Genomic DNA, 72,089 nt, shown 5'->3' with positions numbered 1-72,089 from the left:
TGTTGTACCATGAAGTAGTATCTCTCATTCTAATTATTAAGTACTTGTTATAGTATGTGTGTTCTCTCATGTACTTGTAAATGTATATGTATATATAACCTTTTTTCCTATTCTTGTATATGTATATGTTCTCTACTGCTCTCGTATATGTATATGTTCTCTAAGCTATACCTATAATATCTTACTAGTATGATTGTTTTGTATCTGTCTTGTAGAAAAGACTCAATTATTTCTGCTTGAACAACTGGGTTAAGTATAATACTAAAGGTAAAATTTTATATTCTTATACGTATTTCGTGTGTATAAATATGAGGTAACCGACAGTTGGACTAATGTATCCTACCCTAACCCACAACCAAACAAGGAACATAAGTCAAGGTCATTAACAATAGCCCTAAGCCTATTAAAGCATACTTATACACCAATACATAAAAGACTACGCTTTTGAAAGTATGGGAGTTTGAGAAGAGTTTAAAAGTAGTCTAAAAAGGAATTTACAATAAAGTCTAACAAAGTTTAAAAATAGTTTGAAAATGAGTTTGGAATGAGACATTTAACAAGTATATAAATGTTTATACTAGCACAAATTTAGTTTGTGGTCAACTTGTGTCCCCCCCCCCCCCCCACAAAAAGTGTTTAAAACAGTTAAAAGGTTAATTGCAGGGTTATGGACTCACCTATAGTGAGTGATTTGAATGTAAGATCGATGCAAGATGCTAAGTGTCATTTGAAGCCTTGAGTACAAACGGATCCTATTAAGCATATAATGACACATATATGTATATAGTTAGCGTATATAACAACTAATCATGAAGGGAAATGACCCAAGGGACTAAGGAACACTTGAAACTAGGTGTTACAATCACATGTGATTGTGTGTAAGGTGTGTACGGCCAATGAATGTACGGTAATGGAGTGTATGGCTGTACACTCATGGAAAAGACATGAAAAAGGCTGACTTGAGCCATGTGGAAACTAGTGTGTCTAACTTTCAACATGAAGATGGTTAAAACACTCGATTTGGACCCCTTTTAGGGTGTGTACGACCAATGATCCTATGAAGGGTCTACGGCCGTACACCCTTCAAGATCATGCAGGTGATGCAAAAATATGAAGAATCGAGGATCTAGTGGTCTTTCAAGTATAACAAGTTTAAGGTTGAAATACTTACGTTTTTGGAGCCTTGGGATGTTCACGGCTGATGATAGTTGACAGAGAATGGGAGTGATCACGGTTGGGAGGAGGAGAAATGAGGAGAAAATGAGCACCATATATATATATATATATATATATATATATATATATATATATATATATATATATATATATATATATAGGGTGATGTATGGCCGTAGACCCTGTGTACGGCCGTACACACCTTGTGAATGGTTTTTCGGACCGAGAAAATCTCTCCAACCTCGAGTAAACACATTCTAACACCCATTTGTACCTTACACTAAGGTTAGAAGCTCTCAAATGGTCCTTTTACATGGCTAAAAGGTAGCCAAAACAAGTTGGACCTTGGATTAAATTGATTGACTTTACAATGTGAAATTTCGGGTTATCACAAGAGTACACATTAAGTCCTTCATTATAACCAGAGTCTCTTGTAGGGATAGTGTGACACTTATGCATAGATCTATACGGGATTGACAACCCCACACCATAACTATAAGCTACAGTTAGACTGGCAGGTCTGGGGTGACAAATGTACTAGCAGTTCCGACGTTTGAAGAACGTCGTTTACGCCAACTAATCGCATTAGTATGGTTATAATAACTCACATAGGGTACTAACAAAACATTTAGTTTACGTGTTAACATAATTCAAGTAGTTTTATATAAAGATAAAACTTCATAACACTATTTTGCAGTACAACATTACTTACATTTTTAGTCTTTGGATTAAGACTTACAACTCACTTATAAAGAAAATATTGGATTTTCTTGAACTATACACTACCATTTTACATGAAACAGTTACAAAATCCTTCTCATACAAAACGCTTATGAACCCACCAACTTAATTGTTGACACTTCTCAAAATCACTTGTATTCTCAGGAAATCAGTAAACTGGTAACCACAAGAGTTTTTGGTGGATGGGACGTCGTCACATCACACTATTTACTGTTGTCATATATCATGTAAACAATGTTTTGAGCACAATGTCAATTTATTAAATATTCAATACAATGGTTGTAATGCTTTGATTGCTACTATTCAATTGTTATGATATTGCACATCAAAGTCATCCGCCCCCAGACATTTCTGCCATTCTGGTTTGGGAGTGTGAAAATGGTAAACCTTTTTTTGAAAGAAACCTGCTCCTGGTCTACTACTGATGAGTTATGGAACCCCGTCTACACTCCTACTAATAGTGAGATATGGGCCCCCGCCCACACTCACTTTTCTCCTATCACAGGCCTCACATCTACTCTGCTAATATTGAGATATGGAACCCCATCCATACTAAGGTAGTGATGAGATACAAGACCCCTCCCACACTCACCTCCCTACCAGGAACATACAAGTATCACAAAGACAAAAAGTATAATCTAACATGCACATATAAATCTTCCTCGAGCTTACCTAGGAATCGGACCCCAGTCCGGAACATACTACCATCTATACATACTTTGGGCTTCCCCCAGCATCAAACCTTGGTCCGGAACCTATCGTACTGACACATGCAAGAATCAGAAAAACCTCTCGCATACTAACATTCCTCGGGCCTCGCCCAACATCGGATCGTGATTCGGAACATATAACATACAATGCCTAGGTCTATCCCCTGGTCATCCTACTATACACAAACGTAATGGGTCAGCATTGTGGCCTTAGACCCATATACATAGTGAAGAGACTCACCTTTCACTGTTGAAGTCCTGCTGATACTTCTCTGGCTGCTAACTTGCAATTCCTCGAACTGCAGCTCCTTCGGCTCCCCGAACTATCAGTAACAACATGACACTTAGCCCCAGAATGTCCTAAAAGTCAAACTAGGTCAACCTTGGTCAAAGTCAAAGTCAATGCTCCGATTTGACTCAACTCGCCGAGTTGCTCCATCAACTCGCCGAGTTCCATAATCAGAATCCTGAAATCGCGATTTATCAAATCAACTCGTCGAGTTCTAGCATGAATAGAAGCTGTACAACTCGCTTCGACTCGTCGAGTCCCTTCCTGTACTCGCGGAGTCCCTCATTTTGTTTGGGCCATCTTAACAGATTAAGCCCCTACACTTCAGACACAGAACCCAAACTTCGTCTAAATGCTGGAAATGACCTGTTAAGGGTAAAGTTTCCAACTTTACCCATTCTTAATCCTTCTTAATGAGTTTAGCCAAAACCCTAGCCCCCTTTAAGACATAAATCTATGACCAAAACCCATATTACTCCAATCCATAGCAGGGGAACCAAGATCTAGGCCCTAGTCACCCTATAAACACGTAAAGTCCTGAACTTTACTTCCATGCATGGCCATTTAGGGCTTAAAAGGCCATACTATCATCCTTAGGGTTTGCATGGGACTCTAATGGAATAAAGTTTGCACCTTTATGCCTTCACAACCCTCAATGACTTTAGATATGAAAGCATCATCAGCTTGGGACATCATTTGCCCATGAATCATACTTCTTGGACAAAACCCCCCCATAAACGGGACCATAAAGAGATATAAGAAACTACAAGGCAAGTTAGGAGCTTAATTACCAGAAAGTGATGAGAGTAGAATGAAATCCCTAGATCCACAACCTTCTCCTTGAACCTTTAAGCTTCCTCTTCTTCTTCTAGCCTTCAAGAACACACAAAACACTCAAGGATGGCTCACACACTCTCAAAAGGCTCTAGGGTTTCGTGGGTTAAGTTCTAGAAACTGGGGGCTGGGAATGGAACCAAGAGGAGGAGAATAAGATGTTTAAATTGGACACCAAATCCCGAATATAGGGTTTTCCAAACCCTGACCAGCTCGCTGAGTTAGTCCTCCAACTCGCCGAGTAAGTCACTTAACTTGCGACCAAAAATATGCTCCTACTCATAGAATCATCCCACCTACTCGACGAGTTGCCTTCTGATCTTGAGGTTTTCCTTTCCTTTCAAGGTCTTTTGAATTCGGGGTGTTACAGAGACCATCTTCATTAGCTAAGTCTAAAAACTTAGCATAGCCACACTATTATAATTATTAATCTTTGGAGTGAGATACGTATGTATATATCTATACGAGGTTAACATCCCCATTTGTGGTTGCTAGCTACAACCTCGACTGATCAATCGAAGCGGATGATAAATATCTTCTATCGTTACTACAATGTACAATGAAGCGTTGCAGGGGCACCTTCAGTCACACAGCTCGGTTATTGGACTCATTATAAACATTAACCAGAATTTCTCTCTTTTACGACAAACCATGAGCTTGGTTGCTTTCAAAATTGTTTTAAGTATGGATGTACTCATGCAAAGATACATTTTAGTTTTCTGAAGCTTGTACAAAGACTTTTTACAAACACTATTTTGAGTTTAATTATACTTCCAAAGAAAATACTTCTTAAACTTTTTAAAAGTATCACTGCTATTAGCAAAAAAACCTATAACTCTCAACAACCTTGTGTTAACCCTCAAAACTATATTTATTCTCAGTGAATCAGTAATTCAAGCATTTCAGACAATGAACAATCATGGATTTTAGGCAATCTAGTTTACTAGTTTTTGTTATGTCTACCTACATGTTAAGGCAATTCATGTATTATTATAATTTGTAAGAACCTTGTATTCAAAATTAAAGATGCAATAGCTGTTTTTTTATAGTTGTACTCATTCTATATATTCAGTTTACCTATGATCCATGAACTTAGTCGTACAGCCCGACATGTTCCGCCACCTAAGCCCGGGGTGTTTGGGCAGTGCTTCGCCTTTATATCTATATGTAAGATGAAAGTAATTATGCACTTACTTGCTAAAAGTGGAAGCTACGAAATTTGGGCGCGCTTCGCCTTAGCACTTAGCTTTTCCTTTGATGTGACCTCGGTATAATTATCACTAAGTCTTAGTCTAATATTCTTCGTGACTAACGATAGTGTAGATTCCTCAAAAATATTAATTTATACATCAAAATCTATCAAGTAAGGAGCAATCAGGTAATATCATATCGAATCTATGGTCTGTTTGGTATACTGAGTATACTATTTGGAAATCCCACTTTAAACACCTCACTAAATCTAGCCTAAACATCAACCCCATAAGTAGATCAATCAATATTTTGGCATGGAATCACTGATAAATCTTATTTATAGATTCATAATAACGACTATGAATACAAATATACGTTGTATTGCGGAACTCCGACCCGATAGCTTCTAATTAACAAGCTCTCTGACGCTTCAGGACCTAGATAAATACCCAAATATCTAAATAAATATCAAAATTTGACCTTAGAAAGTTTAGAGAGAAAGAGTTGGAGGTGTGAGGAATTCAATGAGCGGTTGCTTCTTATTTATAAGGCGAAAATGGGCAAGTTGCACCGTGCCCTATAGAGGTGCGCCCCCTTAAGGCACACCGTTCCTTCAGATTTCTACCATGTGTCAAGCTCTCTGTGCTTCACTTCGCAGTTTCTAGAAGCGCCTGCATGTTGCGACCAGTGTCATGCGCGCACACATTTTTTAGATTTTCAAAAATTCATATCTTCTTCATATGAGCTCTGTTTCGACATTCTTTACATCCATGTGTTGCTATCCACAATTCATCGATTAATTCTCACTTCATTTTAAAAGTTATATTTTTAACAGGGCGTAGACTGTTATAGTCCGTATAAAAATCATAACTATTTAATGCGAGATTCATTCTTGACTATCTTTATATCATCGGATTCCTATTCACGAGATCTTCAATTCTAATTTAGATTGTTTTTCCCAAAAATCTGTAACACCGTAAATTTTCAAATAAAATTTTCATGTAAAATTACATAATTCTCATAAAACATTTTACAAAAACTCATTTATTTAATTTTCAAATCAGAACTCCATAATTTTTTGATTAAAATCCAGGATCCTCAAAATATAACTCTTTCACTGGTGTGTACAATCAAGTTGATGCCTTCCCGTGATCCTGAAAAAAACCTGAAACACATAGCACATAGCACGGTAAGCACGAAGCTTAGTGAGTTCCCCAAAATACCACACATATCCCATTAGCACTTCGAGGCTATAACACAATAAGAACCTTCGGTCAATGTGTCTCAGTGGGACCCTCCAGTCCCATAACTCGGGTGGACCCTCCGGTCCTGAGTCAGTAAGCACATAATACTACACAACATAAATCATATAGACATAATGCAGGGTATCACAGTACTCAGAATAACACATAAGACATCTCAGTCACATAAAGGTACCACTCATGGAAAGTATAGTGAGAAGACTGACCTTGCAAGCAAGCAAGCAATTAACCTCGTACCCGAATCTTAAACTAGCCTCCACCTATCACAAACGGTGAATATCTCTATTTAATACTCTTTTCTCTACTCCAATAACTGATGGCTATTCTCTCTCTCTCTCTACTCTTGAAGTGGTTAAAAGACCGTTTTACCCCTCCATGGTCTCCAATACTCATGATTGACCCAACCCTAAAGTCAATAGAAGTCAAACTCGATTCAACATTCCATGTTTGACCCGACTCGCCGAGTGCACCCATGTGACTCGTTGAGTCCACTCGTTTTCTCAGAAGTCTCGCGAACATCCAGCTCAACTCGTCGAGTTATCGCATGATCAAGCTCATTAGGACAACCCTCACTGACTCGTCGAATTAGGCCATGGACTCGGCGAGTCCTTTCGATCCGATTTCTCATTCAGATGATTTAGGGCAGATCTATCACTCCAAACACTAGATCTACCATCCTAAGGCTCGATTGACATGTAAAGCTTCAATCTTTACACTCATATATGGTGGTTTTGCCCCAATATACCAATACATGTTCTCATAAGGTGTTAAACACTATACTCCTCATATGGATGAATAAAGTCAAGACTTTTGGGCTCTAGGGACCTCACAAGGTGCAGTCTGAGATTTTAAACCTCAAGATAACTTAGTATTCTTGAAGTCCCAAATAATATGTGATGAAAACCCTAACTTCTCAACTCATGAGATCTAACCAAATAAAGGGGAAAGATTCAAGCTTTTTTACTTTCCTATTGAAGCTCTGAACGAAAAGGCATGAACCCCAACAACTCCTTCTTGTTTCTTGCTGAACAAACTCCTCTTCCTCATCAAAGATGCACTAAAATCCTTCAAGGTTAGCATGGGGACTCTCTTAGCTCACTACACTCATTTAGGATTTCAAACAGAAGGGTTACGCAAATGGTGAGGCAGAAATGGGGGCATAAGTTCCCTTATATAGGTCCTAACCCCAGGAAATTAGGTTTGCTCTGCCCATCACCTACTCGGCGGTTTGACTCGCTGACTCGTCGTGTCCATTCATTAATCCCACACTGACAACTCGACTCTACTCGACGAGTTGGACTCACAACTCGTCGAGTCACTCCATAAATCTTCCAAAACTAAACACACAATAATATATCTGAAAGTCCGAATGTTTCAATTCTCCCCCACTTGAATTAGATTTCGCCCTCAAAATCGCTCCTCAACAGCACATAAGTCGAACCCAATAACTCGAAAATGACCACCGAAAGGATCTCATACCACACAACTATCTTCCTCCATGGACACCTGAATCCAAACAGGAACTCCCAAACCTGGAAAAATGACAGACCTTTCTGCCGCTACAATACGCCTTCTGACTCTCCAAAATCTGGAAACTCTAGTGGCCTGTCTCACTGCCAGACAACCCTCTCAATACATCACTATGTTATTTGCTCCTCGAATAACAAACCCCGATAGCTCACTGGACCTCTGATTCTCTCATTGCGACTGATAGAAACAAGCCAATGCCCAAAATTGGCTACCGATCACTCATACCATACATAAAACAATCCAGTTCATACTCCAAGGAATGAAAGGATCACATCACACCAGGGACCCATCCAATCTACTGCAATCAAAACCTATCTGAATAATAAACTCTCAAAACCCTGTCCTCAGACACAAGAAAATGATCATGCTTGCTCAGAAGTATCCTCTTACATCTAACAATCATAAACCCCAGCTCCCTTCTCAAATATCCCTTTCAACACTGAGCACCACTTCATCTCCCGACCCAACAATTGAACCTCCAAAGGTTACCCATTGCATACCCGAAAACGTCTCACGGACTTCCTTCTCACACTAACTATCTCGTCCCAGTGTGACACACAAGTCATGAAGTTCGCTTTACCCCACACGAATACTACAACCCCAACTAAAATCGTCTCACCCTCGACCTCTGTCATCGACCACTCATTAGCTCCATACATCTTGTGGTCCTTCCCATACAAACGAACTGACCCACACAAGTCTAAGACATCAGATGACACACAATACCCCTAAAAAAGGAACCCACCTTGAAGTCCAGAATCTCATTTTTCCTTCACAATACACCACTAGTGCCAACTCAAACTCGAGAGCCTGGCCCGACGCAGAATTGGAACCACTCATTTCTAATCTGATACTCGACCTGTACCCGCGATTTGCGAATTTATGCCCATTCCATCTCTCCAATTCCTTACGCTTACGATAATCCCTACTCAACCTGGGATACAACAATCCTCATCCGATACGGAGACCCTAATCTCGCCCCTGGTCCGGTAACCAGGTTCCAGAAGACTCAAGTGGTAAGGCTACCCAAGCTTAAGAACTCCTCTACGCCCTACAATTCCTAGCGAATACTACAGCTCCCCGTAGACTTGTAATGCTTCTCTCTCGCACACTGGCTAGTGAAATCTACGGTTCCTCCCACTTCAGAACGCTCTCCCTCTGACCAATAAAAACTACAGCTCCCTGTAGTTTCACAACGCTCTCCCTCTAACCAATGAAAACTATGGCTCCCCTCAGTCTCACAACACCTTCACGCTGCCTGTTGAATACAACGGCTCCCTGCAGTATCACCACACCCTCTCGCCGACTGGTGAATACTACGGCTTGCGGCAGTATCACCATACTCTCTCGCACTAACTTATGGATGCTACAGCTCCCCGCAGTCTTACGACACTTTCTCTTACCACCACACGATCTGAAGTCCATATCTCTCTATGAGCATGAATCACCCAAGGTCATCATATTTGAGCATGAACCACTTGCCATCTCAAACTCAAAACTCAAAATACTCCGAAATTTAGGACATCATACTCGAATAACTTGGTACACCATCACAGAACCTCACGATGTCTTGCCTTAACCACTGATCTCATACTCACAGCATGATACTCAGACACCGCAAAGTACCCTCTCAAAATGTCACAACCGATCTTCTTCTTGCACAACTTGAAACTTCGGAATATTCCCATCCTATAAATTGAAACACAAAGGAATCGCCAATAACTGAAAACACATTGACGAAAATCCAAAGCTCCACCCTCTACTGATCACCACCCATACAAACTACTCACACCGACTCTGAGATTGGTTGACAAATCAGTTGTTGTCTCTTCTGGAGTATAAATCATAATCTATACTTAAACCCGCAAATCTTAGCTATTGCTACCTGAACTTGGCGACCCAACCGCCTCGAACTCAACAATTGCAATCCCAAAAAATCCCTAGTCATAATAAATTCTCTGGCCAATGGCCACATGCCGTGGGTTATATCATCCTTCCTTAAGCACATACCCATACATCACCCCGCCTTGCACTTCGCCTCACCCACCATTAACCTTGGTCTCATGTGTCCGCACCACGAATCTCCATAACCAGTTCTCTAACCGCACTTTGAATGGATCGCCGATCCTCTAAATAGAATACTCAGTTCTCCCCCACTCAGGGTTCAAACCATCACCAATTGGCATACCAACAATCTACTCCTTAGGCTGATTCACCAGGTATAATCACTTCAATGATCTTCCCGATGGAATCAGGCAACACCAAATATCCTGTAACTCAGACAAGAATCTCATAATCATCCCAATGTGAGTGCCTCTAGTAATGTCGAAGCCTCATACCGGTATACCGTCGGATACCCCACCTGTCCTGAATTAGTCCGAACTCTTGGTTTGGAATTAATGCAATTAACACACACTTCGTTTCTGACTCCTCGACCAGCCTACCATCGCAAAAACCATCATAAAAGCAAGAGACTCCACTCTCACATTCAGTACACAATGAAGACAAAGAGGGTCACTGCCCCGATATACTCCTCTTAACCACCTGAAACCACCGCTAAAAGTATGCCTCCAAGAAAGGCACCTCCCTGTTCTCTTCCATCATAGAGCCACAAATGACTTTCTCAAGGCATAAGAAATACCTTGCAGCAAACATACTGCCCAAAATACTCTGGTGAAAAGGTTGCAACCCTATGCTACCCCACGGGGTTTACCTCCATACTCTGAAAATCAGAAGCTCGGGATTTTTTTTGCTTCTCCCAGAAAATGGAGACAGGGCAACTCTTGCCACATAAGATGTGTAACAACCCAAAAATCAAGGGTAAAAAAAATACTTTTAGTATAGCAAAAACATTGATACCATTTATTTCAAACACCTCAAATCATCATTAAGTAAAACATTTATCAGGGTTCATCCCAAAATCAATCATTACGGAAATCATAGGTGTGTGCACTGCGATCAATCCGAGCCCTTCATTTCCAAATCGATGAAACCTGAAACCAAAACTGTAATCCATAAGCACAAAATCTTAGTGAGTCCCCCAGAGCATACCCCACACACAATCAACATAACACATAACATATTAGCTTTAAAAGCTATCTCTACCACATACCACATATCATATTAGCTATAAAAGCTATCTCTACCACATAACACATTAGCTACAAAAGTTATCTCTACCACATATCATGCTTGATACAAAAGCTATCTCTACCACATATCATGTTAGCTACAAAAGGTATCTCTACCACGTAGACCTGCATAGGGATGCCATGGGCTCCCTCGCATGGTCTTACACCTAAGTGCCATGGGCTCCCCCATGGTCTTTCCCTGCTAGACAACCATGGGCTCCCCCACATGCTCTTACGGATGGGTTTGAGCCATAAGAACATTCCTATGTGCACATACAAACCCTAATGCTTGGATCTAGGTTTCTCTAATTAAACATGCAATGTATCCAAGATTGTGATTGATAGATCTAGTGTAAACATTCAAATCATAACATATGAAAACAGATCTAAAGGATTACATTGAATTGCTTGCTTGAATCTTCTTGTCCTAGGAGCTTAGAGTCACAATTGCCACTCGTCTAATGTCTTACAAACACCAACTAACAAGAGGATGATAATAGAGAGAGAGGATGAGGGAGAGAAATCGGCCAGGGTTTCTTCAGATGCAAGAGTGCCGATTTCCTTCACCAAAGGGTCTATATATACTAGTGAGCTTCCTAGGGTTTCACCCTTAAAACCCTAATTGGATAACTTAGGCCCTAAGCAATCCAATCTTCCTATTGATAAGCCCTTGAACGATTTCTAGGCTCTTCCAAACCCTAAAATCGTCCACCCCTTATCCATAAGGAATCACAACCCAAAATACAACTATCATACAATTGACAGTTTATGCCCCTTTCTTCAATTAATCTCTTTAAGTCACCAAATTAATCCCTAATTAATTTATGACTTATATTAATCAAATAAAAATATTATTAATCCTTATATTATTCTCATAATATATTAATAATATTTCTTCTCTCATTATAAATCATCCTGTGAAGTTGCTATGGTGAAGGCAACCCAAAAGGACCATGCACAACCGGGTCAAATACTTGCCAAATGTAGTTGCAGCCTTAGACACTATTCCAACAGTCTCCCACTTGGATAAGTCTAGTAACTATATATACAAGCACAATCCGATTCAAAATCGTAGTTCTCAAAGATGCTGTCAAATTCTAATCTCATCAGTCATGTCCTTTAGATAAGGGATCATATAGTCCTCTGTTCAGACATCACGTAGAAACAATCTTTGTCCAGCGTTTAGTTTCTCGATCTCAGATTTATTCAACATAGAACTTAATCGAACACATCAATTAGTTCTGACCGGGCCTAGCACATAAGTCAAATCAAATCATCGAGTGGCCGAGATATCGCTTTTACCCTCTTAGGATAAAAGTAACAGATAAACTTTGACTTATATGCATTTACTTATTCACTAACCAATTATACACAACAATGTGTTTTATAACATCAATTTACTGATGCGGTTTCGCATCATCAATGTACAACCAATTAGCAAATAACAAACCATATATCTAGGTTTTAAGACCATATGATATTATCATCTTGCGATCACTTACAATATATATATATATATATATATATATATATATATATATATATATATATATATATATAAATATATATATATATATATATATACCTTAAAGTGATTCCAGCAAGTGCGGGTTTGTTCCAATGCTCAAAACTAGTTCGTAAGCACTCATGAACGTTGTAGCAACCCTTTGTTATGTCTAATACCATTTAGACAATCTACATACCAATTCATGACAATCTTCTTTCATATCTACTTCCAACATATGAACGATTGTGGACCGTTTGAATAATTCGATTATTCTTAATAACTCAATTATTCAGGAAGTCAAAACATGCAAAGTGAAACAATAGTTAAACAATTAACATATGACAGTAACTATACTCATAAATAATACTCCTTTATTTAATCATCAAATGTCAATTACATTTATCTATTACAAGTTTCTAAAACTATCTAATCTAAACTAATATCATCCTTAAGCCCAATACTCCTAGCATGTTGCAAATGCTTAACCCTAGTCAATCCCTTCGTAAGCGGATCTGTTGGGTTATCTTCTGATGATATCCTCTTAACCACGAGGTGCCCTTCTTCTACTCGATGTCTAATAAAGTGATATTTTCTGTTGATATGTCGAGATCTACCATGATCCCTTGGTTCCTTGGTCAAGGCAACTGCTCCTTCATTATCACATAAAATTTCCAGAGGCTCCTTTTTTTGGAATAGTGTCTAAGGCTGCAACTATATTAGACAAGTATTTGACCCGATTGTGCATGGTCCTTTTGGGTTGCCTTCACCATAGCAACTTGATAGGATGATTTATTATGAGAGAATAAATATTATTAATATATTATGAGAATAGTATAAGGAATAATAATATTGTTATTTGATTAATATAAATCATAGATTTAATTAAAATTAATTTGGTGACTTAAAGAGATTAATTAAATAAGAGGGTATAAACTGTCAATTGTTTGATAGTTACACTTTAGACTGTAAATCCTTATTGGATGAAGGATGGACGGATTCTAGGGCTAGGGATAGCCTCAAATCGTCCAATGCTTATCTAAGGAAAGGATTTGGATTGCTTTAAGGAAAGATTATTCAACTAGGGTCTAAGGTGAAAGCCTTAAGGAGTCTACAAGTATAAATAGACCCCATAGCCAAGGGAAATCGGCATCTCATCAAAAGTAGAGAACCCCTGGCCGATTTCCTCCTAGCCTCTCTCTCAAATCATCTTCTTTTCTATTTGGTGTTTGTAAGCCATTAGAGGAGTGACAATTGTGACTCTAAAGCTCCAAGACAACAAGATCAAACAAGAGATTCAAAGGTAAACTTCTAGATCTGATTTTGTATTGTTCTTATACCTAATTAGTTGTTAGAAGTCTTGGATTCAAAGCATGTTTAATTAGAAAGCCTAGATCCAAGCATTAGGGTTTTGCATGCGCACATAGGAAAGTTCTTATGGCTAAAACCCATCAGTGGCATCAGAGCCTAGATTGGTTTCTATTAAATTGTTGCTTGCTTGTTTGTTTCTTGCTTGAAAAATTCGAATTTTGTGTTTCTGTGTCATGAACTCGACGAGTCCCATGGTGGACTCAACGAGTTGGCCTGACTCGACGAGTCCAGTTGGGAACTCGACGAGTCCAACCGTCAGGAAAGGCCAGATTCGAGATTTTTTTATGATTATCTTATGGAAACTTACCTTAATCATATTAGATCAACCCTAATCCGATTTTTTTGATATATATGACTATAATCTTGATCTAATTAAAGATATTTATCAACTAATAAAATATTTAATTTCCTTATATAATAATTAATTAATTATTTTGATTAAATTGGTAATTATCTTGCAAGAAATCTTGAATAAATCAAATATGGATAATTATGGAATTAATTGTTAATTAAAATTATTTGTTATTTGATCCTCCATGTTTTAAATGTTTAAAACTTGTCCTCAAGTTTTGAAATTTATGTTTTGTGATTAAAAGTTTTAATTTAGACAATTTAAATTTCAAACCCTAGAATTTTAAAAGTTTAAAATACAACCCTATACTAATATAATATTACAAGATTAATATATATATATATATATATATATATATATATATATATATATATATATATATATATATATATATATATATATATATATATGTATAAAATGCTAGTCTTACCGTTAGTAGGCCTCATTCACGAAGCCGATCTATAAGGTGGGTATAAGGTTGCGGCCTATAAAATGACGCTTAATGGGTGTACACTCACACCCACCGCTTGCTTGATCGGTGGAGGGTCGTTAGCCGAACGGGTAGGATAGGGCAACCTCATCCTCTCATTAAAAAGTATAATATGAAATACAAAGTAACTACACATTTTTTTAAAAAAATTTCCAGTCTTAGTTACTTTAGGAAAAGTGAATTGATGCAATCCCATGAAATTACACTTTGCACCCTTGCTAAGAAATTAGTGGAGCGTGTGTGGTTTACCGGCACACTAATTGGTTCTAAGCAAAGGTGGCAAAGGGTGATTCATTGTTTATGATAGTTCGATGGAGAGTGTGTGGTTTACCGGCACATCGAATAGGTGATCGTTATAATGAAGGCACCATGTGAATTTGCATGGTAATTCACACCCGCTTTTTGATCCTCGGTATCCTAGTCACAAACAAGAGGGGCATATCGAGATTTAAACATGCCATTGAATAGTTTCAATGAATCTCATCCGAACCTAGGAATTCTCAATACATTTAGGACATAAAGTTATGTTTTATGGTGGAGAATTAGTGAATCGTCATTCACTTACCTTCATATTATTTGCATGTTGGATTATGGCATCCCTTTTCTAATATATAAATATTGTTGTTGGATCCTAGCCCTAATTTTTCTTATTGGGTGATAATTAGGGATTCATATTCTAATCTATCTTTGTCCTTTCTATTTGTAGATGTCGAATGCAAACAACGTTGCTGCTAGTTCTTTCACATTGATGAGCCTTTGTCAAAAGGTCACTTTCGATGGGACGAAATTTAGCGAATGGATAAGATACATTTGCACCATTGCTCGCTATGAGGATAAGGAGTATGTCCTCGATGAGAAGCTCGAGAAAATCAACCCTGAAATCGTTACTCCGGCTGAAATGACCGCTTTTGAAACTCATGAGCGCAATGCAACGAAGGTACATTGCATCATGATAGCCACCATGAACTCCGAATTCCAAAAGTCCTATGAGGACATGTACCCGTACGAGATGCATCAAGACTTATTGGAGAGATACCACCAGAACGCAAGACAAGAGCGTTATGAGATTTTCACTAACAGGATTTCCGCTAAGATAGGTCATGGAGAGTCTCTTACCGTGCACCTGCAAAAGATGCAAAGGTATGTCGACCGTCTTCGCAAGTTGAATGTTGAATTTGAGGAAGACTTGGCGATCCACATGGTGCTTCACTCTTTGCCTCCGAGCTACAATCAATTTAGGATGACCTACCACATGAACAAAGAAGAGGTCACCCTAAGCAAACTCCAAGGTCTCTTGAGGGTCGCTGAGAGCAACTTCAAGGACAAGTCTGTTGCACCAACTCCCAATCCAACCGCTGCTCTTGTCTTGGCTATTGGACAAGGAAAGGGAAAGAAGAGGAAGGCTTCGTCTAAGAACTATCGCAAGGTTAAAGCCCGAGATGGTGCCTCTTCTAGTGGGACCAAAGTTGATCCTGCTAGACCCTGCCCTAACCCAAAGGAGGCAGAGTGCCACCACTACCACAAGATAGGACATTAGAAGAGAAGCTGCCCAGAGTACCTGCAAGCCATCAAGGAAGGAAAGATCAAGCCTTCTTTCGTAGGTATATACACAATTAAATCTAACGAATCATCTTATGCTATTTCTTGGGTTCTTGATACCGGTTGTGGTTACCACATTTGTTCTAATGTGCAGGGACTAAGAAGAAATATGGATGTGGAGGATGGAAGAATAAATCTAATAATGGGGAACAGAAGATCGTCGCCTGTGACCAAGATTGGAGTGTATTCTTTAGTGCTTAGGAATGGTTTAATTTTAGATTTGAACAATTGTTGCTATTCGCCAGAAATGGCTAGAAACATCATTTCATTTCATGGTTTGTTTAGACAAGGTTTTAGATTTTCTTTTAATAATGAGAATGGTTCTATTTTAGCTTATCTAAATGGTGTCTTTTATTTTGAAGCTATACCATGTAATGGAATTTATGAAACTTTTATGATTGTTGATAACTTAGGAAATGATGTTTTGAACATAGATTCTTCCAATAGTATGGATAGAGCATCCTTGTGGCATTGTCGTCTTGGACACGTCAACAAGAAGCGCATATCCCAACTCCAAAAGGATGGAGTGTTGGAGTCATTCGACCTTAGGGAAGATGACACATGAGAGTCTTGTTTACTTGGAAAGATGACTAAGTCACCCTTCACAAGTACGTGTGAAAGGGGTGAGGGTCTATTGGACCTAATACATACCGATGTATGTGGACCGTTTAGATCAACCACGAAGGATGGGAACCGCTTCTATGTGACTTTTACCGATGACTATAGTAGATATGGGTATATCTATTTAATCAAGCAAAAGTCAGAAACCTTTGAAAAATTCAAAGAGTTCAAGAATGAAGTGGAGAATCAATTGGGCAGGAAAATCAAGATGCTTCGATCCGATCGAGGAGGAGAATACCTAAGTCTTGAATTCCACGATTATCTCAAGGAGTGTGGAATAGTTTCACAATTGACGCCTCCTAGGACACCTCAGTTGAATGGTGTGGCAGAAAGGCGTAATCGAACCTTATTGGATATGGTTCGCTCTATGATGAGTCATGCTTCACTACCTATCTCTTTTTGGGGGTATGCCTTAGAGACTGTCGCCCATATCCTTAACCGAGTCCCTACTAAGAAGGTTGCCAAAACACCTCACGAGATGTGGACAGAGAAAGCTCCCTCGTTAGCACATACCAAGGTTTGGGGTTGAGAGGCTTTCGTAAGACGACATACTCACGACAAGCTCGAACCCCATAGTGAGCGATGTATTTTCATCGGCTACCCACATAAATCCTTTGGATATCTCTTCTATAGACCGAAGGACAATGTTGTCTTCGTTGCGAGAAGAGGAGTTTTTCGAGAGCGAGAACTCATAGGCCAAGGAGATAGTGGGAGGAAAATCGAGCTTGAAGAGATTCAAGAGTCGATAGATGAAGGAACCTCTACCGCTGGCACTCAACCCGAGGAAGAAACTCCGGTTGAACCGATTGACGAGTCCTTACCTCTTAGACGTTCCGAAAGAGTTAGATTTCAACCCCAGTTTTATGGTTTTCATATTACTACCGAAGTGGACACGTATATTAGTGATGGTACACTAATAAACCTTGATGAACCTAATAGCTATAAGGAAGCCATGGCAGGCCCGGAGTCTGCGAAATGGAAAGAGGCAATGGATAGAGAGATCCAATCCATGTATGATAACCAAGTTTGGAATTTGGTTGATAATGTGACCAGACGTAAGACCTTTGGGTGCAAATGGATCTTCAAGAAGAAGACCGATGTGGATGGAAACGTACACACATATAAAGCACGATTGGTCGCGAAGGGCTTTACTCAAACTCCCGGAGTAGACTATGATGAGACCTTCTCACCAGTTGCGAAGATAAAATCTATTAGAGTGATGCTTGCTATTGCCGCATTTCATGATTATGAGATTTGGCAAATGGATGTCAAGACTGCTTTCCTTAATGGAAAGTTGGCTGAGGATGTTTACATGGCTCAGCAAGAGGGGTTTGTGGATCCGAAGCATCCGAATAGAGTGTGCAAGCTTGAGAAGTCCATTTATGGACTTAAGCAAGTGTATCGCAGATGGAATCTTTGCTTCGATGAGAAAGTCATAGGAAACGACATCCCGACTCTACACGAGGTTATGTCCTGGCTCGGGAAGTGCTTCACTATGAAGGACCTCAGAGAGGCTTCTTACATTTTGGGAATAAGGATAGTAAGAGAAAGAAGTAAGAGACTAATAGGACTTAGTTAGAACACTTACTTAGAGAAGGTACTTAAACGTTTTAGTATGGAAAACTCGAAGAAGGGAGAATTACCGATACAAAGTAATGCCAAATTGAGTAAGACTCAAAGTCCGAGTACCGAAGCTGAAATAGCAGAAATGAGCCGAGGACCATACGCTTCCGCAGTTGGCTCAATCATGTACGCTATGACTTGTACTCGCCCTGATGTAGCCTTTGCTTTGAGCATGGTTAGTAGATATCAAGGGAACCCTGGAAAATCCCATTGGATTGCGGTGAAGAATATCCTTAAGTACCTTCGGAGGACGAAGGAATGGTTCTTAGTCCTCGGAGGGAGTGATGACTTGAAGGTGCGATGGTATAGTGATGCCAGCTTTCAGACCGACAGGGAGCGAAGCATCAAAGGAGGCGATATGGTTGAAGAACTTCATTGGTGATCTTGGAGTTGTACCTGCCATAGAGGAGCCCATGGAGATTTTCTGTGATAATGAAGGAGCGGTTGCCTTGACCAAGGAACCGAGGGATCATGGTAGATCTAGACATATCGACAGAAAATATCACTTTATTAGACATCGTGTAGAAGAAGGACAACTTGTAGTGAAGAGGATATCATCAGAAGATAACCCAGCAGATCCGTTTATGAAGGGACTGAGTAGGGTTAAGCACTTGAAGCATGCTAGGAGTATTGGGCTGAAGGATGATATTAGCATAGATTAGATAGATAGTATTAGAAACGTGTAATAGATAAATGTAATTAACATTTGATGATTAAATAAAGGAGTTTTATTTATGAGTAATGTTACTGTCTTATGTTAATTGTTTAACTATTGTTTCATTTTGTATGTTTTGACTTCCAGAATAATTGTGTTTATTAAGAATAATCGAATTATTCAAATTGTCCACAATCGTTCATATGTTGGAAGTAGATATGAAGGAAGATTGTCGTGAATTGGTGCGCAGATTGTCTAAATGGTATTAGACATAGCAAAAGATTGTTGCGACGTTCATGAGTGCTTATGAACTAGTTTTGAGCATTGGAACAAACCTGCGCTTGCTAGAATCACCTTATGGAATATGATATAAAAGGGTGATCGCAAGACGATAATATCATATAGTCTTAAAACCTAGATATATGGTTTGTTATATATTAATTGATTGTACATTGATATTGCGAAAACGCATCAGTAACTCGGTGTTATAAAATGCATTGTCGTGTATAGTTGATTAATGAATAAGTAAATGCATATAAGTCGAAGTTTATCTGTAACTTTTATCCTAAGAAGGTAAAAGCGATATCTCGGTCGCTCGATGATTTGATTTTACTTATGTTCCGGGCCTGGTCAGAACTGAATTGATGTGTTCGATTAAGTTCTATGTCAAATAAATCAGAGATCGAGAAACCTAAATGCTTCCATAGAATTGTCAGCATGATATCTAACAGAGGACTGTACGATCCCTTATCTAAAGGACAAGATTGATTAGATCAGAGTTTGACAGAGTCTTTGAGAGCTACGATTGCAAATCGAATTGTACTTGTGCATATAGTTACTAGACTTATCCAAGTGGGAGACTGTTGGAATAGTGTCTAAGGCTGCAACTATATTAGACAAGTATTTGACCCGATTGTGCATGGTCCTTTTGGGTTGCCTTCACCATAGCAACTTGATAGGATGATTTATTATGAGAGAATAAATATTATTAATATATTATGAGAATAGTATAAGGAATAATAATATTGTTATTTGATTAATATAAGTCATAGAATTAATTAGAATTAATTTGGTGACTTAAAGAGATTAATTAAATAAGAGGGTATAAACTGTCAATTGTTTGATAGTTACATTTTAGACTGTAAATCCTTATTGGATGAAGGATGGACGGATTCTAGGTCTAGGGATCGCCTCAAATCATCCAATGCTTATCTAAGGAAAGGATTTGGATTGCTTTAAGGAAAGATTATCCAACTAGGGCTTAAGGTGAAACCCTTAAGGAGTCTACAAGTATAAATAGACCCCATAGCCAAGGGAAATCGGCATCTCATGAAAAGTAGAGAACCCTTGGCCGATTTCCTCCTAGCCTTTCTCTCAAATCATCTTCTTTGCTATTTGGTGTTTGTAAGCCATTAGAGGAGTGACAATTGTGACTCTAGAGCTCCAAGACAACAAGATCAAACAAGAGATTCAAAGGTAAACTTCTAGATCTGATTTTGTATTGTTCTTATACCTAATTAGTTATTAGAAGTCTTGGATTCAAAGCATGTTTAATTAGAAAGCCTAGATCCAAGCATTAGGGTTTTGCATGCGCACATAGGAAAGTTCATATGGCTAAAACCCATCATCTTTATGGCAGGTACAACTCCAAGATCACCAATGAAGTTCTTCAACCATATTGCCTCCTTCGACGCTTCGCTCGCTGCAATGTACTCTGATTCGCACGTTGAATCAGCTATGGTTTATTGCTTGGAACTTTTCCAAGTTACTGCTCCTCCATTAAGGGTAAAGACCCAGCCCGACTGCGAACGGTAGTTGTCCCTGTCATTCTGGAAGCTGGCATCACTATACCCTCGCACCTTTAAGTCATCACTCCCCCCAAGGACTAAAAACCATTCCTTGGTCCTCCGAAGGTACTTAAGTATATTCTTGACCGCAATCCAATGGGCTCTGCCAGTGTTCCCTTGATATCTACTGACCATGCTCAAAGCAAAGGCTACACCAGGGCGAGTACAAGTCATAGAACACATGATTGATCCAACTGCGGAAGCGTATGGTACTCGGCTCATTTCTGCTATCTCGGCTTCGGCACTCGGACTTTGAGTCTTACTCAACTTGGCATTACTTTGTATCGGTAATTCTCCCTTCTTCGAATTTTCCATACTAAAACATTTTAGTACTTTATCTAAGTAAGTGTTCTGACTAAGTCCTATTAGTCTCTTACTTCGTTCTCTCACTATCCTTATTCCCAAAATGTAGGAAGCCTCTCCGAGGTCCTTCATAGCGAAGCACTTCCCGAGCCTGGACATAACCTCCTGCAGTGTCGGGACGTCGTTTCCTATGAGTAGTATGTCATCGACATACAAAACGAGGAAGCTAACTATACTCCCATTGGCTTTGACATATACACATGATTCATCTTCGCTTCGTACAAATCCAAACTCTTTGACTTTCTCATCGAAGCAAAGATTCCATCTGCGAGATGCTTGCTTAAGCCCATTAATGGACTTCGCAAGATTGCACACTCTATTGGGATGCTTCGTATCGACAAAACCCTCTGGCTGAGCCATGTAAACATCCTCAGCCAACTTCCCATTAAGGAAAGCGGTCTTGACACCCATCTGCCATATCTCATAATCATGAAATGCAGCAATGGCTAGCATTACCCTAATAGACTTTATTTTCGCAACTAGTGAGAAGGTCTCATCATAGTTAACTCCGGGAGTTTGAGTAAAGCCCTTCACAACCAATCGCGCCTTATATGTGTGTACATTTCCATCCACGTCGGTCTTCTTCTTGAAGATCCATTTGCACCCAACGGTCTTACGTCCGGGCACATTATCAACCAAATTCCAAACTTGGTTATCATACATGGATTGAATTTCGTTGTCCATCACCTCTTTCCATTTCGCAGACTCCTGGCCTGCCATGGCTTCCTTATAGCTATTAGGTTCATCCAAATTTATTAGTGTACCATCACTAATATATGTGTCCTCTTCGGTAGTAATATGAAAACCATAAAACTGGGGTTGAACTCTAACTCTTTCGGAACGTCTAAGAGGTAATGACTCGTCAATCGATTCAACCGGAGTTTCCTCCTCGGGTTGAGCACCAGCGGTGGAGGTTCCTTCATCACTCGATTCTTGAATCTCTTCAAGCTTGATCTTCCTCCCACTGTACTCGTGGCTTATGAGTTCTCGCTCTCGGAAAACCCCTCTCCTCGCAACGAAGACAACATTGTCAAATCGGTCTATAGAAGAGATATCCAAAGGATTTATGCGGGTAGCCGATGAAAATACATCGCTCACTACGAGGTTCGAGCTTGTCGTGAGTATCTCGTCTTACGAAAGCCTCACAACCCCAAACCTTGATATGTGCCAACGAAGGAGCTTTCCCTTTCCACATCTCGTGAGGTGTTTTGGCAACCTTCTTAGTAGGGACTCGGTTAAGGATATGGGCGGCAGTCTCTAAGGCATACCCCCAGAATGAGATAGGTAGTGAAGCACGACTCATCATAGAACGAACCATGTCCAGCAAGGTTCGATTACGCCTTTCTGCCACACCATTCAATTGTGTCCTAGGTGGCGTCAATTGCGAAAATATTCCGCATTCTTTGAGATAGTCGTGGAATTCAAGACTTAGGTACTCTCCTCCTCGATCGAATCGAAGCATCTTGATTTTCCTGCCGAATTGATTCTCCACTTCATGTTTGAATTCTTTAAACTTTTCAAACGTTTCATACTTGTGCTTGATTAAGTAAATATACCCATATCTACTATAATCATTGGTGAAAGTCACATAGAAGCGGTTTGCATCCTTTGTGGCGGATCTAAAGGTTCCACATACATCGGTATGTATAAGATCCAACAAACCCTCACCCCTTTCACACGTACCAGTGAAGGGTGACTTGGTCATCTTTCCAAGCAAACAAGACTCACACGTGTCATCTTCCCTAAGGTCGAATGACTCCAACGCTCCATCCTTTTGGAGTTGGGCTATGCGCTTCTTGTTGACATGTCCAAGACGACAATGCCACAAACATGCTTTATCCATACTATTGGAAGAATGAATGCATAAAACATCATTTCCTAGGTTATCTACAATCATAACAGTTTCATAAATTCCATTACACGGTATTGCTTCAAAATATAAGACACCATTTACATAAGCATAAATTGAACCATTCTCATTATTAAACGAAAATCTAAATCCTTGTCTAAACAAACCATGAAATGAAATGGTGTTTCTTGCCATATCTGGCGAGTAGCAACAATTATTCAAATCTAAACTTAATCCATTCCCAAGTACTAAAGATACACTCCAATCTTGGTCATAGGCGACGATCTTCTGCTCCCCATGATTAGATTTATTCTTACACGCTCCACATCCCTATTTCTTCTTAGTCCCTGCAATTCAGAACAAATGTGGTAACCACACCCGATATCAAGGACCCAAGAAATAGCTTGAGATGAATCCTTAGATTTAATTGTGTAAATACCTGCGAAAGACGGCTTGATCTTTCCTTCCCTGATGGCTTGCAGGTATTCCGAGCAGCTTTTCTTCGAATGCCCTATTTTGTGGCAATGGTGGCACTCTGCCTCCTTCGTGTTAGGGTTGGGTTTAGCAGGATCAACCTTGGTCCCACTAGAAGAGGAACAATCTTGGGACTTTCCCTTGCGGTGGCTCTTAGACTGAGCCTTCCTCTTCTTTCCCCTTCCCTGCCCAATAGCCAAAACAGGAGCAGCGGTTGGATTGGGAGTTGGTGCAACAGACTTGTCCTTGAGGTTGCTCTCAGCAACCCTTAGGAGACCTTGGAGTTTACTTAGGGTGACCTCTTCCTTGTTCATGTGGTAGGTCATCCTAAATTGGTTGTAACACGGAGGCAAGGAATGAAGTACCATGTCAATAGCCAAATCTTCCCCAAACTCGACATTCAACTTGCGAAGACGATCGGAATACCTTTGCATCTTTTGCAAGTGTACGGTTAGAGAATCTCCATGTCCCATTTTAGTAGTGATCATGTTTGTGAAGATCTCGTAATGTTCCTGCCTCGCGTTTTGATGTTATCTCTCCAATAAGTCTTGATGCATCTCGTACGGATACATGTCCTCATAGGACTTTTGGAATTTGACGTTCATTGTGGCTATCATGATGCAATGAACCTTCGTTGCATCACGTTCATGAGTCTCAAAAGCAGTCATTTCAGCCGGAGTAGCGACTTCTGGATTGATCTTCTCAAGCTTCTCGTCAAGTACATACTCCTTGTCCTCGTAGCAAGCAATCGTGCGAATGTATCTTATCCATTCGCTAAAGTTCATTCCATCGAAAGTCACCTTTTGGCAAAGGCTCATTAGCGTGAATGAGCTAGCAACAACGTTGTTCGTGTTCGACATCTACAAAAAGAAAGGACAAATTTTTATTAGAATTTGAATCCCTAATTATCACCCAATATGAAAAATTAGGGCTAGGATCCAACAACATTATTTACACATTAGAAAAGGGGTGCCGTAATCTAACATGCAAAAAATTTCAAGGTAAGTGAATGACGATTCACTAATTCTCCACCATGAAAACATAACCTTAAGTTCTAAATGTATTGAGAATTCCTAGGTTTCGATGAGATTCATTGAACTTTTCAATGGCATGTTTAAATCTCGATATGCCCCTCTCGTTTGTGACTGGGATGCCGAGGATCACAAAGTGGGTGTGAATAACCATGCAAATCTACACGGTGCCTTCATTGTTACAATCACCTATTCGATGTGCTGGTTGTAACAGCCCAAAATCTCGAGTATTGTTAAATTGCAATTTTGGGGTGTTTTAAAGGGGAGACTCGGCGAGTGGGAGCCAGACTCGCCAAGTAGGGTCGCAGATTTGGTCGCGGGTTCGCGACTGGACTCGACGAGTCCAGGTATGGACTCGGCGAGTCGACGCTGTTCAGCGGAAACCCTAGCCGTTCAGTATTGGGTCGTATATAAGGGTTATTATGCCGTCATTTCACGACTTTGGATCGATTGGGAAGGACCCTAGGCGACTGGAGCGGCTAGAGCAAGGATTGAAGATCATTGGTGATTTGAGGAAGTTATTGTCCAAGAAGGAGAAGGTGTTGGCTAATGGGACAGCAAGGGAATCACGTTTTGAGACTTGGGGACACTGAGGGTGCATGATTCAGGTAACCTTTCGGATTATTTTCTGTGATGTGAATGTGTGCATGGATTTAGGGTTTGTGAAACCCATTTGGAGATTAGACGGATTGTTGTGTCATTACCCAATGTTTATAACCTTGTATTAGGACCCTTAGAGGTCCAGAAGGTCCCATGTTTGTTTATTCGGGAATATATGTATCTCAGGAAGCAGTTCGATCGACTGCATGGCGTGGACTCGCCGAGTCGGATGATCAAACTCGGCGAGTAGCTTGAAGATTCACTGGGACTCGCCGAGTTGTTCTTCAGACTCGGCGAGTGGAGTCGGGGTGGCCCCGCGATTCTTCCAGGAGTGACTCGTTGAGTCAAAGAGGATACTCGACGAGTAGAAGGGGAATCTTAGAGGATTGAAGGACGACCAGACTCGCCGAGTCGCCAGGGAACTCGCCGAGTCCAGTCGAGTTGACAGCGGACTGTTGACTAGAGTTGACTGGTGTGATTTCTTAGGGTCAGCTAATGAAGAAGATAGAAGTATTAATAAGAGACATATGATGTGACAGGGAGCTTGTAGCTCGGAGGATCAAGTGTAAGGGATTTCAGGAGTTGCTATCTTCCAGTGACTGCGAGGTGAGTCTTCTCACTATACCTCACCCGGAAGGGTTTGATTGTGTGACCGGAAGGTCAAGTATGTTGTGTGTTATGTTTATATGCTATAAATGGAAAGTTAGCTGCTACGCGTGATATACATGCTTATATATGGGCCGGAAGGCAAAGTATTATGTGACAGAAAGGTCAGGTATGATATATGGTGTATGTGCTTTATGTGGTTGAGTATTTGTATTATGTGTTATATATGTGTATGGGCCGGAAGGCAATTATCTTATGGGCCGGAAGGCGATATATATTGTGGACCGAATGGTCCGGGCCGGAAGGCAATATTATGTGGACCGAATGGTCCGGGCCGGAAGGCAATGTTATGTTGACCGGAGGGTCAGGGCCTGGAAAGGCGTATGTGCGTAAGGTATATTGGGGAACTCACTAAGCTTCGTGCTTACGTTGGTTATGTTATGTTGTTTCAGGTTCTTATAGTAACGCGGGATGGCAACGGTTCGATTGTACACACCGAAGAAAGAGTTGTGTTTTGGAGGATCCTGGTCTTCTATTATAGCGAAAGAGAACTATGTTTTGTAATTCGAATGTGAATAAGATTTTAACAAGTGGTTTAATATTAAATTGATTATTTAAATGAAAATTTTGTTTTTGGAAATCATGGTGTTATAAATTGGTATCAGAGCCTTGGTTTGAGGGATTCGGACGCGCCTACGGGTAAATCTGGACTCAAACTGAGGAGGTAAGAAAAAGTTTTCCAAATAAATGGTTTTCTAAAAGTAAATAAGAGTTCAAAGAGAAAGCAAGAAAGAGCAGTGTGTACAATCAGCCAGAGCCAAACGGTGATTTCCCAAAATACCCTTACTTTTGTATTATGAAATATCTATTATGCACTTTATGAGACATTATTGCATGCTAGAGACAGACTAGGTATTTCATATCTTAGGACTAGAGTGGCCTGATGTGTGATGCCTTAGTCTAGGGTTGCTGTTATATGTGCGTTATGCTTTTGTGTATATGTGATGAGTGAGAGTATCTAGTTGGAACGCACAAGGGGTAAAGCTACGGGGTACAGAGGTACTTCCGAGGATGAGCCGAGAAGGTGGAGCTACCACAGATGGGGAGTCCTATGTATGCTTCAATGCTCGAATGCTGCTTGCTTTGTGCTTTGTGGAGTTGTCGATGATGGGAGTCAGCTACTAAGTGAGTATGACGATACTCAGGAGGTAGAGGGCTGGCATCATTAGGAACTCTTCAGCAGCTGATAGCAAAGAAGTGGGAGGACGGCGGAAGGGACTAGGGAGTAAACCTAGCCAAATGAGTGCGATGGTAGAGTAGAGGATTTCGCTGGAAAGCGAGCACGCGCGATGAGATGGGTGAAAGAGCAGGTTATCAGCTACTTAGGAACTCTGGGATGGTCCGTGTGGAAAGTATGGGTAGATGTGGCAGGTAGTATGGGCCCGTACTACTGAAAGCAGAGGACCCATACTTGATACAGGGGGCATTCTAAAGGTCCTAAGGAACAGATTGAGGGGTGATGTTATGGTTCGGATACCATACATCGGAGCGGATACAGAGTGATGTTATGGTCAGGGCACCATACATCGGAACAGTTTGAGATAGATGTTGTGGTTCGAGTGCTATACATTGGAGCAGATTGAGGAGTGGTGCTATGGTTCAGGTACCATACACCGAAGCATGTTGAGGAGGGATGTCATGGGATGAGTACCATGGTTCGTAGTGGATGATGCTTGTGGCTATCTTGTTATCCGGTTATCGTTCGGACGAGCACGAGCGAGCGGGATGCGAGGATTCGCGAGATCCGGCGTGATGAGGTTGCTGCATTGTTGCGGGCGGAGTCGCCAGAATTGTTTGGGTCGATCAGGACCACTATGATTGAAGGAGTTTGATGAGCGATATGCGGCTTTCGCAGAGACGGCTGCCGCGGCGGTTACAGCGGCTGTAGCAACGGCAAAGAAAGGGGCTAGTCGGGGTTTTCAGTATCGGGACTTCTATTATGCGAAGCCTCCCACATTCGATGGAGTTCAGGACTCGATTGTTGCTATGAGATGGTTATCAGACATGGAGGGGTGTTTCTCCACGAGTTTATGCCCTGCTGATCAGAGGGTGGGGGTGCTCTGAACCTATTGAGGCTCGGGGCGAAGGATTGGTAGAGATTGACCACGAGGTCATTTTCCGATGCGCAGAGGGCTGCAGTTTCATGGGATCAATTTAGAGGGATGTTCAGTACTCGCTATGTTCCGCGGGATGAAAAGGAGAAATTGGCTCGGAAGTTCCTTGAGCTGAATCAGGATTTGGAGTCGGTGACTGAGAGCACCGGGATGTTTATTGAGAGGGCGATGTTTTGCCCTGAGTTCGCTTCGGAGCAGGCTTAGATGTCCCGATATCCGAGTATGCTCAAGGGGGGGGGTATCAGACAGTTCGTGTCTGCGCAGAGGCGCGAGACCGTGATGGTATCGCAGGAGGCCGCCATGTGGCGTGAGCTAGAGGTTGAGTTGCAGTTGCGTGAGATGAGGCAGGCCCCGATGCAGTCGCAGTCGGCGCCGAAACGGCCCATGCCGTAGACGTTAGAATGGGGGATCGGAGCGGTCACACTTGTGGGAAGTGTGAGAGAGATGGCACCGGAGCTTGTTGGCCCAGTGGTGCATGCCGCAAGTGCGGAAAGGAGGGGCACGGTGCACGGGATTGTCGGCAGTCAGTGCCAATTCGAGATTTCAGGATTTGTTATCAGTGTCGGTAGGTTGGACAATTGAGGGTCAACCGTCCACAGTTTCCTGCAGGACCGGGGCAGGCTCTAGCATCGGCCACCTTGAGGAGTTCAGGAGGAGGACAGGATGGAGCAGAGCCCAAGGGCTCAGGGTCGTGCTTATCGGCTTGCGGCAGAGGGAGACGGAGTAGTGCCGGAGGCAGCTGCGGGTATGATGCTCTCTTGATGTCTTGAGTAACTTGCGTTGATTGTGGCGTATCGTTTGTGCTGGTGTCGGGTGTGGATTTCGATGCGGTATTCGTTGTTTCACGGGTTTGGCATGGTTATGGATTGGTGCTTCAGGTTTTCGCTTGGCATTCGTTGTTCCCTGATGGTTTAGTATGATTATAGTTTGGCGTTTTGGTACCGGTAACCTTGTGCGGTTTTCGATGCGATGTTCAACCTTTGGCAGGTTGTGGGTTTGGTTATGGGTTATTGCTTGGGAATTCCGTTGGTCATCGTTCGTGAGGGTTGATAGTGGAGATGCGGCACTGGGTTGAATGACGGGTAGCATCTGCAGTTGTGGAGTGGATAATTGAAAGATCGGATTCTTTGGAGCGGATTGATCAGGGAGGAGATGTGTTTTGCTGAGGGTTGCTTACGCTTGTGGGAAGCAGTCAGTGGGTAAATGTTCTCTTTGTGCAGGATGGTTCTGAAAGGTCGTTAATGACGATCGGTGGCAGTTAGTCAGTGCTTTAGTGGGGGAGAATTGTAAAATTCTCCGGGAGATCGATGAGTATGTAAGGGTGCTTACCTGTTGGGATTCAGCAGTGTTTGTCAGCGCAAAGTATAGGCCGACGAGAGCGAGTGTTGGGTATGCGGGGCGAGATACAGACCTAGGGCATTTGATTGTGGAGGCCTGAGAGGAGGTCGGGATCAAGCTTGAGTAAGTAATCGGAATTTTGCGATCAGAGTATTGGTACGTTTGAGGTACGAGATGGGTTGTACTGCATTAATCCCACGGGATTATGTTGTGCATGTTTCTAGAGCTGGAACCGGAAGGTTCCAGAGTTAGAACCTAAGGGTTCGCAGAGTTGGGTGTACGGACCCACAGAGATATAGCCTCGAGTGGCTAGTATGTGTTGTGAGAGTCGGTCCAGTCATACTGGAGACTCTGTTGGTATTGCTGGATTAGTTTGAGATTTGCGGATCGCGTATGTGCAGTGTGATTGCATTGGAAGGTCTGGCCCCGGGTTAGTGATCTTGTTTAGCGGAGGCAGTGATTTTGATGAGTGGAGAGAGTGCATGGGATTGAGAGCCCCTGCAACGAGAACCAGAGTATGTGGATAGCGGTTACGCAAAAAGGGTGGTGTCGCTTGGGGCGAGCACCGTGGCACCGGTTGGGGTGGCATTATGGCCAAGAGGGTTCCTTGGAAAAAGGAAAAGAGGAAGGTGTGTAACTCCGAAGGGGTGCAAGTTCACGAAAGTGAAAGCTGCAGAGCAGAGTTATGGATAGAGTGTTTCGAGTATGGTTGTGAGCATCGTGTTCGCGGAAGTGGAGTAGGAACCCATCCGGTTGGGATGTCTGTTGAGGCTCAGAAGGGATGCATGGAGAGAGAAAATTTTAAATTTTCAGTGTGAATCTGATCAGAGTGTAGGGTGGATGTAGTGGTTCATCTTGGGAGATGTTCGAGGATATCATCAGTGTATCGGGTCTTTCCACCTGCGAGTGTTGGGACTAGTTCAGTATGTGTAGGTAGTGGCAAGGGGAGAACTTGTGAGAGTTGATATGAGAGGGAGAACGGATCTCTCAGTCGGTCCGGAATGGGCAAAGTGGGCTTTGGATCGGGGATCCGGTGGTTCAGGGTTTCCTAACCCTTATGGGTTGAGTGATCGTTGAGATTTGGAGCAGAGTGCATCTTGGGTAATTTCCAATTACGGAGAGTGCTGAACAGTTCAGAGTTCGTACTTTAGTTGACAAAGCGGACTCAGCAGGTTAAAGAGAGTTAGTGATCGTCTAGAGTTAACAGGAAAGTTATGCAGGCAGACGCCGTTACGAGCATGTGGTTCAGGTCAGCGACTTCGTATTTCTGACGGGGTGCTTCGATTTAGGAAGAGGGGTAAATGGGGGGCCCCGGTATGTTGGGTCTTTTCGTGAAGGTGCGAAGGTAGGAAGGGTGGCCTATCGTTTGGAGCTGTCAACGGAATTGGGACGGATCCATGACACTGGTATGTGTCGCAATTGAAGAGGTGTATAGCGGATGATTCAGCAGTGGTTCTACTAGAGAACGATTAGGTGGATGCGAGCCTGTGTTACGTCGAGAGGCCAGTGGCCGTCAGAGATCGGAATATCAAGGTTCCGAGGAACAATAAGGTACCGCTGGTATTGGTTCAGTAGCGGCCTCGGAAGAGATCGGTGGTGTCTAGGGAAGCCGAAACGTGAGATGCGGGAGCAGCAGCCAGAGCTATTTTCAGAGTGAGACTTCGAGGGCGAAGTCTAATTCTAGTGGGGGAGAATTGTAACAGCCCAAAATCTCGAGTATTGTTAAATTGCAATTTTGGGGTGTTTTAAAGGGGAGACTCGGCGAGTGGGAGCCAGACTCGCCGAGTAGGGTCGCAGATTTGGTCGCGGGTTCGCGACTGGACTCGACGAGTCCAGGTATGGACTCGGCGAGTCGACGCTGTTCAGCGGAAACCCTAGCCGTTCAGTATTGGGTCGTATATAAGGGTTATTATGCCGTCATTTCACGACTTTGGATCGATTGGGAAGGACCCTAGGCGACTGGAGCGGCTAGAGCAAGGATTGAAGATCATTGGTGATTTGAGGAAGTTATTGTCCAAGAAGGAGAAGGTGTTGGCTAATGGGACAGCAAGGGAATCACGTTTTGAGACTTGGGGACACTGAGGGTGCATGATTCAGGTAACCTTTCGGATTATTTTCTGTGATGTGAATGTGTGCATGGATTTAGGGTTTGTGAAACCTATTTGGAGATTAGACGGATTGTTGTGTCATTACCCAATGTTTATAACCTTGTATTAGGACCCTTAGAGGTCCAGAAGGTCCCATGTTTGTTTATTCGGGAATATATGTATCTCAGGAAGCAGTTCGATCGACTGCATGGCGTGGACTCGCCGAGTCGGATGATCAGACTCGGCGAGTAGCTTGAAGATTCACTGGGACTCGCCGAGTTGTTCTTCAGACTCGGCGAGTGGAGTCGGGGTGGCCCCGCGATTCTTCCAGGAGTGACTCGTCGAGTCAAAGAGGATACTCGACGAGTAGAAGGGGAATCTTAGAGGATTGAAGGACGACCAGACTCGCCGAGTCGCCAGGGAACTCGCCGAGTCCAGTCGAGTTGACAGCGGACTGTTGACTAGAGTTGACTGGTGTGATTTCTTAGGGTCAGCTAATGAAGAAGATAGAAGTATTAATAAGAGACATATGATGTGACAGGGAGCTTGTAGCTCGGAGGATCAAGTGTAAGGGATTTCAGGAGTTGCTATCTTCCAGTGACTGCGAGGTGAGTCTTCTCACTATACCTCACCCGGAAGGGTTTGATTGTGTGACCGGAAGGTCAAGTATGTTGTGTGTTATGTTTATATGCTATAAATGGAAAGTTAGCTGCTACGCGTGATATACATGCTTATATATGGGCCGGAAGGCAAAGTATTATGTGACAGAAAGGTCAGGTATGATATATGGTGTATGTGCTTTATGTGGTTGAGTATTTGTATTATGTGTTATATATGTGTATGGGCCGGAAGGCAATTATCTTATGGGCCGGAAGGCGATATATATTGTGGACCGAATGGTCCGGGCCGGAAGGCAATATTATGTGGACCGAATGGTCCGGGCCGGAAGGCAATGTTATGTTGACCGGAGGGTCAGGGCCTGGAAAGGCGTATGTGCGTAAGGTATATTGGGGAACTCACTAAGCTTCGTGCTTACGTTGGTTATGTTATGTTGTTTCAGGTTCTTATAGTAACGCGGGATGGCAACGGTTCGATTGTACACACCGAAGAAAGAGTTGTGTTTTGGAGGATCCTGGTCTTCTATTATAACGAAAGAGAACTATGTTTTGTAATTCGAATGTGAATAAGATTTTAACAAGTGGTTTAATATTAAATTGATTATTTAAATGAAAATTTTGTTTTTGGAAATCATGGTGTTATAAATTGGTATCAGAGCCTTGGTTTGAGGGATTCGGACGCGCCTACGGGTAAATCTGGACTCAAACTGAGGAGGTAAGAAAAAGTTTTCCAAATAAATGGTTTTCTAAAAGTAAATAAGAGTTCAAAGAGAAAGCAAGAAAGAGCAGTGTGTACAATCAGCCAGAGCCAAACGGTGATTTCCCAAAATACCCTTACTTTTGTATTATGAAATATCTATTATGCACTTTATGAGACATTATTGCATGCTAGAGACAGACTAGGTATTTCATATCTTAGGACTAGAGTCGCCTGATGTGTGATGCCTTAGTACACTGTGATACTCGCCGAGTTCATCAGGCAGAAGGACAAAAAAACGATTTTGCAATCAACAATCAAGCAATCAATGCATCAATACAATAGAAACCAATCAAGGCTCTGATACCACTGATGGGTTTGAGCCATAAGAACATTCCTATGTGCACATACAAACCCTAATGCTTGGATCTAGGTTTCTCTAATTAAACATGCAATGTATCCAAGACTTTGATTGATAGTTCTAGTGTAAACATTCAAATCATAACATATGAAAACAGATGTAAAGGATTACCTTGAATTGCTTGCTTGAATCTTCTTGTCCTTGCAGCTTAGAGTCACAATTGTCACTCCTCTAATGGCTTACAAACACCAACTAGCAAGAGGATGATAATAGAGAGAGAGAGAGGAGGGAGAGAAATCAGCCAGGGTTTCTTCAGATGTAAGAGTGCTGATTTCCTTCACCCAAAGGGTCTATATATACTAGTGAGCTTCCTAGGGTTTCACCCTTAAAACCTAATTGGATAACATAGGCCCTAAACAATCCAATCTCCTTATTGATAAGCCCTTGGACGATTTCTAGGCTCTTCCAAACCCTAAAATCATCCACCCCTTATCCATAAGGAATCACAGCCCAAAATACAACTATCATACAATTGACAGTTTATGCCCCTTTATTCAATTAATCTCTTTAAGTCACCAAATTAATCCCTAATTAATTTATGAATTATATTAATCAAATAACAATATTATTATTCCTTATATTATTCTCATAATATATTAATAATATTTCTTCTCTCATTATAAATCATCCTGTCAAGTTGCTATGGTGAAGGCAACCCAAAAGGACCATGCAAAACCGGGTCAAATACTTGCCAAATATAGTTGTAGCCTTAGACACTATTCCAACACTTACATCTAAGTGCCATGGGCTCCCCTATGGTCTTTCCCTGCCGGACAGCCATGGGATCCCCCACATGGTCTTACATCCAACTGTCATGGGCTCCCCCATGGTCTTTCCCTTCCGGACAGCCATGGGCTCCCCCACATGGTCTTACATCCAAGTGTCATGGGCTCCCCCATGGTCTTTCATGCAAATATCACATAACAAATAACATATCATAGCATAAAGCATATAGTCGACTGGTATACCACATATCACTACATCAACTAGTGTACCACATAACTCTACACAATAAGTATACCACTACAAAATAGCCCGGCCTTGGTGCCTTAGAACCATTGGTAAGGTGAGAGGACTCACCTGACACTGCTGAAGTCCCGTGAATAAAACTCCAGCTGCTAGTTGCCAGATTCTCGAACTGTTAGTATCAAACAATACCTAATTAATAATTGGATACCAAGCCCAAGGTCCAAATCACACTCTAAAGTACCAAACGCCAAGTAATGGGCCAAAGCCCAACATATGGCCCAATTTTCCAAATTGGGCCCAAAGCCCTACATGGACTTATTTTAAGGCCCAAACAATTAGCATTCTGATGGACTAATAGCTAATAATCCTCAAAGCCCAATCGTGGCCCACTTATGGCCCAATTTTCCAAATTGGGCCCAAGCCTTTCTAATGGGTATTATCCAGAAGCCCAATAATTTCCCTTAGCCCAGAAATGGGTTCCCTATTGGCCCACAAAGGCCCACAGCAGCTTAGTCCAATAAGTGGCCCAACAAGCATCCAAACCCAATTAGGGGTTTTCACATAAAATGATGATTAGGCTTAAGTGTTCCTGCTTAACTCATTATGGACTTAATCTATTAAGTCCAAACATACAATGAAATTGGGCTTGAGTTATCTCTTCACTCCAATGATCCAAAATGCGGGTCCCAGTAAGTCCAAATTCAAATATCCAATATTAGAGTTTTCTAAACCCTAATTAGCGTTTCCAACCCAATCATATCCCAATAGGCCCAAAACTAGATCTTTAAGCCCAATGGGGTTTCCTTAGGCCCATTAGGGTTTTTGTACCTTTGTCCAAATATCCCAAATAATAAAACACAACAAGCACACCGCCACCCAACACGGTGGCAGTAGCCACCACCTCACGGTGCTGGTTTCAAGTTTTTCTATTATTATTCTGGCATCGGTTGCAGTTTACAACCCAATCCGAAAAACACACTCACACCTACTCTAATAAACACACACACAACCGCACTGTGGTGACAGATGGTGGTAGATTGTGGCAGCCACCACCTCACGGTGGTGGTTGTGGCCTTTCCCGATTTTCCGGCCAAACAAACTGCACTCTATAGCAAAAATACATGCACCCACACATTTTCTTGCTTGCAATGGATCCAACCACCTACCTGGTGGCATTTGGCTATGGTAGCAGCACCAAAAGCGGCATGACGGCGACAGTAGGTAGCGGTGATGAGTTTCTTCCCGTTTTCCTGACCAAAAGATTTCTATACCACATTAAACCCAATAAGTAAATTCATAAACACCCAACCACCCTCCTCACGGTGGCTGTGGCAGCAAAAGGTGGTAAAAATACAATCAGTGGGTGGCGGCCACCACCTTACGGTGGTGGCGGTGGATTTTCGGCCAAAGATCGAACAAATAGCCTCACGAGCACATCAACCAACATGTTCATTTGAACACACACCCATACAACCACCGCCAATGTGGCAAGCATCACCGGAAAAGAATAAAACAACGGCCCAAGGGCCACCGAAGATGGTTTCAACATTTCCCGATGTTGCATTCACGAAGAAGAACGAGAAGAGAGAGAAAGGTAGGTTGTAGAGGACATGCCATACGTTTCTGGTGGTTTACGACCTGTCCAACGACGTACAACATATTTCGCCCAGTTTCTCAGTGTTTCTCCAGCCTCCTATGGTGTTCCCGACGGCAGACACCACCATGGAAACCTTCAACGGTGTTGCAGCGGCAGCGAACGGCTTTTCCTTGCGGCAACATTGAGGAAGCTTCCAAAGGAAAGATGGCGGCAATTGAAGTGCGCCCTAGGGTTAGGGTTTTTGTGATCCGACGAGAGGGAAAGGAAAGCACCAGTTTATGCCCGCTCCTTCCAAACTTCCATTCACTTTGTCACATACAGCCCCTCCTTACCATTTCTTCTTCAAACTAAGCCCCAAAATTTACCCTTTTAGCCCTTCCTTCTATAATTCTTTTCATAATAGATCCAAATAATTACCAAACAACCCCTCATCTAGAAATTATTTTCAACTGCAGTCCATATATTACCATTCATCCCCTTAGCCTCCAAAATCTCTTCAAATTAAGTCCTAATAATTACCATGTAGCCCCTGGCTTCATAAATATTTACAACATTAATCCTGAATTTACACTTTTAACCCCCAACTTCTAAATTATGCCAGATAACCCCTCAAAATCAGCACCTTGCTATATAATTACGGATTTTAGGGCTATAATACATTCATTCATTAATTAATTAATTTAATAAATAAACGGGGTGTTACAAGATGACACCTCATCCTTCAGTCAATTGCTCAACTCAGACCGCGACCCTCTAATAAACATCATCTCTACTCATCCCTGAGTCTTGCGACTCCAACTGGCATCTCACCAAAAATCTCTCGGACACTAACTCAATTTCCCCCTCAATGTATGCTCTATTGAGACTCGTTTAACATGGCCCTCAGGCCCCACACTCTATAACATCTAATCCCAGTCTAATCAATCACAACTGGATAACTGGCGATACCAGAAGCACTAATCACCACGAATCATGGTACTCGAACCATGTGATCATCTCTTGATCTATTGCGAATCATGGTACCCAAACCATGTTATCTCCTCTCAATCTGCGAGGAATCATTGTACCCGAACCATGTTATCTCCTCTCAATCTGTTATGAATCATGGTACCCAAACCATGTTATATCATCTCAATCTGCTACTTAGAACCTATGGAAGTCTCCGTGTTTCGAGTATGGGTCCTCTGCTTTCAGTAGTACGGGCCCATACTACCTTCCACATCTACACATACTTTCCACACGGATCATCCCAGATTTCCTAAGTAGTTGCTCAACCTTCTCGATCACCAATCTTGTTGAACCTGGTCGCTCCCCAGGGAATACTCTCCTCTATCAGTGAACTCATATGACTAAGGTCACTCCTTAGGCTCTTCCTAGGTTCTCACACTTCTCTACATCAGTTGCTGAAGAGATCCTTATGATGCCAACCATATACCTCCTAAATATCGTCATATTCACTTAGTAGCTGACTCCCATCATTAAAAGTCCCACAAAGCACGAAGCAAGAAACATTTGGGCATCAAATAATCTCCACCAACACGTAAAACCACTCTAGGTTACACTCTATTTGCTTTACCCACACTTAAAAGGTATCACCGAACTCAAGCAACCCTACCTCTCGCAGGTATCTATCTACTCCCTCAGTAGGCTCCTCCAATGCTCATCCAGGTATGTCTCCTAGATTACTCCTCTACTCAAAACTCTCTCTAAAAGATTCTTGATGGATACTCTTACTCTGCACATACTCAAAGCACATCACAGACAACAACAATTCCTAGCCTAAGTCATCACAAATCAGGCAACTCTAGCCCTAATAATGAAATACCTAGCCTAACATCTAGCATGCAAAACTAATATGTCAATAATAACTCATAACACAAATAAGTAAGGGTATTTTTGGAAAATCACCGTTCGGGCTCTGGCTGCTTGCACACATAACTCCTTCTCGTTTTCTTTTAGAAACTCTTGCTCGTTTTAGAAAAATCATTTCTTTTGAAATTTTTTCCTCAAATCCCCAGTTTGAGTCCAGACATACCCGAAGGTACATCAAAATCCCTCAAACCAAGGCTCTAAAACCAACTTGTAACACCGTAAATTTTAAACTAAAACATTCATTTAAAATTACATAATTCTCACAACACATTTCACAAAAACTCATTTATTTAATTTAAAAATCGCAACTCCATAATTGTTTGATTAAAATCTAGGATCCTCAAAATATAACTCTTTCACTAGTGTGTACAATCAAGCCGATGCCTTCCCGTGATCCTGAGAAAAACCTAAAACACATAACACATAACACGGTAAGCACGAAGCTTAGTGAGTTTCCCAAAATACTGCACATATCCCATTAGTCACTCGAGGCTATAACACTATAAGACCCTCTGGTCAATGTGTCTCAGTGGGACCCTCCAGTCCCATAACTCGGGTGAACCCTCTGGTCCTAACTCAGTAAGCATAGAATAATACACAACATAAATCACATAGACATAATGCATGATATCACAATACTAAGAATAACACATAAGATATATCAGTCACATAATGGTACCACTCATGGTATGTATGGTCAGAAGACCAACCTTGCAAGCCAGCAAGCAATTAACCTCGTACCCAAACCTTGATGTAACATCTGGATTCCTAGGTATACTATTTTATTCTTTTTAACTTGGTATTTGTTGAGTGACTTGACGAGTTGGTGCCTCCACTTGTCGAGTAGAGTCGCAACCGATGACGTGGATTATTGAACGGCCTCGACGAGTTTGTGAGTCGACTCGTCGAGTCAGCGCTGTTGATGGAAACCCTAAATTCTTGGGCATGTGGCCTATTTAAAGGGACTTATAGCCTCATTTGGGGCTATCCTTCCCTAAGAACAAATCCTAAACGACCCTTGAGCTGAGAAAGAGAGAGAGAGAGAGAGAGAGAGAGAGAGAGAGTGTGTGTGTGTATGTGTGTGCTTAGCTAATTGTGAGATTTTAGTGCATTTTGTGAAGAGAAAGGAAGGATTGCAAGCCAAGGAACAAGAAGGTGTTGCTAGATCCGAGGTAGTTTCACTCCAAAACGTCTAAAGGAGGTATTAAGCTTCACCATTCTCATTTCTTCATGTAGATCTTTTGTTTGTGGGAATCTAGGGCTTCTTCTCCCTAAATATAATGACCTTGAGTGATTCATGCTCATAGAGAGATATGGACTTCAGATTTGGGTCATGTAAGGTCCCTAGAATCCATATCGCTCTGCTTTATTCAACCATGTTAAGTGATATTGAGTGAAAAACCCTTGATGAGGTGAGATTCGACATTTCAAGCTCTTAATGCCATGTATAGACATAAATCTTGTGACTTTACATGATAAATGAGCCTTAGGAGTATAGATCTAGAGTTTGGGTAGGTTCCCTGCCTTGGAATCGTCTGATTAAGGTGAGAGTCTGAATGGACTCGCCGAGTCAAGGGGCTGACTCGACGAGTTAGTTAGGGTTTTCTGATTTAGCTGTCAATGTTGTTACTCGATGATTTAGGGTTAACTCAGCTGACTGAATCACTTCAAAGAATGCGGAGAATCGACTGGACTCGGTGAGTCACTCGAGCGCACTCGGCGAGTCATGTCAATTTGGAATTGTTGACCTAAATTGACCACTGTTGACTTGAGAGCTTGACCAACATTAGTAATAGAAATAGTGGAGGGGTAAAATGGACTTTTACCCATTACAAGAGTTGGAAAGGAGTTAGAGAGACTTGTGATGTAAGAATGAGGTTTTGATTAGAGATGTTTATAAAATGTGTTAAGCGGAGGCTATTTTGGGATTTACGACTACATGTTTATTCCTTGCTGACTACGAGGTGAGTCTTCTCACTATACTTACCATGAGTGGTATCTTGTTGTGATTGATCTATTTATGTGTTATCTGTGTATTGTAATAATATGCAGTATGTCTTGGTGATTTAAGTTGATTATTGTTGCTATGAGTTTACCGAGTTGGGGCCGGAGGGTCCCACTGAGACACATTGACGAGAGGGTCTTACAGAGTTATAGCCTCGAGTGGGTAATTATTTGTGTGTGTGGTATTTTGGGGAACTCCCTAAGCTTCGTGCTTACCGTGTTATGTGTTATGTGTTTTAGGTACTTCCGAGGATCGCGGGAAGGCTCCATCTTGATTGTATACACTTTTTCGGGACCATATGGAGGATTTTGGGATTTGATTGTAATTGGGAATGATGATGATTTTTGAGACACTTATGGTTTTTATTTATATAATAATATAACACATGAGATTTATGACTTTAAAAATGAAAATTTTGGTTGGAAATTTACGGTGTTACAAGTTGGTATCAGAGCCTTGGTTTGAGGGATTCGGATATACCTTCTGGTGTGTCTGGACTCAAGCTGAGGATTTGAGGAAGATTTTCAAAGTAAATGATTTTCTAAAGAATAAGAAAGAGTTTCAAGGGAAAAACAAATGGAGTAGTGTGTACACTCAGCCAGAGCCCGAACGGTGAATTCCCAAAATACCATTTCCATGTGTTATGCAATAATTATGATGTATTTTACTAGAATTGCATGCTAGAGAGTAGGCTAGGTATCTCATATTGGAGTTGCCTAATTTGTGATGCCTTAGCCTAGGGAAATGTTCCTAATCAGTGTTATCTGCTATTGCTTGAGTATGTGATGAGTTTTGAGTCGGGGATAATCTAGGAAGAGATGCTTAAATAAGCTTGTTAGAGTCTCCTGAGAGAGTGGACCATGATAAGATATAGAGTAATTGCGAATTAGAATCCTGGGAGGAGGAATTGGTGATTACAGATGGGGTGTAGCAGGTAGTATTGGGACCGTACTACTGAAAGCACCCGGTCTGCATGCAACCATGTAAGGATCCTCAGGATGCTAAGGAGTGGGTAGGGGCGAGTAGTCGAGTGTGAGTTTACACGATCAAGTCTCTTATGTTTTATGTTTTGTTTCAGAGACATCATGGAGGTTACGCTCCACATCACAGGGGGTAGCGGTACCAATGGTACCAGTGAAGAGGAGATTCGTCGGATGATTCTTGAAGAGGTGGCCACAGCTATTCGAGAGGCAATACCAGAGATGTTTGGGTCTATTAAGACCACACTGATTGAGATCTTTTATGGGCGTTAATTACTGAGGCTGCTGCTGCTGCAGCTAGCCCATAGGGAGGTGACGCGTTGTTGTACCGAGAGTTCAGCAACACGAAGCTGCCAGAGTTCGATGGGACTCAGGATATGATTGCTATCATGAGGTGGATTTCTGATATCGATGGGTGTTTTTACACATGTCCATGCCCTGAACACGTGAGAGTCTGATTCGCATTGAACCAGCTTCGCTTAGGAGCGAAGGACTGGTGGAAGTTTGTGACAACTAGCTTTTCCCCTGCAGAGCATGCTGCATTGACTTGGGAGAGGTTTACACAGTTGTTTAGAGATGAGTACGTTCCTTTTATGGAGAGGGAGCGATTGGCCCAAGAGTTTATGTCACTAAGACAGAAGACCGAGACAGTGACTGAGATTACTAGGATGTTTCATGAGAGGGTGTTGTTCCGCCCCGAGCATGTGTCTACTGAGCAGGCACGCATGAGTCGATACTTGAGCATACTGAGGAGGGACATTCGGGAGTTCGTGGTGAACTCGTCTTATCGGAAATTTTCCGAGTTGAAGGAAAATTCCAGGTGGAGGGAGATTGAGCTGGAGACGCAGGAGAAAGAGGATTTGGAGTCTCAGGGAAAGGAGAGGAGACTAGTGCAGCTGCAGCTGGCGGCCAAGTGGGCTAAGCCCGCTGATTCGAGAGTTAGGGGTTAGAAGGGCTGCAATTGTATCAAGTGCAGCATGAGTCACGGCGGTTCTTGTTGGGCAGGGATTTGCTACAAATGTGGCAAGGAAGGGCATATGGCGAAGGATTTCCCTAAGGGATTTTTCAGTTTGCTTCCATTACAACCAGACTGGCCACCAAAAGGCCGAGTACCCACAGTTGACTTAGGGATCTGTTCCTACCACTACTCCTCCCGCTCTGCGCGCTCCTAATAGTCGGCCAATGAAGACCGAGGCTCCAAAGGCTCGTGGGAGAGCATTTCAGTTGACAGTGGAGGAGGTTCGCGTAGTGTCGGATGTCGTGGCTGGTATGTACTCTCTTTAATTCTGTTGTTTATGATTCATTGATACTTATACTATGTTTCATTCAAGTACTTTTCTTGTGAACTCAATACCTGCTTTAGTGTTATTTGACTCGGGTGCGAGTCAATCTTTCGTATCCTTATCTTTTAGCCGCCACATCAGCATCCAGCGTGAGGTTTTGAGTTGATGCTTGAGGGTTTCTATAGCTGATGAGCATGCGGTTCTTGCTATGGATATGTTTCGAGAGTGTGTGTTGGATATTTTATGGGTAGAGTTTCCTATTGATCCGGTGCCAATCGCGATGGGGGATGTCAGTGTCATCGTGGGCAAGGATTGGTTAAGTCGTTTCAGAGCAGTGATCGACTGCGAGTGTCAGATGGTGAATATACAAGATCCTAGTGGGGGAGTGCTTACAGTATATGGCGAGGGTACCATATTTGGATCAGCTATTTGTTCCACTGCCAGAGCGGGGCAGAGTCTGCAACAGGGATGTATGGGTTTAATAGCGTATGTGATGGATACCCGAGTTACTGCTGGGAGACCGAGTTTTATCGTGGAGGTTCCCGTACTGAGTGAGTTTTCTTATGTTTTTACAGAGGAGTTACCGAGTGTGCCTCTCGAGAGGGAAGTGGAGTTCCGTATTGATTTGATTCCAGGAGCAGCGCCTATCGCCAAGGCACCTTATCGCCTTGCATCGCCAGAGATGCAGGAGTTTTCCTCACAGCTCCAGGAGCTGCTGGGGAAGGGAGTTATTCGACCAAGTAGCTCACCGTGGGGAGTGCTGATCTTTTTGTCAAGAAAAAGGATGGTTCACACCGGATGTGCATTGATTATTGGGATTTGAACAAACTAATAGTCAAGAACCGTTATCCACTCGTGAGGATCGACGATTTGTTCGATCAACTACAGGGGGCATCTTGGTTTTCCAAGATTGATTTGAGATCTGGGTATCACCAGATGAGAGTGCGAGAGGAGGACATTCAGAAGACGACCTTCAAGACTCGTTATAGGCATTATGAGTTCACGGTGATGTCTTTCGGACTCACCAACGCACCGACAGTGTTCGTGGATGTCATGAACTAGGTGTGAAGGCCTATGTTGGACCGGTCGGTGATCGTGTTCATTGATGATATATTGGTGTATTCCAGGTCTAGGGAGCAGCATGAAGAGCATTTGCGTGAGATTCTTGGGGTATTGAGGTCGGAGAGGCTGTATGCTAAATTCTCCAAGTGTGATTTCTAGTTACGAGAGGTCCAGTTCCTAAGACACCTCGTTAATCAGAATGGGATTTTGGTCGATCTGGCCAAGGTCGAGGTCGTCGTGCAATGGGAGGTGCCGAGATCCCCATCAGAGATTAGGAGCTTTCTGGGATTGGCCGGCTACTATTGGAGGTTTATCAAGGATTTCTCCAAGATCGCGGTTCCTCTTACCAAATTGACCCGGAAGGGCATTGCATTTGTTTGTGGGCCTGAGCAGCAGGCATCATTCGAGACTCTTCGCCAAAGATTGTTCGAAGCTCCAATGTTGACTCTTCCGGAGGGAGTGGAGGACTTTGTAGTATTCTGTGATGTGTCCATTTCAGGGATGGGTGCAGTGTTGATGCAGAGGGGTCATGTAATAGCATATGCGTCGAGGGAGCTAAAGCCTCATGAGACGAGATACCCCACTCATGATTTGGAGTTAGGGGCAGTGGTATTCGCCCTCAAGATTTGGCGCCACTATCTTTATGCTGTCCGATGTACCATATACACAGACCGTAAGAGCCTGAAATATCTGATGGATCAGCCCAATCTAAATATAAGACAGAGGAGATGGTTAGATGTAGTGAAAGACTATGACTGTGAGATCTTATACCCCCTAAGAAAGGCTAATGTGGTAGCCGATGCTTTGAGACGGAGAGCAGAAAGTGCTCCGATTCGAGATGTGTGTATGAGGATGACAGTGATGACTCCAGTATTAGATACCATCCGAGAGGCCCAGGCGGAGGCCGTGAGACCGGAGAATCGCAAGATGGAGCGGGTGATTGGGCAGGTGTCTGAGTTTGTGATGGATAGTCAAGGTCTTATGACGTTCCAAGGGTGGATTTGGGTGCCCTATACAGGTGGGGCTCGTCGTATTCTGATGGAGGAAACGCATAGATCGAGATTCTCAATCCACCCAGGGGCCACTAAGATGTATTTTGACCTAAAGAGAGACTATTGGTGGCCCTGTATGAAGAGGGATGTGGCATGGGTTATAGAGAGGTGTTTGACCAGTCATCGGGTTAAGGTGGAGCACCAGCGACCACATGGTCCATTGCAGCCTCTGGAGATTATCCAGTGGAAGTGGGAATAGATTTCTATGGAATTTATCACCAAGTTACAAAGGACTGTGCGTGGGGTGACACGATTTGGGTGATTGTGGATCACTTGACGAAGAGTGCTCACTTCCTTGCTATTAGTGAGAACTCCTCTGCGAAGAGACTGGCGAAGATTTACATGAAGGAGGTGGTAGCTCGGCATGGAGTGCCGACCTCGATAATATCCGACCGAGATGTGCGCTTTACTTCCAGGTTCTGGAAAAAATTTCATGAGGATTTGGGTACACGGTTACACTTCAGCACCACATGTCATCTGCAGACAAACGGACAGAGTGAGCGGACGATTCAGATGCTAGAGGACATGCTGCGAGCATGTGTGATAGACTTCGGAGGAAGTTGGGATACTTATTTGCCCTTGGTTGAGTTGTCTTACAACAACGGCCATCATTCGAGTATTGGTATGCCTCCCTTTGAGCTCCTTTATGGAAGGAGGTGTCGGACTCCCGTTTGTTGGGGAGAGGTAGGGCAGCGAGTGATGGGTGGCGATGAGATAGTGCTGACGATGACTGCGCAGATTCAACAAGTCAGACAGAGGTTACTGATGGCTCAAAGTCGCCAGAAGAGTTATGCAGATAGGCGACAATCCGATCTGGAGTTCCAGGTTAGAGATTTTGTACTCTTGAAGGTATCCCCGTGGAAAGGGATGATTCAGTTTAGGAAGCGGGGCAAGTGGGGGCCCCGATATATCGGTCCTTTTAGAGTAACCGCCAAAGTGGGTAAGGTAGCATACTGGTTGGAGCTACCTGCAAAGTTGATTCAGATTCTGAACACCTACCACATGTCCCATATAAGGAAGTGTGTGGCCAATGAGACAGCAATAATACCATTAGAGGACATCCAGGTAGATGCGAGCTTGAATTACATTGAGAGGCCGATCGCGATTTTAGATCAAAAAGTGAAGGCTTTAAGTAACAAGGAAGTGCCCCTGGTTCAGGTCCAGTGGCGACATCGGAAGGGGTCTGATTTGACTTGGGAGCCGGAGTTAGAAATGTGGGAGCATCATCCTGAGCTATTCACGGAGCATGAGTTCGAGGGCGAAGTCTGATTCTAGCGGGGGAGAATTGTAACATCCGGATTCCCAAGTATACTATTTTATTCTTTTAACTCGGAATTTGTTGAGTGACTCGACGAGTTGGTGCCTCAACTTGTCGAGTAGACTCGTGACCGATGACATGGATTAATGAACGGACTCAACGAGTCTGTGAGTCGACTCGCCGAGTCAGCGTTGTTGATTGAAACCCTAAATTCTTGGGTCTGTTGCCTATTTAAAGGCACTTATAGCCTCATTTGCGACTCTCCTTCCCTAAGAGCAAATCCTAAACGACCCTTGAACTGAGAGAGAGAGAGAGAGAGAGCTTAGCTAATTATGAGCTTTTAGTGCATTTTGTGAAGAGAAAGGAAGGATTGCAAGCCAAGGAACAAGAAGGTGTTGTTAGATCTGACGTGGTTTCACTCTAGAACATCTAAAGGAGGTACTAAGCTTCACCATTCTCATTTCTTCATGTAGATCTTTTTTTTGTGGGAATCTAGGGCTTCTTCTCCCCAAAAATGAAGACCTTGAGTGATTCATGCTCATAGAGAGATATGGACTTCAGATTTGGGTCATGTAAGGTCCCTAGAATCCATATCGCTCTGCTTTATTCAACCATGTTAAGTGATATTGAGTGAAATACCCTTGATGAGGTGAGATTTGGCATTTCAAGCTCTTAATTCCATGTATAGACATAAAGCTTGTGACTTTACGTGATAAATGAGCCTTAGGAGTATAGATCTAGAGTTTGGGTAGGTTCCCTGCCTTGGAATCGACTGATTAAGGTGAGAGTCTGAATGGACTCGCCGATTCAAGGGGCTGACTCGACGAGTCAGTTAGGGTTTTCTGATTTGGTTGTCGATGTTGTTGCTCGGTGAGTTACGGTTAACTCAGCAGACTGAATCACTTCAAATAACACGAAGAATCGACTGGACTCGGCGAGTCACTCAAGTGCACTTGGCGAGTCATGTCAACTTGGAACTGTTGACCTGAATTAACTACTGTTGACTTGAGAGCTTGACCAACATTAGTAATAGAAATTGTGGAGGGGTAAAATGGAATTTTACCCATTCCAAGAGTTGGAAAAGAGTTAGAGATACTTGTGATGTAAGAATGAGGTTTTGATTAGAGATGTTTATAAAATGTGTTAGGTGGAGGCTAGTTCAGGATTTACGAGTATGTGTTTATTACTTGCTGACTACGAGGTGAGTCTTCTCACTATACTTACCATGAGTGGTATCTTGTTGTGACTGAGCTATTTATGTGCTATCTGTGTATTATCATAATATGCATTATATCTTGGTGATTTAAGCTGATTATTGTTGCTATAAGTTTACCGAGTTGGGGCCGGAGGGTCCCACTGAGACACTGTAACGACCCAATTTTCACGATCAAAAATTTTGTTTTAAAAAGATTACTTTAGCAAATATTAATAACTAAAAACATTGTCTGATCAAATCATAACACAAAGTGAACCATGTCTAAAAGCCAATTCATACATTCAACCAAAATATCAGAGTACAAATCCCAGTGAAGCTCGTAAATGCGGAAACCGGAGAGTGTGTGTGTGACGTGCTGCTACCGCGCCGGCTCCTTTCCCCTAGCTGAGGAGGTACCTGAAACCAAAACTGAAAACTATAAGCACAAAGCTTAGTGAGTTCCCCCATCGTACCACATACCATACAAACACGTAACATACATACTGTCAGGCTATTCTGGGGTGCCTGACTACCCGGTACGGCCGTTCTGGGGTGCCGTCCTACCCGTGTCAAGCCATTCTGGGGTGCCGACTACCCATGTCAAGCCATTCTGGGGTGCTGACTACCCATGTCAATCCATTCTGGGGTGCTGACTACCCGTCGGTCCTAACAACCGACCACAGGGACTGGTCCGCTCATACTACCTCTATCGCATATAACATAACAAGCCAGCATGCAAACATATCATCATATACTGTCAGACGTATCTGGGGTGTCTGACTACCCTTCGGTTCTAACAACTGAACTCGACTACTATCACATACACATATCATGCTAGCATATAACATATCAGGTAGTAGTAAACCTAGATGATATCACAAAGACAATCATCCATCATACGTCTACTACTGGTGGGTCGGCGTTGTGGCCTTAGACCCACCGCTACTGGAAGGGAACTCACCTCGAAGTAGATGCTGATCTGATCGGGAACTGACTGCCTACTGCTGCTGCTGCTGCTCCGGAAATCCTCCGGCTGCAATTCACACAATATACCCAATCAAATACTGCTCACTGACCTTTGGGTAAAATGACTATTTTACCCCTAACCATGCCCTAAGTCAAAGTTAGAGTCAACTTTCAGTTGACCCGACTCGCCGAGTTGGCTTTTCAACTCGCCGAGTCCCTATCCAAACGACTGCCCTGAATCCCGATCCTACCCGTCGAGTTAGGCGACGACTCGACGGGTTCACCTTCTTAACCAATATTCAAGTCCTTCATCCTACTCGCCGAGTTGTATGAACAACTCGTCGAGTTCATCTTCATCCGATGAACACTTATGCTAAGACTCGCCGAGTTGTATGAACAACTCGTCGAGTCCATCTTCATCCGAAGAACACTTATGCTGCGACTCGCCGAGTTGTATGAACAACTCGCCGAGTCTGTTCTTGATCTAAGGAGATTGCCTTGAACTCGCCGAGTCAGGGCATTGACTCGCCGAGTACCTCCATAGATGAGTTTAGCTTCCGACTCACTGAGTCACACCCCGTGATTCACTGCTCACTCGACACTACGAAAAGGGGACAAACTCGGAGACTCGCGAACAGACTCGCCGAGTCATATGAACGACTCGCCGAGTCGTTGCCATGCATCCACTAAATACACAGATTTGCTCGATTCCAGTCCATGCCATTCACAGATCTGGTGATGCAGCGCAAAAAAACAACACAAAGATAACCAAGAATGAACCTGTTGATTCTAAAAGAATAGCCAGGACAATCTCTTCAAAACCACGTTGATTCTATGAATACCGTGGGATTGGCTTCAAAATCTGGGTTAACACACAGAATTTGGGAGAAAATCGAAAGTTCATAAAATTGATGATTAACCATCCAAATTACATCAAAAACAGTTAAATAAGAAGCAGAAATTAAAATGAAACCCTAAAAGTCCATGGGCCAAATACAAACCCAAAAACAAAACCCAAAAATTAAGGAAAAATAACAAAAACTGCTCATAACTCCTTTTAGAAAGCGATTTATGGACTCAAAAATGGGTAAGTCCCCTTCGGGAACTTATCTAGACGTGCTCCTTGCTCCAAGCTTCGATTTGACTGGTCGTAGGCCCAAAACGGAGATTCGTAGCCAAAGTTATGGCCATTTTCGTGAAGCCCCTTTAGTCAGACGATCGTGGGCCTCTAGGAACGCAAGGGCCCGATCCTCCACACTAGGGCCCGCATCATCTGGACTTCTAGGACACGAATCACACGTAAAGTTTCCAACTTTACGTGTGGATATTCACCAATATGGATTTTAGGGCTCAAAATGCCTCAAAAGGGTAGATCTAGGGTGAACAAGCAACATGGGGCCATAAAGCTAACAGATCTGAGCTCCTGGAGCTCAATCTTACCTAGATCTAAGGGCCAATCAGCCTATTACGAAGTAATTTGCACATACAAACTTGGGGTTTGGCTCAAGAATGACTTACATGAAGTAATAAGCATAGAAACAGGGGAAAAACGGATTATACCTCAAAGGAACTGCTGAAAGAGTGCAAAGATTCCTGGATTCCTTTCTTTCCTCTTGATCTACTTCCCCTTTTTCCTCAAAACCTTCAAGAACATACACAATAGCCTTAAACTCTCAAGGAACAAGCTTAGAACGAGGGTTGGGAGCTCTGGGGAGAGAATGGGGGCTGGCCTGGGCGGATAAGTCCTTTAAATAGGGTGCAAACCCCTGAAACTTAGGGTTTCATCCAACAGGTGTGACTCGCCGAGTCCAGGATATGGACTCGCCGAGTCGCCAACTTAAACGTGTCCCGGGTCCCGCATCCACTCGGCGAGTCGGACCTATGACTCGCCGAGTCCAAGGCTAAAAGAAAGGAAATACTCAAATAACATTTACGTACCAGGAACCGGGTGCTACAAATCTCCCCCACTTATTTTAGACTTCGTCCTCGAAGTCTGTTGCTCGATCCTGAAACAGCTCGGGATAATGCTCCATCATCTCGTCCACCGGCTCCCAAGTCCATTCCGAACCCTTGCGGTGCTGCCATTGCACCTTCACTAGCTCCACCTTCTTGTTCCTCAAATCCTTCGACTTCCTGTCGAGGATTGCGACTGGGCGCTCAATATAATTCAGGCTGTCATCAACCTGAATATCCTCCAAAGGTACTACTGCAGAATCGTCCACTAGGCACTTTCGCAACTGAGAAACATGGAAAGTGCTGTGGATCTGGCTGAGCTCGGCTGGCAGATCCAACCTATACGCTACCTTGCCCACCCGGGCTACGACCCTGAACGGTCCGATGAATCGCGGGCCCAACTTGCCCCGCTTCCTGAATTGAATGACGCCTTTCCAGGGCGACACCTTCAGGAGAACCATATCCCCGAATCGAAACTCCAAATCGGATTGACGCTTGTCGGCATAACTTTTCTGCCGACTCTGAGTAGTCTGAAGCCTGCTCCGGACCTGCTGGATCCTCTCGGTCGTCTTGAGCACCACTTCGGTGCTCCCCATGACCCTCTGGCCAACTTCACCCCAGCATATCGGGGTCCTACACCTCCGTCCGTACAACATCTCGAAGGGAGGGCGGTCGATACTCGCGTGATAGCTGTTTTTGTAGGAGAACTGGCCAGAGGAAGATAGGTATCCCAGCTACCACCGAAATCTAGCACGCACGCCTGCAGCATATCCTCCAGATTCTGGATGGTCTGCTCGCTCTGCCCATCCGTCTGCGGGTGAAAAGCAGTGCTAAAATGCAGACGAGTGCCCAACTCGTCATGGAATCTCTTCCAAAACCAGGAAGTAAAACGCACATCCCTGTCCGAGATCACCGATACTGGCACCCCATGTCGTGCCACAATCTCCCTGATATAGATGTCGACCAATTTCTCGGTCGATATACTCTCCTGAATCGGAATAAAGTGAGCACTCTTGGTCAATCTATCCACGATGACCCAAATCGAATCCACTCCACGTGCGGTCCTAGGAAGCTTCGTGATAAAATCCATCGTGATATCTTCCCATTTCCACAGTGGAATATCCAACGGCTGCATCTTGCCATGCAGCCTCTGATGTTCGGCCTTGACCTTCCTGCAGGTCAAACATCGCTCGACATACCATGCCACATCAAAATCTGGATAAATCTCCGATAGTAGCCTGCCAATCCCAGGAAAATCCGAATCTCAGATGGACTTCGGAACCTCCCATCTCATCACGGCCTCGACCTTGGCTGGATCGACCAGAATCCCGTTCTGGTTGACAAGGTATCCAAGAAATTGCACCTCGCGCAACCAAAACTCACACTTGGAGAACTTGGCATACAAGCTCTCCCTCCTCAGGGTCTCTAAAACCTCTCTCAGATGCTCCTCATGTTCCTCCTGAGTCTTGGAATAAACCAAGATGTCATCGATAAAGACTATCACAGACCGATCCAGCATCGGTCTGCATACGCGGTTCATGAGGTCCATGAACGTGGCAGGAGCATTGATGAGCCCAAACGGCATCACCATGAACTCATAATGGCCATAGCGCATCCGAAACATGGTCTTCTGCATATCCTCCTCCCTGACCCTCATCTGATGATAACCCGAACGCAAATCAATCTTGGAGAACCAAGATGCTCCCTGAAGCTGGTCAAAGAGGTCATCAATCCTCGGAAGCGGGTAACAGTTCTTCACCGTTACCTTATTCAGCTCCTGATAATCTATACACATCCGATGCGACCCGTCCTTCTTCTTCACAAACAGAATCGGGGCTCCCCAGGGCGAACTGCTCAGACGAATAAATCCCTTGTCTAGCAGCTCCTGCAGCTGCGTAGACAACTCCTGCATCTCGGGAGGAGCCAACCGATATGGTGCCTTGGCTATTGGAGCCGCACCAGGAACAAGGTCAATCCTGAACTCCACCTGTCGCTCCGGAGGTATCCCAGGAAGCTCCGTTGGGAAAACATCTGCAAAGTCTCGGACCACCGGAACCTCGCTCACTGTCGCCTTACCCGCCTCCCGGGTATCCATCACATACGCGACATATCCTGCGCATCCCTGCTGAAGGTAGCACCTAGCCCTCGCTGCCGAACATACAGCGGGTCCATACTGGGGCCTCTCACCATGAATCACTAACTCTCCCCCGCTTGGGGTCCTGACCCGCACTAGCTGTTGCGCGCAATCTATCACAGCCCCATTAGGGCTTAGCCAATCCATGCCTATAATCACCTTGTTCCCACACAACGGTATGGGAACCAAATCTACCAAGTAGCGCTCTTCGAACAAACGCAGCACGCAATCTCGAAATACCATCGATGCTCGCATCGATCGATCATCAGCAATCTCCACCTCCAAAGGGCAATCTAACTCGCCTGATGGCTCACGAAACTTCTTGCCAAGCGCAAGGGAAACGAATGATCGGGACGCACCCGAATCAAATAACACCTGAACTGGGAGGCCGTTCACATGGAACGATCCTAATGCATACATATACATACAGAGCACATATGAATAACATAACATCATAAAAATAAGATAGAGGGAAAGAATCATACCCGTCACCACATCGGGTGCGGCACGTGCGTCCTCGGTAGTCAGCTGAAATGCTCGGCTCCTCACCACTAGAGCCTCTGACTTGCCCTGCCGGCCATCCATGATCCGCAGGGTCGCTGGAGCTGGCGCCTTCACCGGCACTGAAACTATCAACTGGGGGCAATTAGCCTTCTTGTGGCCCCTCTGGTTGTAGTGAAAACACAGCAACTCTGATGTCTGAATAACTGCTGCCGGAGCAGTGCAATCCCTGCTGATGTGCCCAGACTTGCCGCACTTGTAGCAGCCTGATGATCCCATCCTGCACGCCCCCTCGTGCAGCCTGCCGCATTTCCTGCAGCGGCTCGGTCTTGACTGGCCTTTTGGCCTACCATCTGATCCCTTGGGCTTCTTCCCCGAAGCCCCTCCTGCCTGTCCCTCCTCTAACTTCCGTTTCCGAAGGTGCTCCAAATCTATCTCCCTCTCCCTTGCCCTGGCAATCATAGAATCCAAGGTAGGGCAAGCTGAAAAGCTAACATGCTTCCGTATGTCAGCTCGTAGCATATCATGAGAACGAGTCCTCTTCATGTCCTCGTCACCAGCATACTGGGGCACCAATAAAGCCCTCTCCCGGAACTTGGCGGTGATCTCCGCCACAGTCTCCGTCGTCTGTCTCATGTCAAGAAACTCCCTGGCCAGCTGCTGAAGCTCGACAGCCGGCGCAAACTCTGCCCTGAACCTGGTCACAAAGTCCGACCAGGTCATTGCCTCGATAGCTGAGACTCCCAACGAGTCACCCACTGACTCCCACCAATCCCAGGCTCGGTCCCGTAAACATCCTACTGCATACCTCACATTCGACCCCTCGGGGCAGAAGCTAGTCAACTAGGCAGACTCGATGTCTGCAATCCATCGCCTGGCAGCAATGGGGTCTTTCACCCCATGGAAATCTGGCACACCACTGCCCCTGAAGTCCTTGAAGGACAGTGTGCGAGATCCCGACTGGCTAGATGCCATATCACTCCTGAATGCCAGAAGGCGATCCTCCATCAACTCCATGATCCCTTCCTTGATCGACCCAAAGATAATGGGAGTCGACTCAAGGATACCCCTGGTGATCTCTGACGCGATGAACTCGCGTAGTCCCTCATCCACCGGCTCGGAACCTGATCCCGAACCTGACCCCTCTCCTGAACCGCCATCTACCGGCCTCGATCGAAGTACCACCATTCTGCAATACATCACAACAATCATTAGTGATACTGATACCCCCTGAGGGATCACAACTACTTACAAGTTCCCTGGTCTTATCTTGGCCTTCCTTGGTTCGGGTATGGATCCTCTGCTTTCAGTAGTACGGGCCCATACTACCTTCCACATCTATCCGTACCTTCTTCAAGGAACTCCTCGACTCCACCAGATCCCTTTCACTACTGTTGATCACTGCTATACTCATCCTAGGCTTGCCCTAGGGAAATCTCTAATTCCACTCTAACTAGTCCTCAGCTGCTGCAGGCCTCCTTGTAATGCCAATTAGCCATTACCCGAATACCATCACATGTGACGAGGCTCAGATAATCCTTCGAGTACCCGACTCGTCCCTACAACGGTTGGACTCAAACAAGAGCTGCGCAGTAGGATCAAATCCGGCACTCTAAGATTATTCAACCCTGATCACATGTGACGTGACGCATTCGCCTAATGGCTAACTCCCATTATTCAGAGTCCCACGTAGAACGAAGCAAGCAGCATTCAGATAAGGGTAACTATCTCAATTAACTCTATCTACTTTCAGGAACTGAGCTAGCATAAAGTGCTAAGCTCATACTACCAGGCATAACCTAATTAGGCTATCCTACTTACTGTCTACTCAATAACTAGCATGCAAGTTCTCACACAACTGAAACACATTAAGCAGGAACATAAGGCATCACTCCTAGATCCTTAGTCCTATTCTAGCATGATGTTCTACAAAAGCTGATAAGCATAACATAAACTAGTATGGGTACTTTGGGGATACTTACTTGAGCTCGGCCGGTCGCGCACATCACACACTTCGTTCTTTCTCAAAACTCTTTTCTCCATTTTAGAAAACATTTTTCCTTTAGAAAATCTTTTAATCCCTCGATTTGAGTTCAAACACTCCCGAGGGTGTGTCCGAATCCCTCAAACCAGGGCTCTGATACCAACTTGTAACAACCCAATTTTCACGACCAAAAATTTTGTTTTAAAAACATTACTTTAGCAAATATTAATAACTAAAAACATTGTCTGATCAAATCATAACACAAAGTGAACCATGTCTAAAAGCCAATTCATACATTCAACCAAAATATCAGAGTACAAATCCCAGTGAAGCTCGTAAATGCGGAAACCGGAGAGTGTGTGTGTGACATGCTGCTACTGCGCCGGCTCCTTTCCCCTAGCTGAGGAGGTACCTGAAACCAAAACTGAAAACTGTAAGCACAAAGCTTAGTGAGTTCCCTCATCGTACCACATACCATACAAACACGTAAGATACATACTGCCAGGCTATTCTGGGGTGCCTGACTACCCGGTACGGCCGTTCTAGGGTGCCGTCCTACCCGTGTCAAGCCATTCTGGGGTGCTGACTACCCATGTCAAGCCATTCTGGGGTGCTGACTACCCATGTCAAGCCATTATGGGGTGTTGACTACCCGTCGGTCTTAACAACTGACCACAGGGACTGGTCCCCTCATACTACCTCTATCGCATATAACATAACAAGCCAGCATGCAAACATATCATCATATACTGTCAGACGTATCTGGGGTGTATGACTACCCTTCGGTTCTAACAGCCGAACTCGACTACTATCACATACACATATCATGCTAGCATATAACATATCAGGTAGTAGTAAACCTAGATGATATCACAAAGACAATCATCCATCATACGTCTCCTACTGGTGGGTCGGCGTTGTGGCCTTAGACCCACCGCTACTGGAAGGTAACTCACCTCGAAGTACCTGTTGATCTGATCGGGAACTGACTGCCTACTGCTGCTGTTGCTGCTCCGGAAATCCTCTGGCTGCAATTCCTACAATATACCCAATCAAACACTGCTCACTAACCTTTGGGTAAAATGACTATTTTACCCCTGACCATGCCCTAAGTCAAAGTCAGAGTCGACTTTCAGTTGACCCGACTCGCCGAGTTGGCTTTCCAACTCGCCGAGTCCCTATCCAAACGACTGCCTTGAATCCCGATCCTACCCGTCGAGTTAGGCGACAACTCGACGGGTTCACCTTCTTAACCAATATTCAAGTCCTTCATCCTACTCGCCGAGTTGTATGAACAACTCGTCGAGTTCATCTTCATCCGATGAACACTTATGCTAAGACTCGCTGAGTTGTATGAACAACTCGTCGAGTCCATCTTCATCCGAAGAACACTTATGCTGCGACTCGCCGAGTTGTATGAACAACTCGCCGAGTCTGTTCTTGATCTAAGGAGATTGCCTTGAACTCGCCGAGTCAGGGCATTGACTCGCCGAGTATCTCCATAGATGAGTTTAGCTTCCGACTCACTGAGTCACACCCCGTGATTCACTGCTCACTCGACACTACGAAAAGGGGACAAACTCGGAGACTCGCGAACAGACTCGCCGAGTCATATGAACGACTCGCCGAGTCGTTGCCATGCATCCACTAAATACACAGATTTGCTCGATTCCAGTCCATGCCATTCACAGATCTGGACTTCTAGGACACGAATCACACGTAAAGTTTCCAACTTTACGTGTGGATATTCACCAATATGGATTTTAGGGCTCAAAATGCCTCAAAAGGGTAGATCTAGGGTGAACAAGCAACATGGGGCCATAAAGCTAACAGATCTGAGCTCCTGGAGCTCAATCTTACCTAGATCTAAGGGCCAATCAGCCTATTACGAAATAATTTGCACATACAAACTTGGGGTTTGGCTCAAGAATGACTTACATGAAGTAATAAGCATAGAAACAGGGGAAAAACGGATTATACCTCAAAGGAACTGCTGAAAGAGTGCAAAGATGCCTGGATTCCTTTCCTTCCTCTTGATCTACTTCCCCTTTTTCCTCAAAACCTTCAAGAACACACACAATAGCCTTAAACTCTCAAGGAACAAGCTTAGAACGAGGGTTGGGAGCTTTGGGGAGAGAATGGGGGCTGGCCTGGGCGGATAAGTCCTTTAAATAGGGTGCAAACCCCTGAAACTTAGGGTTTCATCCAACAGCTGTGACTCGCCGAGTCCAGGATATGGACTCGCCGAGTCGCCAACTTAAACGTGTCTCGGTTCCCGCATCCACTCGGCGAGTCGGACCTATGACTCGCCGAGTCCAAGGCTAAAAGAAAGGAAATACTCAAATAACATTTACGTACCAGGAACCGGGTGCTACAGACACATTGACCGGAGGGTCTTACGGAGTTATAGCCTCGATTGGCTAATTATTTGTGTGTGTGGTATTTTGGGGAACTCACTAACCTTCGTGCATACCATGTTATGTGTTTTATGTTTCAGGTACATTCGAGGATCGCGGGAAGGCTCCAGCTTGATTGTGCACACTTGTTCTGGACCATATTGATGATTTTGGGATTTGATTGTAATTGGGAATGATGATGATCTTTGAGACACTTATGTTTTTTATTTATATAATAATATAACACATGAGATTTATTACTTTAAAAATGAAAATTTTGGTTTGAAATTTATGGTGTTACACTCGAACTAGCCTCCGCCTATCACAAAGGATGAATATCTCTAATTAATACTCTTTTCTCTACTCTAATAACCACAGGCTATTCTCTCTCTCTCTCTACTCTTGAAGTGGTTAAAAGACCATTTTACCCCTCCATGGTCTCCAATACTCATTATTGACCCAACCCTAAAGTCAGCAGAAGTCAAACTCGATTCAACAGTTCATGTTTGACCCGACTCGCCAAATGCACCCATGTGACTTGTCGAGTCCACTTGTTTCCTCAGAACTCTCGTGAAGGTCCAGCTCAGCTCATCGAGTTAACCCCCAACTTGCCGAGTTATCATATGATCAAGCTCATCGGGACAACCCTCACCGACTCGTCGAGTCAGGCCATGGACTCGGCGAGTCCTTTCAAGCCGATTTTTCATTTAGACGATTTAGGGCAGATCTATCACTCCAAACACTAGATCTACCATCCTAAGGGTCGATTGACACATAAAGCTTCGATCTTTACACTCATGCATGATGGTTTTCCCCAATCTACCAATACATGTTCTCATAAGGTGTTAGACACCATACTCCTCATATAGATGAATAAAGTCGGGACTTTTGGGCTCTAGGGACCTCACAAGGTCCAAATATGAGGTTTTAAACCTCGAGATAACTTAGTATTCTCGAAGTCCCAAATAATATGTGATGAAAACCCTAACTTCTCAACTCATGAGATCTAACCAAATAAAGGGGAAAGATTCAAGCTTTTTACCTTCCTCTTGAAGTTCTAGACAAAAAGGCATGAACCCCAACAACTCCTTCTTGTTTCTTGCTGAACAAACTCCTCTTCCTCCTCAAAGATGCACTAAAATCCTTTAAGGTTAGCTTGGAGACTCTCTTAGCTCACTACACTCATTTAGGGTTTCATACAGAAGGGTTAGGCAGCTGGTGAGGCAGAAATGGGGGCATAAGTTCCCTTATATATGCCCTAACCCTAGGAAATTAAGGTTTCTCTACCCAACACCTACTTGGCGAGTCGGGTCTCTGACTCGTCGAGTCCACTCATTAATCCCACACGGGCAACTCGACTCTACTCGACGAGTTGTACTCACAACTCGTCAAGTCACTCCATAAATCTTCCAAAATTAAACACACAATAATATACCTGAAATTCCAGATGTTACAAAATCGACTGATCTAAGATTCAGTTTCTATGTCGCATATTGCTATACTGAAACTTCGAAAAATCATAACTTCTTCATCTGAAGTTAGATTTGGACTATCTCTATATGCACGAGTTTGCTTTTATGGTTACTATGACTTTCGTTTAGATTGCATAGGGTAATAAACAACCTATCTATGATTCATTATTTACAATGCATTTTTTCGTATAGGGTTGTAAGCGAAATTCCAAATGATCATAACTTTTTCATATGAAGTCAGATTTAGGCGTTATTTATATGTACAGAATCACCATCACGACTACTACAAATTTCGTTTGGATTAACTATCCTAAATAATCTCTTATTTTAGATGCTTATTTTAGCTTTAATTATTAAGGTATTTTATAAATATCATATACACATAAATCACATACACTCAATTAAATTTCTTTTATTTATTCATAAAATGATTACAATTGTTGACCAACATAAATGAATCTTTTATAACTAATGTCTAGCAAAAAATGTGGGCATTACAAATTCCCTTGTTATAGATTGTAGGTTGCTAAACCCTTGATATTGTGATTTGGTTATTACCTTCTTTGGATAGAATTTATGAATTATTAGACTAAATGGGTTTTGGGTCACTAATTTAATAATATTGTTTTATTTTTTTAACATGGGCTTGTATAACCTTTTCTCTTGATTATTTGAGTTGTTGTTGATTTATTATTAGATTTAACAATGTTAATTTATAGTAATTGTTCGCTGAGGGCACCCAAGTGACTCGCCGAGTACCACTAGCTCTTAACTCATACAGACGCTTTCCAAGCCATGCAGGGTCTCAAATCCATAGATCTACTCTTATACAAGCCATCCATCACGTAAAGTGGCAAACTTTACGTGAATCCAAGGAGATCTAAGCATAAAACACTCTTGGCTAAGGTTTGGGACTAAAAGGCTTCATCAATAAGCTCTTGAATGGGGACTTTATGCTCTTCTGGATCATCACTACTCTAGATCTGAGGTACATACCTCAGATCCAACCTCCAAACTCAAGATAACACTAGATATACTCCCAAAAATCCCACAAATGATAGATCTAGATGGATAACAGCTCAAGCAACGAATCCTTACCTCCAACGAAGACTCCAACAAAAGAATAAGCCAAAACCTTGCAAAGCCCCTTGCTCCAAGCCTCTTAATCTTCAAAGATTCCTTCAACAAACACTCCTTCAAGATCCAAATGCTCTTTAATTCTCTCACACACGAAAATTAGGGTTTCTGGACTTCAAGGGAGAGTAAAGAGGCTGAGGAGAGGGTATTATGTTCTTTATATAGGGCTCAATCCCTGGGATTAGGGTTTTCTCCACACAGCACCAACTCGCCGAGTCCAGCCACCAACTCGCCGAGTTGGCCACTTACCACGCGACCAGAATCGCGACCCTACTCGCCAACTCCACACATGGACTCGCCGAGTTGACCATTCACATTTTCACTTTAAACCCTGAACTTGCACTTCTGAACTCGGGATGTTACAATAAAACTTTATATTTTAGTACTTTTGGACCTAACTTCGCATAAAAATATTTTGACTTATTTTAAAATATATAGGAATCGTATTCTTTGCGCATTTTGAATTTAAATCTTTTTAAAGTATATTCAAATGAATATAAATACTCTTTTTAAAATCTATTCTAGTGAGGAGCCTTTATCACCAATCTTTAATATATCTTCAATAGTGTTGTCAAGCGCATTCGATACTCCTCTAACATAAAATCTATCCCAGTGAGGAGCATTAAACACCAATCTTTAATATATCTTCAACAGTGTTGTCAAACGTATTCGGTACTCCTCTAACACTCAACCACAAGTGTTGAATACAAATTCAGATGTCACGAAGCCTGCGGCAACACAACTCCAGAAACTACTCTCGCAATGCACCACCTGGCATTAACCAGACCAGGTTCCTCAAAACACAACCACTAAAACCCAAAACCTAACTCTTCCCTTGCGGTGTCCTGACCACCGCCTCATCCTCTGATAACCACACTTATCAACCGAGTACCATTCCAGGATACTTCACTCGCCCCAAATCACAACGATCTCTTGACCCTTACACAACTAGACATCCCCCAGACCTCCGGGTCCTGACCCGGTGCCAAACTGCTATCCCTTTCCTTGACTAGCATAACTTCTATCGAATTCACTTATGGGACTCATCCCGCTTTCAATCCGAATCCAACTCTTTTCTTTCCGCGCTGACAGGATGACCCATCCTTCAGCTCCTGAGCAACTCTCTTGAGCTCTCCTCTGCAATCACGCCCACATGCCGAACCTGATCCAACGTCCTCGGGCTGGAAAACCCGGCACACTGACAATACCTCTAGACATCACCATGATGAATTACCGCTACATACATAACCTCCTGATCACAACCATACTGGGAATCCAAGGCTCCATCTTTGCATCCCTTCCGAGCCTCTTTGGCTCTACACCCTCGGAGTTCCTTCTGTATTCTCAGCAGACATCCAACCCGGATGTGCTCCATACCACCGGCGCAAACACTCTGCTCAAAACCCTAATTGGAACACCTCAATCATACCCCTGCGCTACTGTTTTCACTTCCGTGAACTTACACTCACTCTCGGAGCTACATACCTTTCCCTTTCCTTATCCAAGGAAATCTACTTGGCCGCCTTGTCACTACAACAAGTGCCACGGTGTACACACTCCACTCTCCATTATTCCCTTATAGCATAATTGATATCCCATGCACCACACATGCTCTAAATCTGCTCGCAAGGACTCTCGATTCCCTGCACTAACTTCCACTAATCATGACCAGTACCCGGGGGCAGACCTTCTGATGCTATCACATCGCAACATACTCATTCCATCTCCTCATACAGATCTATCAACACATGCAGAGTCTTCAGCATGACTGGACCGCCTTACCAGGCCTTCAGCCAATCTGGACCACTCTCAGAACCTTCAGCATGTCTGGACCGCCCTCCAGGGCCTTCAGCCTGTCTGGACTGTCCTTAGAGCCTTCGGCCTGACTGGTACACCATCCGGCCTTCAGTCTCCCTGGACCGCTCAAACTATCATGCATCATCCCGAACTATCCCTCCTGGGAATTCCGCCCATACATACTGTTCTAGCCCTCTAGGGGTTCCGAACTCTAACTCCATTCCATATACTCAGATCCCAGCCTGATCCTAGGCCTTACAACCACCAATCACCCTATCCAAAATCCTTGGTCTATACTCTGCCCCATCAATCTGTCACTTACTCATACCAGCCCACACTCTTGGCTGACTAAAACACCGTTGGATCCCAAACAGTTAATTGAACTCTAACGCTTATCGATCCTCCTGAGAATTTTCCAATTCTCCCCACTTAGAGCACTGACTATCCACCACCGGTCGCCATAACTGACCTCCCTTAACAACCCTTCACAACACATTACCTTACACGCAAACTGATTCCCACTAGAACGAGCAACCTTCACCAAATCACATATCAACACTGATCATCTCGGACTTGAAAGAAGCCCGACCTTCAGCTAACCACTCCTCAGACTGCAGATTCTACCCGAAATTCAGGCCAAAAGCCTGATTTCCCACTAATAATCCCCATGGATGATAACCAATGAAACTCCTAATACCAAAACCCTTAACCAAACCATAACCCTCAAGGAACAAACGAATACAATACCAAAATCACACAACGAGACTAGCCGATATACAATACTCCATAATAATCACAAGATAACAAAATATCAAGAAGGAAACATACCCACAGCTGCATCTGACACTGCCCTGACCTCCTCTGTCGTAAGCTGAAAAGCATGACCCTGAGCCCTCGGGGGCTCCACTCCACCCTGACCTCCACCCGTAATCCTCAAAGTGGCCGGTGTTGGATCCTGAACCGGTCCTGCAGCAAGCTGTGGACAGTTGACCCTCAAGTGTCCAACCTAACGGCAATGATAGCAAATCCTCAAATCCTGAACCGGGGTTGTCTGCCGACAATCCCAAGCATAATGCCCCTCCCTTCCGCACTTGCGGCATGCACCACCGGACCTACAAACTCCATTGTGACCCTTCCTGCACTTCCCACAAGTGCGGCTGCTCTGATCTCCCAACCTTGAATCAACGGTCTTGGACCGTTTCGACGCCAGTTGCGACTATGTCAGGGCCTGCCTCTGCTCTCTCAACTGTAACTCAATCTCCAACTCACGCCGCCTAGCGGCCTCCTGGAACTCCAGCAAGGTCTCGCACCTCTGTGTAGACACAAACTGTATGATATCCCTCTTGAGCATACTCAGATATCGGGACATCTGAGCCTGCTCCGAAGCAAGCTCCGGGCAAAACATCGCCCTCTTTGTGAACATCCTGGTGATCTCTGTCACCGACTTTGAATCCTGCTTCAGCTCCAGGAACTCTTGAGCCAATCTCTTCCTCTCAAATCGCGGAACATAGCGAGTACTGAACATCTCCCTGAACTGATCCCAAGAAACCGCAGCTCGCTGCGCATCAGAATACGATCCCATGGTCAACCTCCACCAATCCTTTGCTCCGAGCCTCAAAAGGTCCAGAGCACACCTCACCCTCTGATCAGCAGGGCATGAACACGTGAAGAAACACCCCTCCATGTATGACAACCATCTCATAGCAACAATCGGGTCCTGAACTCCATCGAAGGTAGGGGGCTTCGTATTATCGAAGTCCTGATACTGAAAAACCTCTACCGGCTCCTCCCCCTGCCGCTACTACAGCCGCTGTAGCCGCCACGGCAGCCGTCTCTGTAAGAGCTGCATAGCGCTCCTCAAAATACTCGACCATGGCGGTCTTGATCGACCCAAACAGTTCTGGCAACTTGGCCCGGAACATAGCAGCAACCTCTACATGCAGGATCTCATGAATCCTGGCATCCAGCTCGTCTGTGCTCATATGACCAATAACCTCGGGCGGTGCTGATCCACCCTGACCGCCCCCTCCTGTTCCCGATCCCGACCCAGATCCGCTCCCAACATGCCTTGTAACCACCATACTAAAATTACCGCAAAACATCAGACGTTTCTCACTAACCCGAGAACCAACTCTCGACCCAGCCCTAGGGGTTGTGACTTCCTTGATACATGTATGTGTCCTGTGCTTTTGGTAGTACGGGCCCATACTACCTTCCACACCTACCCATATTTATATCAAGTATCACCACAACACCCTAGTGAAGAACAGGCATAACAAGCACTCAACCCTCACTCCTAGAGGAACACTGGAAATCTCATACATAAAGAAACCCTAGGCTAGCAGGCATCATAAATCAGGAAACTCTATCATGCAATTCCTGAAGATCCCTAGCCTAGTACTAGCATGATGTTCTATCATATCTCATAAACAAATAACTTGTATGGTATTTTGGGGTTACTTACTGGCTCCGGCTGATCATACCTTCGCGTCCTCCTTTACTTATTTTTTGAAAACCCTTTTTAAATTCCCTTTTGAAAACTCTCCTTGATTTGAGACTAGATTCGCACGAATGTTCCTCCAATTCACTCAAACCAAGGCTCTGATACCAACTTGTAACACTCTAAAATTTCCAACCAATTTAAACTTTTCAAATACAACCCAATTTCATAAAGTTATTACAAAAAGGTTCTCAATACATTTATTATCAGAATATTTCCCAGAAACCACATCATAAACACATAAAACCAGAGGAGCGGTATGATCATGCCTTTGCCTTGACACGATCTCTTGAAGTACCTGAAACATTTAAACCACAACTATAAGCCCGAAAGCTTAGTGAGATACCCCCAAAATACCAACTCCATACAAACATAACCATAGCATATAACCGATACAGAACAGCCATGCACTTCGTGTCTACTGTGTGACTGGTCCGCCGCACCGGCCTACAGTCCACCTAGTCCACCCTCCGAGTCTAGCCATACAAATCGAGTCTACAGTGTGATTGGTCTGCCCGCACCGGGCCTTCGATCCACCTGGTCCATTCTCTGAGCCTACAGCACAAAGCAGGACCCGCCTCAACCCAACCCCAGTGCAACAACCATGTGCACATAAACATATAATCATATAACAATCCACATCAAATCAAACCGATCTAGCAGATCACATAACATAACCTCATCCTAGCAAGGGTACCAACCTAACCGATCACTAGCATAGCATCATCCTACATACCAGGATACCGACCTTAACCAGGTCTCTAACATATACCATCCTAACTACCAGGATGCAAACATAGCAAAGCAATAACATAACAACAATACCCAGATTACAATCCGATAAAGGGCCAGCCTTGGTGCCTTAGACCCTGTTGATATAGTGAGGATAACTCACCTCGCAACTGCTGACTGAAAAGGATAAGATCACGTTGCTTCAACCTTCGACATGAACTCCACCACTAATCAATACCAAAAGACTGAACTCAATAAATACCTATAATTACCAAAATACCCCTGAAAGTCAACCCTCCTGACTGACTCTACTCGCCGAGTCAACCCACTGACTCGTCGAGTCCCCCTGCTCTGAAACTCCCATAACACGACTCAACTCGTCGAGTCGCCCCGAGACTCGCCGAGTCCCACATCTCTGAGTTTAACCGAACTCAACTCACTGAGTCATCCCTTCACTCACCGATTCACAGCTTAACTAGAAAAGCTTCGGACCTCACGACCAGACTCGCCGAGTCCAAGGCTATCTTCAACCAACTCGATGAGTTGTTCTTCTAACTCGTCGAGTTGCTGCCTATCTTCATGCAACTCGCTGAGTGCACCCATGTGACTTGCCGAGTACCACTAGCTCTTAACTCATACAGAGGCTTTCCAAGCCATGCAGGGTCTCAAATCCATAGATCTACTCTTATACAAGCCATCCATCACGTAAAGTGGCAAACTTTACGTGAATCCAAGGAGATCTAAGCATAAAACACTCTTGGCTAAGGTTTGGGACTAAAAGGCTTCATGAATCAGCTCTTGAATAGGGACTTTATGCTCTTCTGGATCATCACTACTCTAGATCTGAGGTAGCAACCTCAGATCTAACCTCCAAACTCAATATAGCACTAGATATACTCCCAAAAATCACACAAATGATTGATCTAGATGGATAACAGCTCAAGCAACGAATCCTTACCTCCAAAGAAGACTCCAACAAAAGAATAAGCCAAAACCTTGCAAAGCCCCTTGCTCCAAGCCTCTTAATCTTCAAAGATTCCTTCAACAAACACTCCTTCAAGATCCAAATGCTCTCTAATTCTCTCACACACGAAAATTAGGGTTTCTGGACTTCAAGGGAGAGCAAAGAGGCTAGGGAGAGGGTATTATGTTCTTTATATAGGGCTCAATCCCTGGGATTAGGGTTTTCTCCACATAGCACCAACCCGTCGAGTCCAGCCACCGACTCGCCGAGTTGGCCACTTAACATGCGGCCAGAATCGCGACCCTACTCGCCGAGTCCACACACAGACTCGCCGACTTGACCATTCACATTTTCACTTTGAACCCTGAACTTGCACTCCTGAATTCGGGATGTTACAATAAAACTTTATATTTTAGTACTTTTGGACCTAACTTCGCACAAAAATATTTTGACTTATTTTAAAATATATAGGAATCGTATTCTTTGCGCATTTTGAATTTAAAATATTTTTAAAGTATATTCAAATGAATATAATACTCTTTTTAAAATCTATTCTAGTGAGGAGCATTTATCACCAATCTTTAATATATCTTCAACAGTGTTGTCAAGCGCATTTGATACTCCTCTAACATAAAATCTATCCCAGTGAGGAGCATTTAACACCAATCTTTAATATATCTTCAACAATGTTGCCAAACGTATTCGATACTCCTCTAACACTCAACCATAAGTGTTGAATCTAAATTCAGATGCCACGATAATATCTAACAAAAAACAATTATAAATTACAAGTCGATTAATTTATAACTTAACTTATAGATTAATAGACTAAGCATTAGAAGTTATAGTTTGCCATACGAAATAAAATAGGGAAATATAATGTGTTTTTTCACACCAGTCTAGAATGTCAAATTATTTACTTAAAGAAATTTTAGGCTCACTCAAATACTTTATTAACTTGGTTACAATCGAAACCAAGTTTGTTCATTCTACATTTTAGGCTCACTCAAATACGCTATTAATTTGGCTCACTCAAATACTTATTGACTTGGTCTCCATTATAGGTTGTAAACTCTCAACCTTCCAATCCAAACCATATATATCACCATCAATTGTATAGTCGATCCCAACAATTGATTCTCTTCTATTACCGTGTATAAGAACATCTTTTTAACAACACGTGATAACTACTGCCTTATATTGTGGGTCAAACAATCCGATGAATTACTTGTAATCATTCAATTTGTTGAATGAACGCTAATATCTATCATACTTCGAATGCATTTTTGGAATCATGTGGCAATTCCCATTTTTATTGAACACCCTATTAGATGTCTCTCAACATAAAAAAATTTCGTAAAAATGTATGGATCAATTGTTTTGATGAAGCTGACATATTCTTCATTTTTGCTTCAGTTTTTTCAAAGAATTGTACGATATCTTCTATGACACATAAATCGATACATTCCGTAAATCGTTTAACAGATGGTAGAAACAATTTCAATTTTTTTGTGGTGCGTATGAGAGCAATTATTGACAAGGGGCATGGGACGTCGTCAATCTCAATTTTTTTGTTGAACTACATAATTGATCAAAAAAGTTGTCTTTTGCCATCCTACTTCAGTCCAGTTTTCAGCAGAACCAGAACTACTAAAATTAAGAATCAATTAAACCATGAAGCTAGAACTAGAAACCAACCAATGTAATGGAGGATGGGTCTTGTTTCGAGCCAGTTCAATTCGATGATCTGGCCGACCATTTGCTTATTCCATTTTATAATTAGGGAAAATAGAAAGTCACTAAGTTTACACCAAAATTTTAATTCGACATTGTTTTTTTTTTCTCAAATTTGACACTGTGTTTTTCAATTTGTTGCAATTCTGACCACTTGACCGGTCAAATTAGTTGTCTGCTGACGTGACATGATGACGTGTCATACTGACATGGCATTCTAACATGTCAAAATTGATTTTTTTCACAAAAGAATCTAAATTTACACTTTTTTCAATTATGAAACTATTTTTTTTTTTTAGTTTTGACACTCCATTTTTTTTCTTCCAAATCAAACATCATTTTTTTCCAATTTTGTTTAATATTGACCATTTATCATTTGAAACCGTGTGTGTGTCTATATATATATATATATATATATATATATATATATATATATATATATATATATATATATATATATATATATATATATATATATATATATATATATATATATATATATATATATATATATATATATATATATATATACGATCAGTTGAGAACTCATAGTTTCCCGAGAACCTAAGAACTAAAAGTAGTGCATTGGATCAAAAGTAATTAACTAATTACATGATCGTCATCTTACCAATTTCATTTAATATTTAATTTTTTGTGTTATTTAATATACTAATATAAATGTAAAAAAATTTACATCATAAATCAAATTTTCAGATTCTTTTAAAAATAGTACTTTTCTTTCTTTTTTTTAAATGCAGATTTTTTAAATTTTTATAGAAAACATTAATTTTTGAAAAAAAAATTGAGAAAAATAATAAAAAAAAATGCAATTTAAAAATAAAAAAAACTGCAATTTTTTTGAAAGAAAACTAAAAACTGCATTTTTAAATAAAAAAACTGCAAGTTTTTTAAAGAAAGTTATACTTTTTTTTCAGAAAAAACTGTATTTAAAAAAAACTGCAATTTAAAAAAAAAAAAAAAACTGCATTTTCTAAATTAAAAAGTAAATTTTTAGGTGCATATGTGCATATTTTTTCAAATATGCATATGTATATTTCTTATACTATAATATTTGTAAGTAATTCATAACAAATCTCATATTTATTAATTAATTTATAAACATAATAGTAGAAGTATTTTATTCGATACAAAATAAAATATAAAAATAAAAAATGCTACAAATTTCAAAGCGTTTTCATATCTTCGTGTCAATATTTTCTTATTTTTTCAATTTATCATTTTTCACCTCTTCAATATTAAAAAAAATATATTGATGCGAAAACACTCACAAAATTACATATGTGATTAACATATGAATCACATGCAATTAAGATATGAATCACATTTACATATGTCATCATACGTAAATCACATGTGATTTATATGTGAATCACATGTGAATTACATGTGATTCACATGTGAATCACATATGGTTTACATGTGAATCACATGCGATTTACATGTAAATATATAATCCTTCTTGTACCTTGTAAAGTAAATAAATAAAAGTATGAGGCTAGTGAACAATTAGTAGCTAAAACTACTATAACTTCTCCACATAAACAGGATGACAAAATTTTTTGCAACTAAAACTTCTGTTTATGTAAATAACAATATAGATTCTTAAAGTTTTCATATCAAGAATAAATGAAAAAAAATATTTGGCATAACCAACTACTTTCTTGCTAAATGAATCAAATGAAGGCACGTTTGAAAAAAAATATTTGGCATATCAAGAATCATTATGGTCTCACAAACATAGCAGAAACTACGAACTAATACCTGATCTCATTGAAATCGAAATGCATGTAAAGAAATCAGTCAACGACTTGAGCAGCCGACACCGATTGAACCTTTGAATCGGGAGGCTCGATGCGATCGAACCTCTAGTTGATTTGTTAGGGCACCGAACTCCGAGAGAGAAGAAGAACGCGATTTACCCCTGAGGATCATCTTCTCTAATCAAATATTCTAGAACTGAGGATCATCTTCTCTAATTAAAATATTCCAGAATTGAGGATCATTGATCTTCTCCAATACTCTAGATCTGGTGAAGCTTCAATCGACGCCAAAAAAGGAGAAGGAGTAGCAGTTGTTGCGACTTGCGATGGAGAAAAAGGAAATCGATTCCAACTTCCAGATCAACGACGACCAAAGATAACAAAGATGAGGAAGAACAAGAGCGAAGGGAGAGAATGGTGGGGTTTGAATCAGGGTAATTCATCACTAAAATGCCCCTGAATCGTTTAATTATCATGCCCCTGTGTTGTTTTTTTTTCAAATATTTACAAAAATGCCACGAATGATCCTAACCTTTTATTATTTTGATCTGATGGCCCTGGTTTGGTTCTCGGGAAACTTCGAGTTCTCAAATGATCATTCATCTCTCTCTCTCTCTCTCTCTCTATATATATATATATATATATATATATATATATATATATATATATATATGTATATATATATATATATATCATTTAAAAACCATATTTTTGTATAAATACAAATTGTTTTACATTCAAAAGTATAATGTTAGGTATAAATATATATTAGTTATATTATAGTCATATTTTACCTTAAATACATAGTTTTAAAATAAGTTTGGACATGTGGAGTGTACAATCACATAAGCCAATTTGATATAGAGAACACGAAGGTCTGATGTTCACTTTAATTACCAAATGACCGTTCGTTAATATAAATAATACATAATATTATGGTTTGAATGTAAAAACCTTTTATTTATACAAAATATGGGTTTTCAATGTGTATGTATGTGTGGGTATATAACACACAATTTCAAATTGAACAAAAAAGTAATGTCCAATTTCAAACAAAAAAAATAAAGTGTCATGTCATCAAAACTGAAGAAAATTGAAAAAATGATGATAAATTTAGAACAAAAAAATGGAGTGTCAGTTTAAAAATGTGACATCCCCATTTTCATGGCCATAAAATACCGATTTTGTTTATGCTTTATAAAAATCAGAGACCTCTTTTTAATAAAAATGTGCGGAATTTGTTCTCAGTGAAACATGATAAATATGTTATCAAGGCATTTTCGAAGAAAAGTATTTTTATTCATTTTAAAACATTTGAGATATCAACGTCAATACAGAAACATAAGCATAAACATAACTTACATTCATTATCACTAGTGATTTATATCTCCTTAATCTCTCAGTGTAATGTGATTTCATATCAACACCTGTGATATAAATAAACTAAGTAGGTCTGGTTGGGAAACCTGGTGAGTACATAGGGTTTTCAACCCACAATAATATAATTATTATGTTTAATCATCAAACAGTTAACCCAATTACCCATCCCCATTATCTTCTTTACTCTTAAGGATCTACCCTAAGAATCAGCTATTTCTCATTAATTCATTCCTAAGGATTATCCTAAGGAATAGGTACGAAATCCATCGTTGTCAATGACACAGCTGTCAAGCACAGCTGCTAATTCTACTACTTAGGCGCAACTGCCAAAATTGTGACATTTTATGTGAGGCGCAGCTGCCAATATTGTCCTTCGAGCACAGCTGCTAGGGTTATCTCATTTATTGACAGTATCTTTTTCGAGAGTCCACTCGCAATACATGTCAATGGGTTTTTAGAGTACAACGGTGAACACATCATTCACAACTATAGGTTGCGAGCCTGTTAGTGTTCCATTCGACTGTCTAGAATAGTCTGTGGTTGTCATCCATACTTTGCTAGATGACGGGGCCAGCATTTAGGAACAAGGCCTCTCACATCGTTCACCTCTCACCTTTCCTCATCCCAACTCATATTTCATTTACCCATGTTTACCCAACATATAACGTAGATATAAATACATATACAGTTTAAATCATATAAAACTTGTATAAAATCGTTCATCCAACATAGATAGCAATTATACAGATAATATGCACACATAACATGTAATTTATATAAAATACTTCATATCTATGTGTAAGATGAAAGAGACCATGCACTCACTTGAAAAGGTGGTGATTCCGAACTCAGACAACGCTTCGCTTCTTAAAATAATTTCCTTCGACGAAACCTAGTATTATTACCACTTGAGTTTAGTTTATTATTCATCGAGAATAATTAATAGTCTAGCTATTATTACTGTTATATAGGCGGTAAACAATACTTATATAACCCATAATAATAGCCCAAGTACTTATTATAAATTCTTAATAGCGTTACAATAATTAAATAAAAGCTATATTAAAAATAGTTTAGGTGTAGCTCACTTACAGTGGATTTTATAGAAAATCGGGCTTTGCTTGGAGCAGCGTTCCCGAGCCGAAAATCTCTTCTTCTTGAAGTCTTCGAGCACTCTGAGGCTTCCGCCTTGTGCTAGGGAGGTTCCCTAGGCTTTTCGGGGGGGGGGGGGGGGGGGGTCGGGGCTAGAGAGAGGTTCTAAAGAGAGAGTAAAGAGAAAAAAGAATGGGAAAGGTGTGAAAAAATGAGGGTGGGAGAGGTTTTATTTATAGTATTAAATATGGCTGAACTTGGTGCCACATGTCACCACCTGGTGGCAAGACTTGGGGAGAAAGCAATGGCCAAGATTGTGCAACATCACCCATTTTCGCACAACACACTTCCGACTTCTAAAATCCGTAACTTTCACATACAAGCTCCATTTTTGATGTTCTTTATATCCACGCGTAGGTAAAAATAAGATCTACAACTTTCATTTTGACTCTGTCGGTTAATTCTTGACCGATAATAAATTTAATAGTACGGAAATATTATATTGTTAAATGTCCGCGTAAAATTCATAACTTCTACATATGGACTCTGTTCTCGTCTGTCTTTTAACCGTTGTGTTCCTATTAATGAGATCTTCAATTCTCATTTAGGTCACGTAGGCCAAAAACCACTCAATCTAAAATTCGAGTTTCGGGCTGTGCACTACTAAGCCACTTCTTAGAAAATTCATAAGTTCCTCATACGAAGTCAGATTTGGGCGTTCTTTTTTGTATGTTCTTGGTTTAATGTATACTAAAAATTTTGTTTATATTTCTAAGGCTAAAAAGTCCTCCATCGTAAATTCACTATTTACGTCTCCCGGTGTCGTGCCGGTTTTGCCATAAAACTTCGACGGACAATAACTTCTTCGTTATAACTCGGATTTCGACGTTCTTTATATGTACGGAACCCTTGAGACGTGTTATACAACTTGGTTAAGATTATTTATTCTAAATAATCTTTTGTCGAAAAGTCGTTTTCGACCCCTATTATCTCTAAATTGCCTAGCCCGGATCTACGGACATTATAATTATCTCCCCCTTAGGATGATTACGTACCGGAATCATCAACATAACAGGGCTCACATGATGACTCCATACGTTATCTCTTCAT

This window comes from Lactuca sativa, chromosome 7 (genome assembly GCF_002870075.4).
Source record: "Lactuca sativa cultivar Salinas chromosome 7, Lsat_Salinas_v11, whole genome shotgun sequence".
NCBI classification, from domain to species: Eukaryota; Viridiplantae; Streptophyta; class Magnoliopsida; order Asterales; family Asteraceae; genus Lactuca; species Lactuca sativa.
Note: the sequence above shows the minus strand (reverse complement) of the source record.